We start from the raw sequence: 72,089 nt of genomic DNA on the forward strand, positions 1-72,089 counted from the left end.
TTTCTTCCTCCCGATTACACAAATAACACCAGCTGGCCAGATGCAATCCCCTAGACTTCAGGTGTTCAGAAGTGAGGATATTGTCATGCACCACCTACCAGGCAAAGGATTCTACCGTTGGGGGGGCTAGGTTGCCCTACACTCCATTTATCTGGTCTGATCCCATTCCTTCTCTTAATAGTGCCTTGTAGAATGACTTAACAGTGAATATGCCTTCTCTACATTCTTTCCACCATATACCCTCTTTTGTTGACCTAGTAATGTTGGTCCCTTATAAGTCCCAAACTATAATCCTAACCCAATCTCACTTTTAATTCGATGTATTAACCCTACACCAACCTAAACTGAATTGGGGTATTTTATATGTTCTTTTTGCTAGGAAAGAACAGGGCGGCACATCGGAGTTTGTGTTGCACAAAAAAAACTTATATTCAGAAAGAATAGTTGGTGTATATTTCTTGTTTTTTTTTTTATTTATTTGGAAGAGATCAATGGAACGTAAACCGCTTGAGAGAGCTTTTCTCAGAGGCAGAGATAATGAGCTGTTATCGGAGTGGGAATTAATACAGTGAAATCCGGATATAACACCTATCTCGGAGACAAACCACCCCTTAGCCGAACTGATCCGGCCCATCCGCAGCCAACGGTGTGAAAGAATATATGGAGCTTAAGAGGACCTCCTAAGTAAGATGTGTAATTTCCGGTGGCGTTATTGCTCCAATGCCTTGGCAACAGCCAACAAGGAAAGCTTTAACGAGCAAAAGGCATTAACAAAGACCCCACTTGTGAGTTGTGGCTGGGCAGCCCTCTTTCACCGTGCTCATTCAGTTCAGGCCCCTAACGTATATGATATATAGTTACAGTATATACAGACATAGCCAATGATCCAGTAATTCATTTGGTCACTCGGCATCTCTTCTTTGAGGCTCAAAGGCTCTCCATGTGGTAAATGCCAATGTACTCCACACATGCATGTAATTTGCCACCACTAGCCTGCTATGCTAAGGGACTTCTCAACTGGCTTTTGGTCATGCTTTGATGAGTTAACTTTGAATTTGATGTTCCAAACTTTCAATATCTAATGTACCATATTATAGATTGTAGCTATGATGTTAGAGCTTAAATAGTTTAACCTATATAAGTCTTAGACCTATAAGGCTAGAGTTTACCTGTCAATTACTTAATGGTCTAACCAATTGAGCTATTATAATTTTAGAAATATGGCATTTTGTTTTGGCACACATTTCACCTTGCACCTTGTACGTTACCTTACACCCCAAGCTCTAAGAACCCCTTGTGTTTTATTGCTTCCTTTCTTTTAGAACACTAGAAAGAAGGGAGTGGAGTTATAATCTTTGTTTGAGGGTGTATTCTTCATGTTCATACTTTCATATGCCAAAAATATTGATAATTGTTTATTTTTAGATATAATTTTTTTCCTGAAAGGAAGTGATATAAGAGCTGGCATGTCAGATATGAGATTTTCTAAATATATATTGATGGGTAGTGTGATTATTGTTGTAAAATTTTGAAGCTTTTTTTGAGTCATTAATAGTTTTCCTAACTGGTATTTGAGTCATTAAAGAGAGTATTTACTTTTCCAACATGTAAATTATATAGCCATTCTAGAATGAATTCCCCAATTTATTTATTTATTTATTTTCTATGAATAGACGGAGAAAAATTTGCTTTATGCAATTGTTGGGGCTGCAACTGCTACGGTTGCAGTTACATTTTCATTGTTGCAAGAATATGTGGATTATATTGATAGGGAACCATCCGTGAACCGGGATTTTGAACGAAGGAATTTATTGGATAGATTATATGGACAAAAAGAAATAGATTGTTATAACCAATTGAGAATGGGGAAAGCAGCCTTTGCAAGGCTATGCAATATTATTCATGAGACAGGAAGACTACATGATAAAATTAGGTGCACGGTAGAAGAATAAGTGGCACGCTTCCTACACATATTGGCACACAACGTTAGGAATAGAACAATGGGCTTTCATTTCAGTCGGTCTGGTGAGACTGTGAGCCATCATTTCAACAACGTATTGAATGCTTTGTTGAGCTTGGAGGATAGGTACTTGATTCAACCAAGTGGTACTGAAACACCTCTAGAAATTAGAAACCGACGTGATTTTTGGCCATATTTCAAGGTAACTAATTTGGCAAGTCTTCTTTATGACGTATACACCCAAAAAAATGAATAATAAAAAACTTAAATCTACTGGCAGGATTGTGTTGGGGCAATCGATGGCTCACACCTCCCTGTGAAAGTCCCTTCTACTGATGTTGCTAGGTTTCGAGGTTGTAAATCTTATCCTACACAAAACATCCTTGTTGCATGCACTTTCAATTTGTGGTTCACATATGTATTACCTGATTGGGAGGGTGCCGCATCGGATTCTCACATGCTTAACAATGCTCTGAGGAGAGAGCATAAATTAGAGGTCCCTTAAGGTAGTAATAAACTCTCACAAGAGACATTTTTATTTAATAGATAAGTATGTACGTGTTTTCTAACTTTTTATATTTTAAATAGATAAATATTATCTTATAGACGCAGGATTTTCATTAAAGACGGGGTTCATTACACCATATCGAAACACACGATACCATCTAAAGGAATGGGGTGCACATCAACCTGAGAACCCAAAAGAACTGTTCAACCTTCGACACTCATCACTTAGAAATGTTGTTGAAGGGATCTTTGGGGTATTGAAGAAACGCTTTTCAATCTTGCTATCTCAGCAACATTACCCTTTTAAGTCACAGGTGAAGATTGTGTTTGCATGCTGCATCTTACACAACCATGTCATGGGTGTGGATCCGTATGATTTCATCATGCGTCAGTATGATCGAGAAGCAGTTAATACTGAGGATGATGCATGAATTGATGATTTAAATGATGATAGAGCAGACAATACACAAATCTCCCAACTATCTCAACGAGCTAGTAGAAATGAACAATCAAGGGAAGGAATTCGTCTCAGAGAAGAAATAGCTACCCAAATGTGGGCTGATTATGTCTGGTATCGATCTAGGGCTCGACATTAATTTCTTCCTGTTGTTTAACTCTTTCTTTCTAATATAACTTTTGTTGTATAACTTTTTTTCTGTGTGCACTCACTTCTTTAACTGATTATGATGTTTGATTTTATTAATTGCCTATTGCTATTTATACAAAAATACCTTGTATTAATTAGTATTATGAATATATATTGTTGATTTGCATTGTTCATTTGATTAGCATGAAATAGAAATGGACTCTTCTAGCTCTCAGCCTGAAAACAAGACTGGAAAAACAAATATGAATTGGACACAGGACATGGATAATTTACTCATTGACACACTTGCTGAGCAGGTAACCTTGGAAACAAGGTTGACAAAAGTTTCAAATCATCGGCTTACACTGCAGTGGCACGTGCTATTAGCACTATGTTTTCAGTTGAATGTACTCAAGGACACATACGAAATAGGCTGAAAAAAATCAAGCGGAATTTTGCAATATTAAAAAACCTTTTGAATCAAAGTGGTTTTGCGTGGAATGATTCAACCAAGACAATAGATGCAACACCTGATGTTTGGGCTACATATATTGAGGTAAAATAGATTAACAACAGTTATACTTTAAACACTTGGTTTACAAATTATATGAAAGATGACTTATTAGTACGGAATGTGACTTATTATGGAGCTCCCATGGTAAATGAGCAGGCACATCCAGGGGCAAAACAATTTAGACGAAAAAGCATTCCAAACTATGACCAATTGGCATTGGTATGTGGAAATGATCAAGTGACTGGAAATAGTGCCTTTATAGCCAAAGAGCTAAATAAGTAAGATGCAATTTCTGCAACTACCACTAGTGCAACACCGAATGTTGAGCATGTGTTTGATGACATTGATGAGGCTGAGAATTCTGGAGATCCTAACCTTCAAGCAAAGCCGGTGGAGGGAAGTAGTTTTGTAGAAGGAAGAGTTTTAGGAAAACAAAAGTCATATGCTGCAATTGTTGCTAAACAATTGCAAGACATTGTTACACATCTCGGGAAACTTGCATCTGCAGTTAAGAGAGGGTTTTGTTTATTTAGCAAGGAAAAAGTGTATGCTGATGTTATGAGCCTAGAAGGATGTTCAGTGGCATTTTTTATGAAAGCATATGACTTCTTAGTTGAGTCTGAAAGTCGAGTTATGACATTTTACGGAGTGGAGCCAAATTTGAGGAAGGCATGGCTTCAAATGAAGTTAGGGCCTCCGTATTGAAGGGATGGATAAAAGACTTAAACTATTATAACTCACATTTATTAACAAACTAGGTACTAATGATATATGACAAAAACTTGTTTTGATGGTTGAGCCTTTGCGTCCATTTTGTATATTTTTTGGGGATGCATTGGCAATTTGATTGTTGTCCATTTTTTTTTGCGATGGTCAATCTACTTGTATTAGGTGGAATGAATGGTTATATTTTACCACAAATGGATTTATTGGTATATGGATGATTATGACTATATGGAATGAATAGGTTGAACAATTGGCATTGATGAACTAATTATAGGTTAAAGACAAATTCAAATGATTTATTGATGTATGTATGACTTTTTGAATGAAATATGTTATTGAATGCAATTTCTTTGATGTACCAACAGGTCCAAATAATAGAGCAATTTTAGTTCTTACTAGTTTCTTTTATGAATGCATGCACATGTTTTTTATGGATGAATACATTGAGTAAACCTATGAACAAATTCTATGATGAATGAACAGGTCCAAATAATTAAGCCTTTCTTACTATTTTTAAGTAAAATTTTTGAATGAGTAAGTTTAATAACACTATCATGCCACGTGGCAAGTTCAACCATATGTGTCATACATTTGGGGGGTACAAGTTGTCATAAAAGTAAATTACATGCATTTTTTTAATTTAGCATGATTTTTATCTTATAAATTTTCTTGCAAAATAAACACTAGAAAGTGGATTTTCTCACCAAAAATTTCTTAGCAAATAAACACATTATAACTTATGAGAAAATAAATTTTCCTCTTCTCATCCCATCCTTTCTCAGTCCAATTTTCTCAGCAATCAAACAACCCTAAGAAATCGCCCGTCGCATAGGGTCGAAGTTCTAACACTCTGCGCTTCGGTCTCCAAAGCGGGCAAAGTTCTAACTGAGCTCGCGCCTGAGCTGCCTCTAAGAATTAAGCAAGCTCTTTTTAACTTGCCAAGTTTTCTTATCCCTTGTCTTCCTTCGTTTTCGGTTCATACAGTGTTTTTTCTCTGTTCTATTTGATCTGCAAATGTAATTGAAGAAACGTTTAGTTCTACTACGGTGTTGCTTACCATGCATCCGCTGTCTGTCTGTCTGTCTGTCTGGGTTTGGTTTTAACTTTCTTGTCTATAGCAGAACTAATGGGAGAAGAGGAACAGATGCAGCCTGCTTTAGAGAACGAGGCAACTGCTGAAACTACAGATGGTGGTGATGTATTTTCTTGGCCCGTGCTTCGGTTTGATATTCCGCCAAAGAGAGTTTGCCATTTATACCAACAGTTCAGGAAAGCTTCAAACCCTAACAATTTTCTGAAAGGCGTAAAATGGTAATTTATATTGTTTTTTTTTTTTTTTCTCTATTACCTTTGGTTTGGATTTCTAGAATTGTTCTTTCTGCAATGGCTGCTAAGTTTTGTTGTTGGAATCATGTTTTAGGTCTCCCGATGGTTCGTGTTTCCTGACGAGTTCCGAGGATAATACACTTCGTGTATTTAATTTGTAAGTATGTTGAACCTCTCAAAGAACGTTCAACTAAAAGCTTTAAGATGTTAGGTGAGGTCTTTTTATTCTCTAACACGCCCCCTGACGAAAGCCCATCGAGCTTGAAGCGTGGACAATGCAAAGATAATCTCTTGCTATTTTACTGTTCTTTTTTTTTTTTTTGCTAAAATGAAGATGGTGCTGCTGGTGCAATGTTTTAGCTAACTAGGTGGTGTTACTTGTCACATTAATCTGAAAGCTATATCCTCTCTGACAATGTGAATGGAAGCCTAAAGGTAAGGAAAGGTAGGGAAACCTATTTTTTCCTTCCTTTCCCGTCTTTTCCCTACCAATGTTCTGAAAATCGTAATTGTATCATAAATTGTCAAAAAACTACAAAAATACCTAAATCCCCAAAAAATTATGAAAATGAATGACTTTGTTCTAATTTTTAGCTTATAGACATAAAATGGGAGAATGACCGATACCCCCAGTGTCAGAATTTGTAGGTTCAAAGTACATTTGGGGTAGGTGCCAGCTCAGAATTGGTGCCAATTCACGGGTGGGTGTGGGTGCATAGGGTGTGGTTTTTGGATGTTTTGAATGTTTATAGCTGTGCAGTGGGAATCAGAAATCTGCATTGGGTGTATCCGTACTTCTCTGTAAAATAAATAGGTAGTAATGTTACTATAGTAGTCGACTGGTAGTGAGTCTGACAGTTACACCACTTTCATAAATCGTAATTCAATAGATTCCATGGTATGATCAAGTTCAACTTCAATTTTAAGCAATAAAAATTATATCCTTAATTGTATTGTTATTTGATATGATCATATAATTAATTATATAAATAAGAGCTTTACATGACATCACGTTCATGTCTTTCAAGTTTCAATAATTTAAGCCAAATCATCAATACAAGAATACAATAGTGAAATAATGCAAGAAAATAAATTAAATTTTGAAATCTAATAATTTTTTTTGGTAATTAATACCATTGCATAATTGGACATAACTCATAAGCACATTCCATTGACATAAACAGCTAAACAACCAAAGAGATGCTATGTGGACAAGTATAATAAATTACAAATGTAGCCAAATCATAAGCCTAACCCCATCCACTAAACCAACATAAATAAAGACTTATAGATTGAAGCTAACAAAGAAATCCTCACTGATCAATAAGGAATATACAGTTCTTCAGTGTTCAGCAAAGATGCCCTATTCTATTGTTGCCTCCAACCATTTATAAACAAAAGGACACCTAGCAAGAAGAACAACTAACTTAAAAATTAAAATATGATACATAGTTAAAATGAAAAGTCTTATGAAATAATGAAAACATAACAATGGTCAAAAATAAGATGAGAAAAATGCGGGTGAGCCCTTGTTTTGCATCAGAAAAAGAGAAAAGTATAAGAGGTTGAAGCTCCTGTGTTTGTATACAAAAGAAAAAGGAAAAAAATGAAGTAGAAAAAGAGGAAAATGCAATAGGGTGGAGCCCCTGTTTTCATTGCAAAAAATTCATGCAAAAACAGAATAGAAGAAATGTTTTGCGTCAAAAGAAGAAGGGTTGGACCTTATCCCTTTCATCTACAACTAAAAAAATAAAAGAAAAACCCTTACCTTGCATGCAAAAAAACCAGAAGAATGAAAGAAATGGGGCAGAGCCCCTGTTTTGCGTCAAAAGAAGAAGGTGGAACCCCTGTTTTGCATCAAAAGAAGAAGAAGATAACAGAAATAAAAAAAAAACCCTTACCTTTCATGCAAACAAGGGGATGAGGGTTGGAGCTTCAATGGAGGGTTTCGTCTCTTCTAGTCTCCCGCCCAAGAATTTCTTTCAATAGTAAGAAGCCTCTTTAACAAAATGACAATGCTGCCCCTTGATGTAAATGTGTAGCTTTTAAAAAAGTGGAGGGCTAAATGGTCTTTTTATCTTAAATTATATTTTGGTTCTAATCATTTAAATCGGTTCTGAATCGCGATTTACGATTTGATACAACGATTTGAACATAAATCACACGATTAATTTCAAAAATGATTAGGACATACGATTTGAATCGTTTTGGGGCCAATTCGATATGAATCGTACGATTCAAATCGTGAATCGCACGATTTAAAAAACATTGTTCCCTACCTTTTCTTTAGCCAGGATTGTAGGAGGGTCAGATCAGCTAGGACTGCAGGAGATGTAGATTCAATGTAATTACAATTTTAGCTATTTGTTAACTATGCTTGTTGATGTTATTACTTTAAATGGTTATAGCAGTTACTGCTCCAATAGTAGTCAAAGTCAGGTTAATTAGGAGTAGTTTGACTTTATTCTGTCATAAGCAATTCTCATGAGTATTTTAGATGTGATGTGAATTTGAGATTTTTTCCTCACATTGACCAGTCAGATAAAAAGACATTCTTCTTTATTTATAAAAAAGACTTAATCCTTAAATTTGTTGACAAACCAAATAAGAACATCAATTTGCCCTGTTACCTTCTCTCTCTCTCTCTCTCTAAAGGGAATATCACTTTGGTGTTATTCCTTGTTAGTTGCTACATGTCTAGTCTAGCATAGTAGCACTTAATTTCTTATTCTGAATTTCTTTAGGTAGTTTTTATTTGGTGTAGTGGTGGTCTCTTATGTGCCAGATTTTTAGAGGAATAGTTAGTGTGCAGAAGGATGTAGTAAGTTGTGTTAGTTTTCTAATTAAAGTCTATATGTAAGCGATACAATGGAAGGAGAAGGAAGAGTTAATTTAACAAAGGTCTATTATTGAGAGCTTTTAGGAGGTCCTCCAGCCTCAAAGTGGATTCTTTAATCAACTCTCTCTTTTTATATTTTATTTTGTTTATTAAAAATATGTATTCATGACTAACCACATCCTTGAAAATACTAACCACTAATCCGAAAATTTGACATATAAGAATCCACAAGTCCATAAGTAAAACACTACCTAGATATTCAAAATAAGAAATTAACTACTAGACACATGTTATACAACCCTCTATTAAACTGTAATGTCCTCAAGATTGTCATTCTTTAGGATCCCAAATTTTGATGGCTCCACTCTACTGGTTGGAACAAAGGATTGAGCCTGTAGTTGTGAAGCCCTAGTGGTGGGTAATAGGAAAAAAGGGCCATGTAAAATATTCTGAGATTGTATATGATTCTAATAAGATCGTATATATCAATTATTGCTATGGTGCAAATTGGACTGGTTTGAAGCACTTCCACTGCATTGTGCCTGTGCCCTTGGGCTAGGCACCTTCAAAATTTAAAAAATGCCCAACCCAGGCCTGTCCATGTTGCATCCTTAATTGCAGCTTTCTTAACAACTAAAGGGAATAACACCTTTGACCACCATGATTTCCTCAGTCTGGTCACTAGAAACATAGATTGCAATGTTGTCTGTTCTTCTCTGTTCATCATCATCATCATTGCTGTTGGCAAATACTATGTCTAGAATAACGTTCAAAATTTTCTCCAATCCGTGATACTGTTCTTTATGCCATTTTTCTTGAAGTTCATATCTTTCAGCAGATGCTTGACCATTATTTTAATATCTTCTGATAGCCCAAGGTTATTAATTCAGATACAATTCTGTTTTGCGTGTTTTTTTTGTAAATGAAATAAATTAAAATAAATGGGAGAAAATGCATGAGAGAATCCAGTTCAAGGGTGGAGAACCTCCTAAAAGCTCTAAACAAGAGACCTTTCTCAAATTAACTTCTTCCTTATCCTCCCATTTGATCTTCCTTCTTCTCCCAATGGATCACTTTCAGTTGAATATATAGACTTAAATTAGGAAACTATCACAACTGACAATATCCTATTAACAAAACTATCTGCTCAACTAAAAATACCTATAATCCTACTACTACAATCTTTCAAAAAATCCTACTACACTAAAAACTACCTAGAAAAATTGAAAATAAGAAATTAGCTGCTAGATACATAACATTTCTACCTTTCTATGTTCAGCCCATTCATTCCTGATGAGTCTCATCATAATCTAAGGTTTGTCCTAACTATATGCAGTTGGCTACATGAATCCTGTTTCACCATTCCATTCTGTTCGGTGCCATATCCATCATTAAATTATGGGCACTTAAATAATTTCTTATTACTTCCACCCAAGTCCTTCTTGGCCTGTCCCTAGCCCATCTAGCCCCTTTAACTTGTGATAAATCACTTTCTCTAACAGGTTCTGTAGATGGTATTCTACACTTCGTTCTTAATAAGCCTGATGACTAAAAATTAGCAAGCATGCTTTTTCTTCATTTATGATTTTTGTTGTCAGGAACAAAGGAAGAAAAACCATGTTATGGTAATATTTCTTGATTTATCACAGAACATATTATTTTTTGATAATTGCTTCATCATGTGATTGATCCCATGTAATTGGGTAATTGGGTAATTGGGTCAATGCTTTTCTGAGTTTACCTGAGTTATAACTGCTTCAGCCTATTTGTTAAAGAAATGGTTTTGATTAGCATTGTTATAATATATTTGCAATATTTATTTTTATGAAACTTTTTGGATGAATCATATGATACTATGAGATAACTTACTCTTACTGATAATTCTTTTTTTTTTCTTAGACCAGATAATGTGGATGGCAGTCATGTAGATGCTTGTATTTCAAAGGCAGATGAAGGTATGCTTGTGCTTTTGTATTCAGACAACCATTCAACTACGCATCTGAAGTGAAGATTCTCATGTATGATAGAGAGAGGTGTGCTGACAGTGCCCAAAAAATCTTACGGACAAGATAACATTTCTAAGCAGTTATCCAGGGTCAATTGGCAGTCAAAATTAACTAATAATTTTAAGGTAAGAAACAAAATAGGATGGATCAATAATATAGCTACTGATAAAAGAACCTTTCTTTGTTTATAACTAATCTGGAATTCAGCAAGGTTACATCTACACACCAAAAGGCGACATGTATAACAGTCATAATTACAATCTTTTGTTTCATTGTTGCAAATGGATCCACAAGTCTGTTTCTAGCTGTTTTTCTCTTTCATTAGTTGTGATGGAGATATCCGAAAAATCTTTAGGCTGCATGTTTTTTAAAGGAAATCTATATTTCCATGACTTGAGGATGATTCATAATCGAAGAACGGTGATTGTGTGGACAACTTGGGAGGACAGAAATGCAAGAGCTTTCAAGGAGAAGGAGAAAACCTTGGAGTCAGTCATTGGTTGGTGTACTGGATCAAGTTACTAGATCTTTTCTTACCCTTCTCAGCTGATGATATGATCAGGAAGTACGGGAGTGGTGGGTACAGCATACAAAGGAAAAAAGACTAAAAACACCATAACCATTGGGCACCACCAGAATAAGGACTCATCAAGTTAAGTTTTGTTGGGGGTAGCATGGGGAATCTGGGTCCCTCGATGGTGGAAGGGGCCTTTAGAGATGAGAAGAGCAACACAAAGGCTGTGTTCTTGGGGCTAATAAAGCAAGGAGGCTCATTAAAAGCAAAAATTATGGCTGTGATTCAAGGGGTACAAGAGGCCAGATAATGAAGATTAAGAAGCTTGATAGAGGGTGGCTCTAAAGTTGTGGTGGGATAGCTACTGAGAAAGGATGAAGCCTTGTAGGTCTATTAGGAATTGAAATTAAGAAGTTCAAATGGTTAACGGCAGGAGTGCAGGTGCTGGTATAATGGATTCAAAGATCAGCCAATGCTTTTGCAAAACAAGGGGTGAATAGAGTTCATTTGTTTCGGCCTTAGTTGTAATGACAACGTCTTGGCGAAGAGAAAGTTTGTTTCCTCTTCATTGATGTACATCACATTTGTAATGGTGTCTCTTTTCTTTCTTCCATTTTTTTCATGAAGATGCTGATTTTCTATGTTTCAAATGAAGCTTATACATTTTTTAGAGATTATAGGCAATTAATAGCAAAAGATGGTTGCTACCTGCTATGGAACCTAAGGAATTACCATAGGATTCATGGTTTTTATTTTTACCTAAGCAACTAGGCAACAATTAATAGTGAAATATGGGTTTTATTCAAAAAATAAAAAAAAATCACCTATCCTCACTTTGATGCCTTGAAAACTATGCCTCTAGGGTCCATTGCCTTACTTTGGCAATCAAGAAATACAAAGATAGCTTAACATGTTGAGCAATGAGTTCACATGGTCACAACACTTTTTTTGACCCTCCAATAAAACATGACATGCTATCAATGAAATGAAAAAAACATATCACCCAGTGAGCACCTGCTTGGGTGATTTGCTTTGATGCATTCACATGATCCAAACACTTGTGATTCTTTAATAAAACACCATTATTCTTTTAATCAAACAAAAAACCAAACTATCCAGTGAGTGCATCCTACTGTTGCTACCCCAAATGACACTAAAAATCCATTAACATATGAAAAAATAGAGATTGTCTCTAGGTTTATTACCTTACTATGGCAATTTAGAAATATAAAGGTAGCCTAACATGTTGAATGATTAGTTCAAATGACCATAGGTGAGGCACATTTTTGGATTTATGCCTCGCCTAGGCCCAAGTGCAGCCCCTTTGAACAAACATGTGCCTAGTGTGCTTTGCTCCTTAGCTTAGGTGCACGCCTTTGTTAAATCTTTCGCTTGCTTTGCTCACTCACCAAAGCTCCGAGAAGCCCCTATTTGCTAATGCTTTTCTTTAATTATTCCTAATAAAAGATATTTTGCAAAAGATAATTAAAATTATAAAATCATTTTTTGTAGGTATTAAGAATTTGAGTTACGGCTCTAATATGGATTTGTTTAGGCTTGCCTCAAGGGGCTTAGTACAAAGGTGACTTGTAAAATTAGGAATGAAATATGTTTAACATCATTTTATCTATTTGAAATAATGCAATTAGGAAAGAAATAAAGAAATTGAAAGTTTGTTGACATACTTGAATATGCTTTATATGCTATATTTGATTTTATTGTTTCCATTTTTGCTTTGTATATGTTTTTATATGTTATGGTTATGCATTTTAATTTGAGATAATAAGCTTTTTAAAATATTTAGTTTAAACATTAAATTCTGCATTTTTAATTATATTTGTTGAAATATTTTCTTAATTTATTTTGAGTTTTTTTTTTACATTTTTTGCATTTTTTTGAATTTCTAAAACTTTTACATCTTGCTTCAAAAAGGTGCATTTCACACCTTTTGTCTTGTGCTTTTAAAAACACTGCAACCGTGATGCTTTCATTCAACCCTCCAATAAAACACAAACATGCTATTGATCAAATGAAAAAAAAAATCAAATCACTTAGTGAGTGCATGACTGGTCACAACACTTTCTTGCAACCCTATAGTAAAACATAAAAGATGCTAACAATCAAATATCACCCAATGAATGCATGCCTTTTTTCTATCCTAAATGATACAAAACAACCTACTAACATATGAAAAAATAGAAACTACCTCTAAGGCCTACTACCTTACTAAATTATAAAAAAGGGTCTACAGTCTATTACCTTACTATGACAATCGAAAACTGCCAAGATAGCCTAATATGTGTTGTGATGTGTTTACATGGTCACAATACTTTCTTATGACTCGCCAATAAAACACATGTTATCAATCAAAAGAAAAACCAAATCACCCATTGGGTGTATGCCTGGGTGATTTGACTTCAATGAGTTCATGTGGTCACACCACTTTCATGTGGCCCTCCAAATCTCCAATAAGTCACAAACATTCTAATAATCAAATTTTAAACCAAATCACAAAAACATTCTAATAATCAAATTTTAAACCAAATCACCTTGTGATTGCAAGCCTAGGTGATTTGGTTTCAATTAGTCCACATGCTCACAACACTTTTTTGCAACCCTTCAATAAAACATAAGCATTCTATCAATCAAGCAAGAGAAAAAATTGCCCAATGAGTGCATGCTTGTTGTTGCCACCCCAAGTGATACATGAACTACCTGCTATCATTCATATGATAAAATGGAGACTACTTCTAGGATCTACTACCTTACTAGGAATATTAAGAAATATGAAGGTAGCCTAACATGTAGAGTGATGAGTTCACATAATCATAACGCTTTCTTGTGGCCTCTAAAAAACCCCAGACATACAAGTCAAAGGATAAAGCAAATCACCTAGTGAGCGCTTGGGTGATTTGGTTTTGATGATTTCATATAGTCCCAACAATTTCTTACGACCATTCAATAAAGCACAGGCTTGCTGCTATCAAGGGATTCTCTGTTTTTGGCTAATTTGTAACTGCAATCTTAAAAGAATTGGGTTTGGAATCACCTTTAAGGGGAGGTAACACCTCGTGCCTCCTCTTAGGGTGCTTCATGCTTGTACTATTTCTATCTCTATTTAATAAAATACCATTCATTCATAGAAAAAAAAAAGCTTGCTGCTATCAATCAAATGAAAAACCAAACAACCTAGCGAAGGCATGTCTACTATTGCTACACCAAATGATACAAGAACTACCCACTATCATATAAAATAGAGACTACCTATAGGATATACTATCTAACCATGACAATCAAGCAATACCAAGGTAACTTGACATGTAGATTGACACCTAAGTGATAAGGCTCTCATGGAGGGTCATGTTACTTAATCACCGAGATATTTTTTACAAGGTACTCTTGGATACCAAGGTAACTTTCTAATATTATAATAATAATGCAGACATTATTAAACTAAATTATTCAGTTTGAGTTGAAATACTAATTTATTTTTTATTAATTCTCTTATTTGTTAGTGTTCAATCAAGATGTATACCGTCTTAAACCCTTTTTTTAATAAGAAACAGTAACTTTCATCGATTATATTAAATAAAGAGTATAATTGTTAGTCTGTTACCACCCAAAAAATGGATGGAGAGCCCTAAAAAATAAGCAGTCTTACAAACAAGCCCAAAACAAAGCCTCCTTATTAATTCCTTGCTTAGCTAAAGTGTCAACCATTTCATTTCTGATCTTCTAGTCCATCTAAACTACATCCAAGCTCCCTTGCTAAGCACATAATTTCTCTTAGAGGTTGTTTGAAGGACCACATTTCCAATTTTCAAGTTTGCATCAAACCTATTACCAGCTTGGTGTATCCTTCCACTTCTAACTGTTGCAATCCCCTTTGTCATGCCAGTTTAAGACCTTGGAATAAGGCCTTCCTTTCCACCCTTAAAGAATCCCTCACCCTAATTGGGCCCGAGTAAAGGGCCAACACTCTTCCTTCCTCATCTTTGAAGATACCCCCAATTCCTAAAGGACCTAGTTACCTACAAAGCTTCCATCAAAGTTTAATTTCACCCTAAAATGTAGAGGTGGGGGCCAACTCTCTTGAACTATAGGAGATGAGGAAGAGGAAACAACTACAACACTCCAACCTCTAATTAAGTCATTAGAAGAGTAGCCCTTGAAAGATTCAAAGCTTTCAACCAAATGTATGATCTTGATGGTAATACCCTCGACAAGTGCTTCCTTGAAATTTTCGTGCCCTTGGAAGATTTTAGTATTTCTTTCTTCCCAAATCAACCACAAGACAACTACTCTTGTTGTTCTCCACATCACCCTACCTCTCTTTTATGGTTGTTGGAAGAAACTAGAGTCCAAAGGCTTCACCACGCATAAGGGAGGATTCCACCTACAACCGAACAGAGAGGAGAACCATTCCCAAATATAAGGGACAAAAGGATAGGAGATTAATATATGAGTCACTATCTCACCACCAGTGTTTTAAAAGTGCAAGGTGCGGGGGTCGATTTGCGCTTGAGGCACAAGGCGCAAGAAGAGGCACACGCCTTTTTAAGCAAGGCGCAAAAATTAAAAAAATGCTAAAAAATAAAAAAAATGTCAAAAAATGCCAAATAAATTAAAAAAAGCAAAAAATAAAAAAACTATTAAACATAATATTAATAAAAATGTAAACTTAAATTTTAAAATAAATGTTTTAAAAAACCTATTATCAAAAATTAAAATACATAAGCATAACATGTAAAGCATATCCAAATGAGAATTTAAAAATAAAATCAAACATATAAAACCCATAATATTTTTTTTCTCAATTACAGTACTTCAGGTAATCAACTCTGTAATGGTCTCTTACACTTAATCTCTCGGCCCATAATGATCAAACACTACTCGATAGGTAAGGACCTCTCCCCTAGCTGCAAGTTGGTGTCACACTCTCTACTCAAATGGACCCTAGAAATTAAAACCTTTTTGCAATATTTTCATAAAACATTCATATATATATATATATCATATAAATATATTTTGACCCTTGATGGATCAGAGAGAGTGTAAGCCTTATCATTCACTTTGTCCGGCAAAGGAGCTGATCCTTTCATTACGATCACCCACTCAAATGAATTCTCAGACTACCCCAACATACCCAGGTTTTGACCCTTGATGGATCTCATTGATTGGCATATCAAAGACAACCCAATCCAACACCTAGTGCAGTACCATAAATAAGTCTAGGGGTTATGTGTAACTTTCCAGTTTTGCCCATCAATCTCCAAGGTCCAGGGCATAACCGGAAAATGGTCCAGGTTTAGTGTTTCATCTAAACACACACTACATGTGCTTCGGGTTTAACCCTAGCAGATAAGACAAGTTGCCCCAACTTATTTGGCAACACATCAGTGTCAGCCTTGGCAGGATAAACTCCCCAAGTCTATCCAATGGCTGAGAACATTCTAAACTAACACGAGTCTCATAAGTGTCCAGTTTAAGGGGTAAATACACAGAAACATATCAATATTAACATGAAACAATAAGGGCATACACTGTCTAACACTATTATCCAGGCAAGACTGATCTAAGAAAACTGAATTTAAAAGAGAGATAACAACTCATATGCAAAACGCACTTCTAAGTCCCTTAACCCTTTCCTCAAGCCTAGATCCCAAGAACCAGGAGGAGATGGCCTTGAATTTATTTAAAGAAAGGGAATACATAACTAGGAACCTATCCTTGACGAGAGTGTTCCCAATCCAAATATCCTCCCAAAATAGAATTTTGTTACCCAAGTAGACACCATACTGATGAAAGGTCAAAAGGGAGGTAGGACTCCAACAATGGCTTTCCAAGGGGAGAAGTGAGAAGCCCTAGGGTTGAGACCAGCATCCCATCCATTTGTTGTCATTCCATGAATACTTACTACCATGATGTGCCACAAACTGTCCTACTCCATGGAAAATCTCCATAAACACTTCCCTAACAAGGCTAAGTTTCTTAACCAGATATTACCAATGCCTAAACCCCCATGTTTCCTTTTCCTAGAAACTACTTCCCACATCACTAGATGGTCCTTTTTTGAGCCTCCTTTTTCCCAAAGAAAATCTCATAAGCTTTTCACTCTGATTTGGAACCTTGATAGGTAGTTTGAAGGTGGACAAGAAATATGCCGGTAGGTTGGCCAAAGTAGACTTGATTGATGTGATTCTACCACCTAGTGAGGTGTAATTTCTCTTCCACCCTTGAAGAGAACCCTCCGCCTCAGGCGCAAATTGAACCCTGTGCCTTTTTTGCGCTTTGCGCTTTTAAAACACTGGTTCAGGGGTCACCTTACACTTTAGTAGGTGACAGTTGTACTTCTGGTTTATTAGCTAATGAAAGTTACTGTTTCCTATAAAAAAAGTCATAGTTTGGTGATAAAGCCTCCTATTTCTGTGTGGATGGTGCAAGCATGGTTGTTGCCTGGCTGAAATGAGGTATGATTTTGTAAAAAAGTTTAGAAGAAAAAGAAGGGAGTAGTACGTAAAAATTTACTAACATAAAGAAAATGGAAAATGGAAGAGGAATTCATCATTTTTTCTTTTACTATTGCTTAATAGAATTCCTGAGTACAAGAACTTTTCACTGTGTTGTTTCTATGTTGAAGTAATTGCAACTGGCAACCTTCTTATTTTTTTCTTTTCACCAAGTACTTTATTCTTATCACTTGTCATAATGACATCTGTTTCTTCTGCTGCAGATTCATACTTTGCAAATGTTGTTGTTGGTGAAGGAGAGTCTGTGTATGACTATTGTTGGTATCCCTACATGTCTATTTCAGGTGCATCTGTAACTTTTCTTCAATGACCAGATGATATTGCCCCTTAGTTGCATGTTTCCTTGGATGTCTGATGCCAGTGAAGTGATCTTCTGCAACTAAGGGTTTTATTTTTTTTATTACTGTGATGATTGTTTAACTGATTTGAAACTTTTCTTGATATTTCAGATCCAACTACCTGTGTATTTGCAAGTAGCACCCGTGACCATCCTATTCATCTCTGGGATGCCACTTCTGGCCAGGTGCTGAATGACAACATGAAAGAAAAATGGACAGAAGATGCACAGTTTTTTTTTTTTTTTCTAAATAGAATCGCACATGGAGGGTTTGGCTACTTGCTAGGGCTGTCAAGAGGTCAAACTCAGATTGGAGTTTAGTCACCCGAATTTGATTTGGTCTGACTAATTTGATTCAGATAGGAGGATCATGTTCAAGAAAGTTGTAACTTTCACGAGACAAAATTACAAGTTACAAGCTTTTGATTGAGAATGCAGTATTTAAGTCAACTCTGCTAATGAATATATGCTACTTACGTGTGTATGTGTATGAACCATTCAAAGTTTCATTCTTTGGTACTTTTTCCATCCTATTCATATTCACCTCTGTGAAGGATTTCCCAATTTGCTCAAGTAGGGACCTTTCCCCACATGATCTACTTATTTCTTCCTTCTCTAGGGATCATATTGGCTGATCCATGCCATCCAATGATTAAGATACCTTCTGGACTGGCCATGTGTTCAATCCTTGGTCCACATCAGCCCCGGAACCCATCTTTTGTTGGTACTTTTTCCAACTAATGTTAGCCATCCAATGTTTCATATTTTTTTTTCACATTAATCTTGATCAACAAGAGCTCCACATAATTTTGTCCTTTTAGGACCCAATATATTAGATCAGCTAGAAAATTTTATCCCGACAGATGTAAATCTGGTTTTTGAATTTTAATTTTAAAACATTGAGAAAAAGAAATGCCGCATGAACTCCAATGTGCCACAATGGATGAATAAATGCTCATTTCTTCGTCCTGCTACTTACTCATAACATAAATGCTTGGTTGCTGAAATACTTGCCTTTAAGTGGCCAAACGTATGATTATGTTCAATAGCATAAAAGCCAAACAAAAGCTTCAACCGTAACCAGAGTTGGGTTCTTCAAACTCCCCTAACTTAAAACATTTCCACCTGATTTCTGATCCTTACATCATAAATAACTTAAGCAGAAAATTTACCATCCACACATTCTTTCTGCAACAGATTGAGTCTACCTTGCAACTTGGATTGAATCTGAGTTAAATCTGATCAGTTGGCAGCCGTACTGATCTCCTCCACAGTCCTCTTTCTGTGGCATTGGAAATGGTGGAACCTACCCTTTTACTTGCAAAACTGTGACATTGTTCCTTAAGATATGATTTTCATGTATCTTAATGTTGAAAATACATATTATACTTCATGATGGTTTCTTACTCTATTTCTTCTCTTTTTTCTTCTTTCATTTTTTTTCCTTTTCAGTATACATGATCGCTAAATGGTTCCATTGACAATTACAGCTGCGTTGCACATACCGGGCTTATGATGCCATGGATGAGATCACTGCTGCCCTTTCAATTGCTTTCAACCCCACTGGAACTAAGTAAGTTCGTTTAGCTTAGGTGGTTTATATTTTTCTTCACATTGTTATTATATCTTTATTTGAACTTCATAATTCTCATTCTTTAAAATTAAAATAATTTCTTTTCTCTGAGAATTTTGGGCTGTCTCTCTTACGGTTCATTTTAGGTTTCTTCTTTTGTGGGCCATTATGTTTTCTATCCTTTGGATTTTTGCCCTCTTTTCTGATAAATTTTATTGTAAATGGAAAGTAAATTTGGAAACAAATTATTGAATTGAACCATATATAGTATATATGACCGAGGGAACTGGAGTGGTTCCCATTTTGTTTGCTATTGTTGTTACTTGCAGTATGTTGTGATGAGGGTATTATTTGAAATATCGTTTCTTTACATGACTATATTTCTATTGTTAGTTTCTTTTTCCTAGGTCAACCACACACTTCTATGTACTGCTAAGTTCTAATAGCATCAGTATAATATGATGCTGATACTACATACCAGAAGTTGATATTGCCTAACTACTTGTGATTCTTATTTGACCTTTTCTTGAATTTATCCTGGGATGATTGTCTTGGAAGCATTTTGGTTAATGGGTTGGACTCTATTGACTATCAAGTGGATCTTCAAAGAAAAGGACCAACTGAACCTGGGGATAAATGCAGATCATTTGTTGTTTTACTCCTTTGTGGGTGTCTCTGCTTGTGCATGCACGGATCAGATGATTTTGCATTTGGTTCACTGTTTCGTCGTATCTTCCCTTTTCTTCTTTTATCTTCTCTTTGCTTCTGTATCTCTCTCTCTCTCTCCCCTCCTCCTCTTTCTTCCTTAATTAATAATGGGGAACAAAATTTAATGAATAAGATTCATCAGTTACTGATAAAAAATGAGGAAAAATTTCTAGGAAAAAAGGAGAAATAAAGATACCAAAACTAGATACCCTATAAACAACAGAGACAATCCAAGAAGATAACTTGTTACATGGAAGCAAACTGTTCTCTACAGATTACCTCCCTGCCAGGCTCTTCTTGGCAAGTGATTCTGTCATCAACTGTCCAATCTAGGCTTCTACTTGAATGAGGTAGGTATTTGAAGAAAAACAAAAACTAGTTTTCTTTTATATTCTGTCTATATGGATGGTTCAATAAAAGGCAATTTTAAGACCATGAAAAGAAGTTCTAAACCTCCATCTTGGTGGAGTTAAGTCACCAATGCCAGAAGACGGAAAAAAGTAATAAATTTAGATGTTTCTGAGAATACCTCCAAGGCCGAAATGATCCTGGTTGCATGACAAACAGCCATGATAGGCAACATCCCAGCAAATGGTTATTTAAACTTATAACTGCTAAAGAAAATGAACACATTTTTTAGAATACAATTATCAATGACAAAATGATATTTGTAGCTCATCACTGGTGAATCTTTGTGGACATAATCTACCTAGAGACCCAAATAGTTGAGACCAACATTGGGTGTATATATATGGTTTTACTAATAATATGAATGCAAATGATGACACACTTGGGATTGGAGATGAAGAGATAATGCAATGTGACCTTTTTCCAGTACCTTGTTTCTGTAATTCATAACAAGGGAGAGATTGAAGATGTTGCCCATAGAATTAGAGTGGGATGGGAAAAATGGAGGGGTGCTTCTGGTGTCTTATTTGATAGACAAATACCACTTAGATTGAAAGGAAACTAGTGGTGGACTGGGCTTGGGTGCTCCCACAATTTGCTCAAATCAGTAAATCAGATCTAGGGGAGAATTTTTAGAATGTTCTTGAATTTCATTTGCAATGATTCTCAGTTTTCAGTTTGTAGTTATAAATCTGTTATGTAATGATTTTGCAGTTTCTAGTTGTATTTGATTATCTCTATGGGTGTGGGTAACTTACCCACAGATTTGTAACCTCAAGTTTGATATGTTGTTTTATAATATTTACCTTTACTGATAAAGAAAAATCTGTTATGTAAGTGAGGTGCCATCTTGTCACCTCTTGGTCTGTACATTTTCTTTTGATTAATGAAATTTCTTTTTACTCTTCAAAAAAAAAAAAAACAGGAAAATTTTATGAAACAGTTGTAAGGCCAGCTATGTTGTATGGAGCAGAATGTTGGGAAATCAAGAAACATGTTCAAAAAATGAGTGTGGCAGAAATGCACATACTGAGATGGATGAGTGAAAAAACTAGAAAGGATAGGGTTAGAAAAGTGAAATTATTTGAAAGAACCAAAGAGTAGCTCCAATTTGTGATAAAATGAGAGAAAGTAGACTAGATGGTTTGGTCAAGTTCATAGAAGACCACAACAGTGTTTTAAGTGCAAGTCACGAAAAAAAAGCACAAGGAGAGGCACAAAGTTTTTTTTTCTCAATTGCATTACTTCAAGTAGCTAATGTAATGTAAAACATATTACATTCCTGATTCTACGAGCCACCTTTGTACCACGCCCCTCGAGGCAAGCCCAAACAAGTCCATGTTAGGTCTTAAATTCTTAGTTCTCACACAAAAAATAATGATTTTATAGTTTTAATTGCTTTTTAAGAAGACATTTTATTAGGATGAGTGAATGAACAACATTATCTAATGTGGACTTGTTTGGGCTTGCCTCGAGGGACATGGCACGGGGTCCGGGGGCGGAGCCCCTAATCTAGCCGCTATGTTAAAAAAAAAGCAAAAAAGCGTCAAATTTTCAAAAGGCACACGCTTAGGCACACCAGGCGTGCGCCTTTTGAAAGGGCTGCGCCTAGGACCTAGGCGAGGCGCATACCCTGAAATGCGCCTTGCCTGTGTGCCTAGGTGCGCCTTTTAAATCATTGAGTTGAAGTAATTAGAAATGATTTAAACGCCCATAATTTAACAATGGATATGACATTAAACAAAACGGAGTAGTGAAATAGGATTCATGTTGCCAACCCCATATAGTTGGGGTAAGGCTTGGATGATACATATAGTTACCCCCATTGAACCATAATTTTGTATTACCTCTAATTGCAAATTTCTTTTTTTTTTGATGAATAATAATAAGTTTATTGATTCAGAAGCAACTTTAGAGTGAGTTCATACATCATCCCAACGAGAGGCACGAGCTGCAGCCCCTCCTTGAGTCTTACAAGTAAACTAGGAAAGAAAAACAATAATCACAACTGAGCCCAAAATAATTCTTCCCTATTTACCCCTTGCTTAGCTAACACATCTAACAAAGTATTTGCTGATCTCCCCACCCACTGTACAGTGACCAACATATTCCTTGTCAACTAACTAAATTTCTTCATTTCATTCTTGTATCGCCACATAGCCTCTTCAGAATTTTTTAACCAACCCACCACCACTTTGGAATCCCCCTCGATTATTAGGTGTTGTACCCCCAGCTGGTTTGCAAATTGCACCCCTTGTACAGCAGCTAAGAGTTCTGCCCTGATGGAGTTCCCAATTCCCAAGGGACCTGAGTAGAGCAACAAAATCTCTCCCTTCTCATTTCTCAAAGCACCCCCCACTCCGGATAATCATGGATTACCCATGCTGCTTCCATCAAAGTTCCATGAGATATTTGCTAGATGGACAACAGTTCACTTGTGTTTTCTACTTCTTAGTATTTGTTGAGTTTTGGGCAGACTTGTTCAGAATTAATAGTTGTTTTTGTTTATTTATTGTTTAGATAGGAAGTGGGGACCATAACACTCTTGTTGGGTCCCTTTATAGTGGTTCTTTTAAGTTATATATGCTGTTTTATTTGTTACCCGCCCTATAAAGGCATATTAGTCATTGTGCCCTTTTTTAATTAAAAGTATAAAGGCATAACACTCTTGTTGGGTCCCTTTATAGTGGTTCTTTTAAGTTATATATGCTGTTTTATTTGTTACCCGCCCTATAAAGGCATATTAGTCATTGTGCCCTTTTTTAATTAAAAGTATAACTGCTAGTGAGGAGGGCGGCCAGATATTGCTCTTTTTTCTTTTTCAATTTCTTCTCTCCTCTTCTTCTTCTTCTTCTTCTTCTTCTTCAGGAAATATCTTTTCTTTACATATTCTTTGGTTCAGCATTTTTCTACTTGGTATCAAAGCCAGACTAGGGTTTCTTGGAGTTCTTCCATGTAGTCCTAGATCAGCCGATTGCATGAGGAGATAAAGGGCTGATCCCTGATCGATCTACTTCAGGTTGCCTAGTTCTTGGATTTTTTGGTGGGTTTCAGTCATCAAGAGGGTGATCTGTGTTTTGGCATCAAAATCAGGAAGAACTAGAATGTGGGGAAGAATCCTAATCAAGTTGGACTCTTTAATTTTGATATGATCTTGGGCGCTTGGACCTTGTTGGACTTGTCAAGGTTTTATATAGGGGGCTGTTTGGTTTCTGGAAGTTCCTGAGCCCTCTAGAGTGATTGATTTACTTCTTTTCGGTGGGAGATGGTGGGAGAAGAGGGGTTTCTCTTCGGATAGGCTTATCTCCTTCCGGAAAGGTCTATTACCCTTGTGTGTGAGATCGATTTGATCTTGGGGGCCTTCTACCTAGTTATTTTTAGTCTTTGAATTGTTTGAAGTTGAAATGGAGAGCTGAGAGTACTAAGCATAAGTCCACCGGTAAATTGGATGGTACAAATTATTTAGAATGGGCACAATCAGCCAAGATGGCTATTGGTGCTCGTGGGATATTGGGGTACATCACCGGGGAGGAGAAGAAACCTGATACAAACAGATTCCTCCTGGTGGGTACAAGAGTATTACATGATGATGTCTTGGCTATGTACTATGTTACCTCACATTGGTAAAAATTTTTTGTGGGCTAATACTGAGTAGAAAGCCTTATGTGCTGATTTCGGCCAAGCTTCTTGTGAAAGGAAGAGGAGAAAGTTGGGGGTTTCAGCAATAGACAGAGGAAAGGGAAGAAAAGGAGAAGAAGGTCGACTAGGATAGTGATGCATAACCCTAGCCGCCAGCCCCTCATTCTATTTATAATTAACTTAAATATGGGATATTACAAAGATGCCCCTAGTAGGGCGGCAACTCAACTAAGTACTTACAATTCTTTTAAAAATAAAAGACTAATGGGCCCAAGGCCCAACAACTTCTTAATTTAAAAGAAAACAAACTAAATATAAATCGGCCCAACATAAATCAGCCCACTCAACACTCCCCCTCAAGTAGGGGTGTTCACGGGTCGGGTTGGGTCGGTTTCTTGGGATTTTCCCAACCGACCCGACCTGGTCGGGTTAGCTAAGGTGGGAACCGAAACCGACCCACTGACAGGCCAAACCAACCTGGTCGGTTTGAGTCGGGTTGGGTCGGTTTCGGTTTTGCTCCTGTACAAAGCCAAATAAAATCTGAATTAGTTGATAATTTGATATTCAAGAGTCCAAGATAAATCTAAATTTAATTCAGGTAAAGAATAAAATCAATAAATTCTTCATGTAAAAACAAGTGTCAATAATGGGCCTTCTAGAGTAAAAAACTAGGTAAATCTAGGTAGGTAAATCAATAAAATAAAAATTTAGAAACCTTCTAAATTCTAATCTAGGTAAAAAACTAAAAAAGGACACCTAATTGAATTCTAATTGTAATTGCCTAATGGGCCTTCTAGAGTTCTAGTTCTAGTAGAAGTCTAAAAGTAGAAGACTAGTAGGAATTAGGAAACTACTCAAACTAGGAAGTAGGAACTACCAAACTAGTAGAATACTAGTTCGGTTCGGGTCGGGTTGGTTTCGGTTTTCACGCAAGAAAACCAAAACCGACCCGAGATTTCGGTTTATGTATGTGCCCAACCCGACCGGTACGGATGAAAACCCGGCCGACTCGGGTTGGGTCGGTCCGGGTTGGTCGGTTTGGTTGGGTTGGGCATTCTTATGAACAGCCCTACCCTCAAGTTGGGAATAGATGTCACACATTCCCAACTTGCGTAGATCATGTTCCAGCTTATTCTTCGCAACACCTTTTGTGAGAACATCAACAAGCTGCAGATCAGAAGAAATGTATGGAAGACAAACTTCTCCAAAAGTTACCTTTCTCTGATAAAATGTCTATCTACTTCAATGTGCTTAGTTCGGCCATGCTGGACTGGATTATGGGCAATATTGATTGCTACCTGGTTATCGCAGTATAGCATCATAGGTTCTTCTGCCTATACACCGATTTCTTCTAACGGAGAACGGATCCAGAGAAGTTCTGAAACTCCATGTGCCATGGCCCTATATTCCGCTTCTGCACTTGATCTTGCCACAACTGTTTGTTTTTTACTCTTCCATGAGACTAGGTTACCCCCAACTAGGGTGCACACTCCTGAAGTTGATCTTCTGTCAACAAGGCATCCTGCCCAATCCGCATCTGTATAGGTCTCTAGCTTCAGTTGTCCATGATCAGTAAACAATATGCCTCTGCCTGGATGTCCCTTCAAATATGCAAGGATCCTGTCAACTGCCTTCCAGTGTTGATCTCGTGGAGCATGCATGTATTGACTCACTACACTTACTGCATAGGAGATGTCCGGTCTTGTCATACACAAGTATAGTAGCCGACCCACAAGTCTTTGGTATCTCCCAAGGTCCTTCACTGGTTCACCTTCTGATGCACTAATTCTATGGTTCTGATCAATGGGGGTGCTAGCTGCCTTTGTTCCAAGCTTCCCTGTCTCTTGGAGAAGGTCCAAGACATATTTCCTTTGAGAGATAAAAATTCCATGTTTCGATCTTGCAACTTCAATGCCTAAGAAGTATCTTAGTTCTCCAAGATCCTTAATCTCAAATTCCTTATGTAGGTTCCTCTTCAGACTATCAATCTCACTCAGATCATTCCCAGTGACAACAATGTCATCCACATAAACAATTAGGATTGACACCAAAGGTCCCCTGCGCTTCACAAACAAGGTGTGATCAGATTGAGTTTGAGTATAACCAAAAACAATCAGGGCCTTTCTGAATCTGTCAAACCATGCTCTGGGAGATTGTTTCAAGCCATATAGTGACTTCTTCAACTTGCACACCTTTCCCTTTTCAGCATTATCATAAAAACCAACTGGAAGATCCATATACACCTCTTCTTGCAGATCCCCATTTAGGAAAGCATTCTTTACATCCAGTTGAAACAAGGGCCAAGAGTATGAGGCAGCAAGAGAAAGGAGTATCCGAACAGAGGTCATCTTTGCAACTGGCGCAAATGTCTCTAGATAATCAATGCCATAGGTCTGTGTGTACCCTTTTGCAACAAATCTTGCCTTGTACCTCTCTATACTTCCATCTGCCTTATACTTTACTGTGTAAACCCATCTGCATCCAACTGTCTCCTTGCCTTCTGGTAGGTCCACAATCTCCCATGTCTGATTCTTAATCAAAGCCTTCATCTCTTCCTGCATAGCTATCTTCCACTCAGGTTTGGAGAGAGCCTCACTAACACCCTTGGGTATAGACACTGAATCAAGAGAAGAGAGAAAAGCACGGTAGGAAGGAGAAAGTCCACTGTAGGATAAGTACTGTGAGATACAATGAGCAGTGCACTTTCTCTTCCCTTTTCTAAGAGCAATAGGGAGATCAAGGTTATCTGTAACAGTCAGTAGGATCAATGGAAACTGAAATAGTGGGATCAAGAGGAATACCTGAATCCGTATCAGCCGAATCTGGAGTCTCCAAGGGATCGACAGGAAGTGGTGTGAGTTCTGCTATAGTGGAATCAACCGCCTTATGAAGTCTCTGCCGTGAGTAATGCTGTGAAATGGAACGCAAAGGAAGTGGCAAGGTGGGTGACATCGGGTGGTGGTCAAGCATAGGAGTAGACACAGGAACTGGAACTGGGAGAGGGATAGACTACTGACTTACTTCCCCAAAACACTCCCCCTGAGAAGGATCCTTTGAGAAGAAGTACGTAGATTCAAAAAAGGTAACATCCATAGTAACATACCGGTTCCCAAAGACTGGATCATATCAGCAATACCCTTTCTGATTCTTTGCATATCCAAGGAAAACACATTTCTTTGCCTTGGGATCAAGCTTTGAACGGTAAGGGCCAAGAATATGTGCAAAGCAGACACATCCAAACACCCTTAGAGGAATATGAAACATCTCCCCTTGGGGAAAAAGAAGGCTGAATGGGGTCCTGAATCTGAGTACACGAGAGGGCACTCTATTAATCAGATATACTGCTGTGAGAACTGCATCACCCCAAAAACGAACCGGAACTGTGGCTGTGATCATCATGTTTCTTGCCGTCTCAACGATGTGTCTGTTCTTCCTCTCTGCAACACTATTTTGCTGCGGACTATAGGAGCAACTGCTCTGATGGACAACACCATACTCCAACAGATACGAGGCAAGATGTCTCTCAAAATATTCCCTAGCATTATCAGATCTGAACATCTTTATTCTTGTCTCAAACTGTGTTAGTACCATTTGGTGGAATTGCCTCACCAAGGATGGTACTTCATCGCGTGATTTCATCAGGTAAATCCAGGAATATCGAGAGAAATCATCCACAAACAGGAGAAAATAGCGATAGCCGCCCATAGAGGGAATATGATAAGGGCTCCACACATCTGAATGAATAACATCAAAGGGAGAAGTGAAGGGATGAGGGATCCATCCTATGGACGCCCAAAGATTGCGGAATAAGGGGCGAATTTCAAAAATTTTATCTCTCCCTTCAACTGGGAATCGTATTCCCTATTTAGAAAATCATATTTTCAAGGATCAATCTTGAACCATAAACTGAACCAGATCTGAACCAAAAGGAGTGGGAGAGGATAATACCTGATACGGAGAAATACTATCTCCCAATGGAGGTGTTCACGCCCAAGGAAGGATCCAAAATCAGCTCCCACTGAAGATGGCGCAGTGAAGGATAGAGCAGAATCAGCAATGTTCTTCAAAAGAACTTGACCCTTCGCAAGAATCAACTGGACGGCTTGTGAGTACAGCTCCAATCAATCTTTTCCCAAAAGATTGAAATCAAGATCCAATCTTGATTGCTCCCAAGAACTGGAGATCGAACTGAAGGAATGGCAATGGCAGGAAGGTGGCGGCAGAAGAGAATTCGCAGTATGCAGGAAATCTCTTAATCTCTCTTTCTTAAGGAGAAGAATGCTATTGATCTTATTGTGTTCTTCAAGGCTGCCGCCCCCTTCCCCTTTTATAATCTTAAAGGGATCAGCTCCTAATCAGATTAGGAGTTGCTAATTCCAAATCATATTTGGGTTAGAAGTCCCTTAGTGATAAGGGATAATCCTTATCTTATCTGCAGATCAGATCAGCTGTCTCCTAGTCTAATTAGGAGGTTTCCATATCTAAATCTTATTTAGATCTTGGACTCTCTGAGTGGATAGGGTCTAAGCCCAATCCTTTTAGCTGACCCACTTCAGAATTCGCCCCCTTTAGATGACTGATCAAATAGCCCAGTTCGAAATGGGCTTAAGGCCCATTAAGGTTATGTACTCAAAAAAAGCCTTCCAAACTGCTGCCCAGTTGGGCTTCCTTGTATGGCGTGGGACCCAAGCATTGATCTACACATCAGCCACATGGGTTCAGCCCAGCCTTTGTTACAAGGCCTGGCCGAATGCACTGCTGAAGACAGTGTACCCCCTGAAACCCATCAAATGAGCTCTATGGGCCCAACACTTACACTAAGTGGTCCCTGGGCCAAGCCACCTTGTAACACCCAGGGACTGTGGGCAGATGCAAGATTAGCCCATCAGGCATTATCCTCAATGGTCTTACACTTAACCTCCCAGCCCATAATGATCATACACTGCCTGACAAGAGAGGACCTCAACCTCGGCTGCAAGGAACAATGTTGCACTCTCCACTCATATGGATCCCGGGAATTAAAACCTTCTTGCAAACATTTTAGAAATCATATATATACTTTTATATCTTATATAAAACATATTTTGCAAAACAAATCTCAACGGTTGAAATCGGCTACCGGCAGTCTTGGTTTCCATCAGTGAGAGTGCATCCCCGATCATTACCTTTGTCCGACAAAGGGGCTGATCCTGTCACTATGATCACCCACTCAGATGAATTCTCGGACTGTCCCAACATACCCAGGTTTTGACCCCCGCTAAGGATCTCACTGATTGGTACATCAAAGATAGCCCAATCCGACACCTAGTGCAGTATCATAATCGAGTCTAGGGGTCGGGTGTAACTTTCCAGTTTTGCCCATCAATCTCCAAGGTCCAGGGCAATACTGGAAATCTGGTCCAGTTCAAAGATTCAATTAATCCTACACTGTATGTGCCTAGGGTCTCACCCTGGCAGCTGAGACAGGCCACCCCAACCGACTTGGTGGCACCACAGTGTCAGCCTTGTCAAGATAGGTCTCCCCAGACCGACCCACCGGCTGTGAACATTCTAAACTAACACGAGTCTCATTAAGTGTCCAGTTTAAGGGTATTACACAGAAACATACCAAGGGAACATGAATCAAATATGTATCTTTATTCATTTACAATAAACTCATAAAGTACATCATTCTGATTGAAGCTAAGGGCATACAAAACTGTCTAACAAGAAGAACATCTTTTATTACTAGGTTTAAAAGAGTGTCTACAATGCTTTCCAAGTTCACAACCCTCACACTTCAAACTTGACAGACTCACAGACTCAAACAGTTTTGGAAACAAACAACTCAAAGAAGAAAAGGATAAATGACCCAGACGGTTGTGCCAAAGCATAATCTGACCCACAAATTTTGACTATCTCTACAAACATGATGGCTTTGGTGAAGAGGGAGAGCATCCAGGAGGTAGATTCCATTCACTTCACAACCACTCCCAATCGTCCTCTTTGAATCTAGATTTTGCAAAATACAACGTGCAAGAGAAAAAATTACTGAGAAGTTCAAATTCTTAGTCAAACTACTAACAGATAATAAATTGGTGCTCAATCTAGGAACATGGAGGACAGAGGGTAAACAAATGGAATCATTAATCTTGACAGATCCCTTCCCAGCAATAGGAACATGGGATCCATCCGCTGTGGAGACCCTATCTCTGCCAGAACAGAGCTTGTAAGAGGAGAAAATAGTGGAGCAATGGGTCATGTGCTCTGAGGCTCCAGAATCTATAATCCAAGGAGATCTCTCCTTACCTGAATTAGAAACATAGTTTGCAGTGACATGTGAACTACCTGTGTGGACAAAGGAGGTAGAGTGAGCTTTACCTGTGCTACCTGTACCTTGTTGTCCGCTTGCGGCTGAACTGGAACTAGCTGTATCCCTCTGATTCAGAAGTAACCCAAACCTCTCAAGCTTGGCCCTTACTGCAACAGCTGCAACGGACTCCAAAGCAGCTGTAGTAGGGGGGAGCGGAGTATCACCAGTAACTGCCATGTGCGCATTTCCTTTCTTATTTTTCAATCTGGTCGGCACAAGATCTGGGTGAAGCTTCCAACAAGTATCTCTTGTATGCTTAGGCTTCTTATAGTAGTCACAGACCAAGTCCCTTTTGTCTTCCTTTTTGTTTTCATTGCCATTCTGTTTAGATTTCACAGCACTTACCATAGCAGACTGATCAGAACTGAGATTTTTCATCATTACATCCCTCCTGCACTCCTCTCCTGACACAAAGGCATATGCTTGGGAGAGAGTAACACTGTCCCTAGAAAGAAGATGTTGTCGTGCAATGTCATACTCAGGGTTAAGGCCAGCAAGGAATTTGAACACCCTATACTTCTCTAAATATCTTTGATAGGTAGCTGCATCCTTGGTGGTTTCCCAAGCAAAGGTCTCTAGATGGTCGATCTCCTGCCACAGGGTCTATAGGATTGAAAAATAGGCCGCAATAGATCTATCTCCCTGCCTTGTGGCAATAACTTGATTTCTCAGTTGATAAGCCCTAGCAACATTCTCCCTTTGTGAACAGGTTTCTGCAACCCCATCCCATATCTCCTTAGCAGTGTTTGCCCATAAAAAATTTTTACTTATATGTGGCAACGTAGAATTACACAACCATGTCATTACCTTATAATTTTCCTGCACCCACTGGGAGTTGCCAGTTTCGGGTTTCACCTCTTCACCAGTAATATACCCCAATTTTCCACGAGCCTCAATGGCCATCTTTGCAGATTGGGACCATTCCAAGTAGTTTGTACCATCCAACCTAACTGTAGTAATGGTCCCAGCTCCGAAGGGGTCTCCAGCACCTCCTCCCACTGGTCCCATTTCATTCCCGGGCTTATATTCAACTCTGTGTCCCTCCATGTGTCTCAAAAGAGGTATAGAAAACAACCAAAAAATGTAGCAAGAACAAACAGAATACCTTCAGGAACCAACGACACTCCTTTGGTGTCCTAGACCCTATCTCTGTGTCCCTCTCTAGAAGCCTCTGAACCACATGGAACTTGAATCGCCCCTTACAAAAAACCCAGAGGAATCCTAAAAAATTAGGGCGCCACCACCTAGGTCAAAATTGAAGAGTCCAACAAAATCATGACTCTTCCCCTTTCTCCAATTTTTCCTGATTCTGATGAAAAACCCTAGACCAGCTACAAGGCATACAGATCTATCAAGAAAATCCAAAAACTGGGCTTACCTGAGAGCTTCGATCAGCCTCTTAAATTTCCATGCAGTTGGCCGATCTAGGGCTGCAAGAGTGAATCTCTTCAAGAACCTTCAACCTGCTCTGATACCAAGTAGAAAGCCTTAGGTGCTGATTTCGGCCAAGCTTCTTGTGAAAGGAAGAGGAGAAAGTTGGGGGTTTCAGCAATAGATAGAGGAAAGAGAAGAAAAGGAGAAGAAGGTCGACTAGGATAGTGATGCATAATCCTAGCCGCCAGCCCCTCATTCTATTTATAATTAACTTAAATATGGGATATTACAAAGATGCCCCTAGTAGGGCGGCAACTCAACTAAGTACTTACAATTCTTTTAAAAATAAAAGACTAATGGGCCCAAGGCCCAACAACTTAATTTAAAAGAAAACAAACTAAACATAAATCAGCCCACTCAACGTACTGCAAAGGAAATTTGGGATGTAGTGATTGAAACCTATTCCTAGAAACAAAATGTAGTTAGAGCCTATCAGTTAAGGAATCAGGTGATTTATACAAAACAGGGAGATAGACCACTTTCCATGTATTTCTTCATGCTGAAAACACTGTGGCAGGAGATAGATATTGGGAATTGGGATCTTCTAGATCAGCCTCTCTTAAGCACCTTGATATTTATGCTGAAGAATCATGATGGTCATAGTGGTCATGGAACATGTTTTGGTGGCTTTTGTGCTGACTCTTGTACATGGGAACACAAAACTTTATATCGTTTACATTGTACTTATGCATTCTCCACTCCTTAGTTTATAATTTAGATACTTTTTGATGAATATTTATAGCAAGATTTTGAAGGGATGGGATATCCATCATATGGATGGCCGAACTTTTAGGAAGGTTGGGCGAAATTTCAAAAATTTCTTTTCTTCCATCCGGGAATTGTATTCCCAATTTAGAAAACTGCATTTTCAAGGTTCGTTCTTGTAACCAAACTAGACCAAATCTGAAACCAAGATTAGGGAGAGGTATACCTGATATGGAATCCACACAAAAATGCTCCTCCCAACACAGGTGTTCACGCTCAAAGAGTATCAAATCCTCCCTCCACTGAAGATGACATAGCTTAGGATGATGCAGGATCAGCAGGTAGTTCTTCACCAAGAACCTCTGATTCTTCAGCAAGAATTGAATGGGGTAGTAAGCACAACTTCATAATTGTTTCTTCTAGCAAGAAAAAATATCAAGATCAAATCTTGATCAGTTCCAAGAAATGGAGATCGAACATGGTAGGACGACAAGAGCAGGGAGAGAAAACTAAAGGTAGAAATAGTCAAACTGTGTTCATCTTTTCAGGTCCACCTTGCTCTTTATATAACCCTTAAAGAGATAATCTCCTAACCTGATTAGGAGTTTCTTGATCCAAATCTTTATTTGGATCTGAACTCTTTAAGTGATAAGGATAATCCCTTATCTTATCTGCAAATCAAGATTAGCTACTCCTAATCAAATTAGAAGCTTCCTGATCCAAATCTTATTTGGATATGGACTCTTTAAGTGGATAAGAGTTATCCTCTTATCCTAATCTGCTGATCCATACCCATATTTGCCCCTAATTAATTAATCCAATTAACCCAATTTGAAATGGGCTTTAGGCCCATTAAGCTTTCATGTTCACTTCCTTTTAATGCTGGTTAGCTTGGCTCTCTTTGTATGGCGTGGGACTCTATCATTGATCTACACATCAGCCACATGGGTTCAACCCAACCTTAGTTACAAGGCCTGGCCGAATTCACCGTAGGACACAGTGAACCCCTGAGTCCATCACCATAGGCTCTTAATGGGCTCAACATTTACACTAAATGGTCCTTGGGTCCAACCATCTTATGAAGGCCCAAGGACTGTGGGCAGATGCAAGATCAGCCCATCATGTATAACCCTTAATGGTCTTACACTTAACCTCTCAGCCCTTAATGATCAAACACTGCCCGACAAGAGAGGACTTCTCCCTTGGCTGCAAGGTACAGTGCTGCACTCTCTACTTATGTGGATCTCGGGAATTAAAACCTTTTTGCAAATAATTTGAAACCATAATATATAAGTATATCTTTATATAAATATATTTTGCAAAACCAAATTTCAAACACATTTGAAATCCACTGCCGGCAGTTTAGGTTTCCATCAGAGAGAGTGCATTCCCCGATCATTCACTTTGTCTGACAATGGGGTTGATCTGTCACTGTGATCACCCACTCACGTGAATTCTCGGGCTGTCCTAACATACCCAGGTTTTGACCCCCTCTAAGGATCTCACGATTGGCATATCAAAGACAGCCCAATCCGACACCTAGTGCAGTACCATAATCGAGTCTAGGGGTTAGGTGTAACATTTCAGTTTTGCCCATCTATCTCCAAGGTCCAGGGCAATACTGGAATTTAGTCCGGTTCAGGGTTTCAAGAAAACCCACACTACATGTACCTCAGGTCTCACCCTAGCAGTTGAGACAAGCCACCCCAACCAACATGGCAACACATCAGTGTCAGCCTTGGTAGGATAAATCTCCCCAGATCTATCCAACGGCTGTGAAGATTCTAAATTAACACGAGTCTCATAAGTGTCCAGTTTAAGGGTATAACACAGAAACACACCATAATAACACGAATCAATTATGCACTTTATATATTTACAATAAATGACATAATGTACATCAATATGATTGGAGCTAAGGGCATACACTTTCTAATAGATTTCACATTAGTACTTATGCAAATTTTTGTGTCTCTTGATGCTTGTGATCTGATGACACATCTTTCTTTTCTTTGTCTTTTCCTCTTTTCCTTTTGAGAGTTCTTATACATATTTCTTTGTAGACTGTTTGCTGGATACGACAGATCTATTAGAGTATTTGACATACATCGCCCTGGTCGAGATTTTGAACAGTATTCCACACTTAAAGGAAATAAAGATGGGCAGAGAGGTAGTCACAAGTTACTTCAGTTTGGTACCTAAAAATAAAGAAAAAAACTGCAGTTTTAGTTACCTTTGTAAAGATAATTGCATTGCATTAGTTTCATACAAATGTTATAAGAGGATAATTGCATTGCATTATTTTCATACAAATGTTATAACATATTTGTAGTAATTAGAACTTTGTATGTACCTTCTGATGCAGATCTTTTTTTTTTGTTTGTTTGAATAAGTGTATTGCTATTACTTCACCAGAAATTACATCAAGCTCCCCAGTGAGAAACTGATGGGAAAAGAATGACAAAGATTTACAAGAGGTTATATCTATACAAGGAATAAAAAAAAACTTTGATTATGTACTCTACTAAAAATTGTGTGAATCCCTATCCAGGAAATCACAGCACCTAATTTCATTCTTGTAGCACCAGATGGAATACAATGGGTGGGGAGATCAGCAAATGCTATGGCTGATGTGTTAGCCAAACAAGGGGTAAATAGGGAAATGTTTTGGGCTCAACTGTGATTTCTGTAATTTATTTTAGTGTACTTGTAAGCTTCTAGGAGGGGCTGCAGCTCGTGCCTCTCCGTGGGTTGTTGTACAAAATTACACTTCTAAATCAGGTTATGATTTAATAAAATTTACTATTACTCATAAAAAAAAAATTGCAGCACCTTTCACTCTCCTTACAACCACTTAAACTGAAGCCTTCTTGTTTTCAAAAATTCTCCCATTTCTTTCCTTCCACAATACCTAGATTACCACCCTCCAGACCAGCTTGCCTCTCTTACTCAAACTCGGTACTGACTATCCCTTTATCCTGTCCAGTAGATTCCAGGAAGCGCCAACTCATTCCAAAAATTTCCAAGAACAGCTACACCTGTCTACTATAATTACAATGGATGAAAAGATGATTACCTATCTCCTCTGCTATCAGCTTGTCTAGTCAGGCATCAGATTGTCCTGGCCAAGAAAGATGCCCTACATGGAGCTACGATTTTTCAAACACCTATCCTAGGTAAGGCTGAGACATGAGAAAGAATCAGTTTCTGGCCAAGAAATCTTGCAGTGAAGTGGTTAGATTGGTCCCTAAACCTAAATCCTGTGATCTGTCTGCTTTCCATGCACTTGCACATGTTCTAACCTCTCCAACGTCTCTGCCATCTTATTCGTCTCCCAATCATTCAACCTCCATCCCAAGCCCAGTGCCCAACTTCATCCCTGCTGAGAAGCCATGGCCAGCTCACTAATTAAAGCTTCCTTATTTCTTACAAGATTAAAGATGTTGAATAATGGAGAAATGGATTGTCTATCATTTCAATTTTACAAGAGCCTCAACTCAACTCAATAAATCCTTGTTCCAACTTCCAACTATATGGGGTTAGCTGCATTAATTCTGTTCTATGTATTATGCAAAACCATGTCTATTGTTAAATTATGGGCCCTCAGATAATTCCTCACTACTTTGATCCATGTTTTTATCGGTCTGTCCTTAGCTCTTCTAGACCCTTCTACTTGCAATAGATCACTTCTTCTTACTGGTGTTATAGATGGTCTTTTATGCACCTGAACAGATCATCTTAGTCTACTTTTCCTCGTCTTACCACTTATCAGGGTTACTTCTAGATTTCCATGAATATGATTATTTCTAATGGTCTAATCTTATTTTTTTCTATTTTTCTCACTCATCATTCTCAGAATTCACATCTCTGCCAACTCATTTTTTGGATATGTTGCTTCCTGATTCCTTTGGATATGCTCTATTCAATATTGCTTGCTTATAGCCATAAATCTGTGGAGCAAAACATTTAGAATCCAAACCATCCTAGCTAGAGCTTTACCCGCCTACATTCCATGCTGATTTGACTGAGAATCTCCCATTGTGATTTTGTTCTTAATACAGATACTGTCTTCTGGGTTGGTAGCAAGTCCAAGACTTAAACCAGATAGAGTATGATGAGGAAGGACATATTAGTCCCATATGCTATCAAGTTACTTGCAGAGTGGATCATTGGTTTTTACAAGTTATTCTTGACCAAGTTACTTGCCTTAACTTTTTATTTTTAATTCCCAAATTTATCTCTAGATTTTTGTTAAAGTTCCTCTTATCATGTTTGGGCAGTCATTGTGGTTTAATGGCACCCACTCAAGTTCCCAAGTCTCAACTGCATTTAATTTCTGACAACCTAGCTAGGGGAGGTGTGATCAAGATCCAGTTGTCTTGCAGCCATACTTATGTATGTTGACTTTATTTTATAAATATCTTGTATATAAGGGATTTCCATATAATGGGCTTCTGCTGCACCTGCTTATTTTTTCTAGTGCAATCGGCTTGTTTCTTGTACTCATTTTTATTAATAAAAATGCTTTACTTTACTAATAAATAAAAAAAAATCAATGTGATCACTGAAACCATTGCATATCCCTTAAGATTTGAAGCAATTTGTTGCATTCATCTCATGATTCAATAACACAGAACTTTTAACTATGAGAATAACATCCTTTCTGTTAGATGATCACAAACACTGATTTAAGAGATATGGCATGAACATTTTTTTAAAGGACAGGAGGACTATCATTGGGACCTCTCTTTTTATACTGAACTTTTGTGCTTCTGTTTCTGTTGCATGAAAGTGTTTTGCTGACAGACTGCTATATAACATAACAAATTTTCAATTATATCTATTGACTGCTTTATCACATGCTTGATTAGATAGAGTGTGCATCGAATTCTCATTTTTAATCAGGAGAATTACTAAGATGTGGATTTTGTTTTGCATGCAGGTATTATTTCAGCAATTGCCTTTTGCCCTGCTCATACTGGGATGTTTGCAACAGGTTCTTACAGCCAGACTACTGCAATCTATAGTGAAGATAATATGGAACTTTTATATATCTTGCATGGCCAAGAAGGTGGGGTTACACATGTAAGTGTGATTATATTGCCAATTATTTGATTTTGAGAAAAATAATTGGGGAGAGTTTTTTTTCTGGAATAAACACACTATTTATCATGTCTTTTCTTCAGGTTCAATTCTCAAAAGATGGAAACTATTTATATACTGGAGGTCGAAAGGTAAAGCTTAAAGCATCATTATGGATAAATAGAGCAGCAACTAGCAAGGGCTAGCCGAGCATCTACTAACTGTAATATGTGTACATAATATTCTTTTATCTCAATGAATAAGTTCCTTGTTACCAATAAAGAAAAGTTCAAAGCACCATGTTTGTCTTAATTCCGTTCACTTGTCTCTATCCTTTTTCAGGATACGATAGGTTTTTTTTTTTCCATTTATCATCTTTTAATACAAGATTTTCATGGTTACTGATGAAAAAGTGTTTTCTTAATTTCATTTTTCTATAATAATAGTAATGGTGATGATGATAATTAATTATTAATAGTTAACCAAGATCATGATAGTGATGACAACAAGGATGTTGATGGTGGTGAGGATAATTAGTAATAGTGCATGTAGCAGAATGCTTTTTTAGGAGGAAAGATTGTATGACGTTATAGTTTAGCAACACTACATTACATGTATGGTCACACATTTTGCACCATCAAATTGGTTAATGGGAGTTCAGTGATGTCAGATGTTTTATTTTGTTGTACTACTCCTGGGAAAACTTGTCTTTACTATATAATGTCGATACATTCCTTGGCTTCACATCCAGACCATAAAATTTAGGGTAAAATACAAAAACCTCCTCTATAGTTTCACTTTATCAAAAAACTCCCTTCTATTTTTAAAAAAATTGACAAATACCTCCCTTCCGTCAATGACCAAGACGGAAGGCATGTATACTTACATATTTACCCTTTTGTCAATTACACTGTTAATCCTACTTGCTAGCATCATTAAATTCACCATTTAGATCCTGCCATAGTTGCAGTTGCTGCTGCCGACATGGCAGCAGCTGCAACTCCCAACTTTACTCCGCCTGCTGCCTACGACTACCATGAAACAAAAGAGACAAGTGAACCAAGTCAAACCAGGAGTTCAGTTGCTACAGTAACCCAAAATGAAAATCCCCCTCCCGGCCCCAGCACCCAACCAGTAATCAGTATTCGGTTAAGAGGCTAAGTGACCAAGTAGATAGGCATGGCTGACGTTGAGAACCGATGGTGTGGTTGCTGCTGCTCTATATTGAGCTCTCTCAGGCTGAGATAAGGTATCTCCACCTTCCCCTTACATGTCGGAGTCGATGTGCCGGTGAGCAGTCCCGACGTCGGACAACAGCTCGTCCAGCATGGTGTGGTTGACCCGCTTATGCTCTCTGTTATGTAGTGGCCCAGATACTGCTCCCCTGCAAACCTGGTTCCTGCGGTAGACACCGTCTGGCCATCATTGAGCCTTGCATCATCGGTTCACTTTCATTTCCAGAAAAGGAGAGCATTTCTCCACCACCTCTTCTTCTTCTTCTTGCTCTTTTTCGAGTCTTCTTTTGAGATGGGCTTCTGTAGTTTGAAATGCAGAGCATCCACGGATCTGAAACTGTCCCACTTGTGCTTCCGGGCTTCTTCTAAGATCTTCTTTTTCAGAAAACACAGAAAATAAATGCATTTAAGTATCGTAGGAAGATCTGAAAAGGAAGATTAAGAAAAAGGGGGAACAATGATAGAAACAAACAGAAAGAGAGTATGACCTGAAAATAATTGATTTGGGGGTTGAAGCCGTAGTCGCTGAAATGCTGAGGCTCCGGCTTCGGAAATATTGGAGACTTGTTCTACATTTTCCCTCTCCCTCTCTCAGCTACATGTATTGCTTCTCCTTCCCAGTTCCCATCGGGATCTCTTTGCGTTCTTTTTATCAACCCTTTCGCTGTTGCAGCAGCTGAATAGAAAGAGAAGAGGAAACTGAGAAAAAGAAGTAAGAGGGAGGGAGGGAACTGGGGACGAGGAGAGTCAGAAAGCAACTGTAAAAGGTAGTATTCGGGATGTTGATGACAGTGAACAGTATTTCTGATTAGTTAAATGAGGTATTTTAGTGAAAATAGATGCACATTAATTCGTAAAAGGGTAAAATAGGTATTTTGAAAAAATGATCATCATTTTAACGTTTTCCGTCTTGGTCATTGATGGAGGGGAGGTATTTGCCGATTTTTTCAAAAAAAAGGGGAGGTTTTTGCTAAAGCAAAACCATAGGGGAGGTTTTTATGGTTGTCAGAAACTTCAGGGGAGGTTTTTGTATTTTACCCTAAAATTTGAATCAGAATATTATAGTATTATCATATAATATCAATGTGTGGAAACAATGGTTGCCCAGATATTTTAATCTTCAAATCTATTCATTGACTTAAGACATTCAAAGAAGTATGATAAAAAAATCAAAATTTAAATGTCTTTTCATCTTTTACCCTTTTATCTTTACTTGAAGAGTTGTGTCATTCAACATATTGGACATCCATGCTATACAAAGATTTATACATCAAACCTCTTTTCTTTCTTAAGGGGTTTCCTTTGTGCTGAAGATGTAATTTTTTTTTGTCATTTCTTTATTCTAAAAGGCATATTTTTTTTACCACTATACAAAGTATATTCATTCTGCTCCAGCCTTGCCTGAACTACAAAAACAAAGTGGTAGGGCCAAAAAAGCTTTGGTGGGAGAGATTGCTGAACTGATCCATAGCAGGTAGCAGCCAGCCGAGAATGAGTGGAACCCAATATCTTTTTGATTAACTCATCCACTGAACAGCTTTGATTTTGAAATATTCTCTGGTTCTTCTCCTTCCAAATATACCACGACACTGCAGCAGGAATAGTACTCCATGGTTTTTCTTCCTTTTTTGTTTAGTCCTTTCACTTTCCAGTAGTACAAATGGTCTGGGAACCTTTCTGGCAAGCACCAAGAAAGATTAAACAAGCTACTGAAATAGGAACAAATCTGATTCACCATTGTACATTGCAGGAATAAATAAATGCATGGGGGTTTCTCTGTCTCTCCCACAAAGTACACAAGCTTCTGGTTGGATGTTACCCCTCTTGTTATTAAATTGTCCCTAGTGAGGCATTTATTAGCAGCACAGACCACAGTAGGCCACTTTGGAAGGAATATGGGATAACCAAACTTCCTTGTGGGGGAGGCTGAAAATTGATCATTAGCCAACTGCTTGTACATAGATTTAACCTAGAATATCTTAGATTTCTCCCATTTCCAGCTTCTCAAATCATCTTGATCTGGATTTGGAAATGTTATGCTAAGCAGATTTAGTAAAGACACAATCTTCTCTATTCCCTAATCACTCACTCCTTAGAGTTGAGAACCGGGAAACAAGACAACCTCCTTCTTCAGTTCATATGAATCAATTATTTTTGCTTCCCTGTTTTCTGCAAGGATGTATAGAGAAGGGAGCCTCTCCATCAGAGCTTGGGACGCCGCCTCATTCAGCTAGTCTTGCTTAAGACCTTTTTTTTTATGTTGAAAATGAAAATTTGTTGAAAAGAAGATGAGATAGCAAGATGTTCAAAGGGCAAAAACAGGAGGTAATAAATTAGATAGGTAAGACACAATCTCCTCTATTCCCTAATCACTCAGACTCCTTAGAGTTGAGAACCGGGAAACAAGACAACCTCCTTCTTCAGTTCACATGAATCAATTATTTTTGCTTCCCTGTTTTCTGCAAGGATGTATAGGAAAGGGAGCCTCTTCATCAGAGCTTGGGCTTCACACCTCCTCATTCAGTTAGTCTTGCTTAAGAACTTTTCTTTATGTTGAAAATGAAAATTTGTTGTAAAGAAGATGAGATAGCAAGATGTTCAAAGGGAAAAAACAGGAGGTAAATAAATTAGACAGGTAAGACGGAGGCGTTATTTAAAAAAAAAAAGATACCCTATTTTGAACAGGAGAATCCATGGGCCAATCTTGAGACTAAAGAAAATGAATTATACAAGCAAGCTGCTAAGAGTGGGACCTACTACTTGAGATGCATAAAGTTCTCCAAGCCCTTTTACATTGGCAGATATCTAAGTATCTGTACCTCTTTGAATGGTCATCAATATGATTATAAAGAACTGACAGGATCAAAATGTATGGATTTGCTAAGTGGGCAAGGAAGGTTGAAATTTGATGGCAGTGATTACTGACATATTTTGAGTATCTGATATTCACTGATTTAATCAAAGATTACAATGTACTGTATCATCTGACTATCAATTGATTAACACTTTTTTCTTCATCCTAGATTTTACTGCCCCAGTACCTTATCCTTATGATGTCTACACAGAACTACTTATTATCATTTTCATTTTCTTCTGAGTAATCCTGTTTGCGTGGATGGATGGTTGATGTGTTCCGCTGTGCATATTTTATCTCATAAATTTCTGTTGACTTGTTTTTGAATTCCTTGCAGGATCCTTATATATACTGCTGGGATATACGCAATACACTTGATGTTGTGTACAAGTATGATTGTTTTCTCCGGAATTAGTCATTATTAGTCTAGTAAAAGGTTTTGGAAAAAGGGTTTAACAATAATTTATGTCTGATTCCTTTCTAAAACATTAATGTGTAATGTATATTCTCATGGATAATTCCAAACCCAAATCAAATGCCTAGTTTCTGGGAGATTTTTGTTGTTGATATGGTGTATTCTTATTGATGTGCATGAATTTTGTGATTTTCCACAGTTCTTAGTTCTTTTTTTCGGCATACGAAAGTGCTTATATATAAGAATAGTTGGATAAATCAAGAATCTTTGACAATAAAGCTAAAGAGGAAGACACCATAATAGAGAATTGCATGATGAAGACAGCTTACTGGATGTTCACAAGAAAAGAATTTAAAGCTCTATAGATGGATGATATTCTAAAGGGATGGGCTTCCATGCCAAGTTTTGCCTAAAGAAAATTGTGTCACTACCATTTGGAAAGCTCTGGAGATTGGGAGATTAAAATTAAACTGTAATGGGTGCTCTCTTGGCAATCCAGTGCCCTCAGGAATATGGAATGAAGTAAGAGATCATAATGGCAACATCTTTGAGAGCTTCACAGGACTGATAAGTGTTGGTAATTACTTGAGAGCTGAGATTCATAACTCCTTGAAGGCCTGACAATAGCCTGCTTCCTGAGGTGATCAACCCTGATTGTATAAGGGGACTGCAGAGTGGTGATATGCTGGATGGAGAAGAAAAATGGAGGCTCTTGGGCACTCCATCTGGCGATCAAGAAGCTTTATTGTTGGCATCATGATCTCTTGAAGGCCTGACAATTTGAACTGCTTGTTTAAGTGGATACCTTGATCAGCCAAAACTTTAGCTGATGCTCTCGCAAGAGATGGAGTAACCAGGAACTGTGTTTTTTTTTTTGGAACACCAAAGCTGGGGGATTGATGCATTTCTAGCATGGTGGTCTCTGTAAACTATGGAGCTTCAAATCATTTCTCATTATTTATCAAGAAAAAAAAAGCATTTTTCATTACTTGAAGCCTTCAACCCATGTCCTTTTTGGTCTGTCTCTAGCTCTTGTAGACCACTCAACTTGCATTGGACCATTTCTTCGCCTTAGATAGTCTTCCCACTTGTACAAGCTTTTCCATGAATATGTCCATTCCTAATCCTATGTTTTCTTGTTTCCCACTTGTATAAGCATTCAATAGGAATATTTTGTATACAATATGTAAAAAAGAACTATTAAGTTCAAGTAAATTTTGATAATCCACATAAAATTCCTTTCTAATCCATCCTGTATCATTCAACAATCTATTTTTGTAAAATATGATTACGAAAACTATTTAAAAAATGGCTATATTTTTGATTAACTGGATCCAACATCACTCTACTTGTTGAATAGACATGAGCCATGAAAAATGTGATAGATGTGCTTCTTATAAGAGCTTGAGGGGAAGATTGTGGTAGGTAAGAAGCTTCTTCAGATGTTTAGGGACCGAAGGAGCCTCAACAATGAGGGTGATTCATGCTTTTGTTCTTGTCCTTACATTGAATTGGGTTGAACGGGCATTACCAAGATGATGGTGTTTGTTATCTAGATGACATTGGTGGCAATGGTTGTGAAATGATATTACAAATTCCAATGAAAATAATTTCATTTAAAAAAAAGATAGGGTAGAGGATGGAGAAGTAAATCAGTGTTATTTAGTAGTATGTCGATGGCGGCTGGTTGATTTGTTTGTGCCTTGACATTGGTACTCTTTGAAGCTCAGGGTATATCAATGCCTTGGTGGATTTGTTTGTGCTATTTAGTAGTATGTCGAGGGTGCTATTTAGTAGTATGTCTTGGGTACTGTTTGAGAATGGGATTTCTATCCAAAAGCAGACTAATGAACATGCCCTTCGTCCATTACATATGATCCATATTCATGTGCTGATGGTCCTTGCTCCTAGTCATAATTATTTATGGTTTGGAGGCAAACTGGGTGAGATGTGTGATCTGCAAGGACGGTTACCTTGGTTTGCTCGTTGTTGAATGGACATGGACACTGGAGTTGGGAATTCAACATGTATCCAAGAGTCTGTCTTGAAAAAATAAGAAACATGGACTTGCGGACATGTTTATGGAAAAGTATATATTATTAAAGTAGTTCATATTTTTGAATTCTAACTGTAGAAAAGGGATTTAAAATGTTGCCTTTGTTACCAAGTAATTTTTAATATGAGACATGGCATTTATATTGTATAATTGTACATTAGCTGTTTATTTATGCCACATAAACTAGGAAATAAAGAGGAAATGTTACATAGAAGTGTCCTGAGGAATCTTTGAAGTGGTGGACTCTGATTCGTGTCTGACATGGACACATCATCCATTTAGGAGAATCCATGCAATACTGGGTTTACCCTTTGAAGTCAACGGTTCAATCCTTTTGTATGGATTAGGATCTTTATGGAACATGGATCTGCGTGGCGACACCCCCTCCTTTGCATTAGACTCCTGGGCTCTACACCAATTCTTAAAAATGCCACTACATTCCTCTGTTTATGAATATTCCTGCATGCCCCTATGGGGGCTTTGATTTCTTAGAGATTATGAAACCCTAGATGTAATTTCTTTTTCTTGTTTATTCATTACAATAAATTGATTGCAAGACAGAAAATATAGTAAATATATTATATATAGTATCAATACAATGAGTACAATCTGGTCAAATGGAGCAAGCCCTTTGCTGCTCCCCTGCATGTTATACAGGCGTTCAAGCTCAGGTCAGAGGGTGCCCCAAACCAGGGACTGTCTATTGGCATCTTTTCTAGCCAAAGAATCTGCACCTGAGTTAGCGGATGTGGGTAGCCAAATATGTGAACCTGAAACTAGAGATCTTGCTTTTCTTTTTTTTTTTTTTCATTTTATGATCAGAAAAAATAGAGATCTTGCTTCTCTAATCATGTTTCTAAGCCTCCAAGGTCCCTCTCCAGTGCCTGACAGCCAAGCAAAAATTATACTTGATCACCTTATATAATTAGCTCCCAGAAATCTGATGTTCTTGCCAGTCTAAGGCCTTGAAGAGATGCCAGTAGTTCAGCTCTAATTGAGTTGCTAAAAAAGTTGTAAAGCACACCTGCAATAATCTGAACTAGAAGAAAAAAATAGGAGAAAAGGAGATTGAAGAGAGAGAAGTGATGGAGGAAGAAGATGGAAGAAAAGGAAGAAGAAGAGAGAGTTGTTCTAAGACCCCTCTTCAGCCCCCAATGATCTCTTTTATTCTTTTGTTGTAAAAAATAAGGACAATTACATGAGTGCCTCAGTGCCCTTAGTAGGGCATCCATCACTAAAGACAGCAATAAAAAACAAGAAAACAGGTCCATAACTAAGGCCCACTACCTACTAACACAAGTCATAAACATAAAGAAAAAACAAAGAAACTAAGGCCCATTCAGCCCATTATCTCTACAAAAACCAAGTGCTCCAGAAAAGCCATCCTGATTCCTGAATACACCTCCAATCCCTGATTTTCTAGGATTTTCTAGACTGCAACTATCAAAATTCTATTTCTTTCTTAAACTCCCTTCTAGACGTCTCCATTAATCAAATCTATCTGGTTTTGAGCAGAGTTTGGGCAGTCAGCAGTCTTTTAATCTTTTTTGTTTTCCTTTTCATTTAAAATTCTTGTTGATAACACCTTGAACTCCATGCTTTCCTTGGATTTAGATGACTGGGTCTAGTTCCACCTAGAGAGCTACTGCCAAAAGGCAAGGCAATACAATACACCATGAAGTTATAAAGATCAATACTTGTAAATGTTCCACAAAAGGCACAAGTCATGAAAATTGGCCCATGATTTATGCATTCTTTGCAAGATAAATAGGGAAACTGTTAGCCCTTTCTTCATCTGTTGTGAAAAACCTTTTAATGCCTCTGTACCTGCATGATATTAGATGCATTTCTAAGTTTAATTTTCCTTTCCTGCCATGGGGAGGGAGAAGACTATAGAGATCCACCAAAGCAACTATGGCATGGAGCATATGGGGGAAAAGAAGAAAACTAGGGTCTTGATGAGAAACACAAGGCTGAGCTTGTGATAGGACCTCATTACCATCAAGGCTTCCCATTGGGTTTTCACTATAGGGACAACTTCAAATATTGAATTATTGTTCTGCATATTCTATGGTTAAGAGGATTGTAGGCAGTTGCAAGTTCTTCCTTGTACAAGCAAGCTACTTGCATCTGTGGACCACTCTTTTACAGGGAGCTCCAAAGCTCTACTTTGGTGATTTTTCTCTGGGCAATCCAGGCCTCTCAAGCATTGGGGAAGTTTTCAGAGACCATGTAGGGTTCCATTGATAATAAATTCCTTTAGAGCTCAGATATTACCCTTGCTTCAAGAACTGTGGATATTTTCTCTTGATTAATTTGTTTAGGCTGACTCCCAGATCGTGATAGGCTATGTGATGTAGGACCAACTCAGTTCTAGTCTTTAGAGAATGTTGAATGGTCTTCTGGATCAGAGTTTTATGGCTGTTGATGGCTGTAATGGCTTCTTGAAGGAATAAGAGAGAAAATAGGGAGAGAAAATACCTGCAATCACTCACAGGGTGCCTAGAATCACTCTAGGGCATGGGAATCACTCACCATAGCTAGCATAAGTTGAGGGAAACTCAATAAACTTCATTGCCTTTGTGTAAAACGTCCATACATGTTTATAGACTCTAAACTCATAATAACCATAGGAGTGAAACTGTTAGACTCATAATAGTCTTAGGAGTCAAACTGTTAGACTCAATAATCCTAGTAGGACTCAAACTAAGCTGTCATATCCTATTTCAATTCAAAGAAGACTCAATAACTCTAATCCTACTTATGCAATGACTCTGAAATTTTAAACATAAACAAACTATAAATGGAAAAATTAAACCGTATCATTGGACCCTACAGAAAATTGCAAAATGACAAAAATACCCTTACTGTCCAAAAATACAGAAATACATAAAATTTTATAAAATTCCAATTTTGCCTCTTCAGCTCCTGCATCATTCCCCCCCAATTCAAAAAAACTCATCCTCGAGTTTTGAAGAACTTGAGGGTGAAAAGTTGATATGCCCCAATTACAAAAGGAGTAGGACTTCCCACAGCACATGCTCGGACTGTAGAGTAGAGCCCACACACAGAACTAGAGAAGGATCTTGAAAGAAATGTATTTCAGAAACACTACCCTCCATAACCATCTTTGTTAGATCACCAATAACATTAGTTTCTTGAACACTTGATTCATCAACTAGCGATTGTGATGAATCTTCCCCTTGCTTATCCAAACTTTCAACTGGAACTTTTCCTTCAACCTCTAGCTTAGGAATCACCATCTCTATGTGTTTTCCTATCCTTGGTTCTTCAACAATCTCTAGGACTCCTTCCATTGTTGATGTTGGTGGAACTTGTGCTATGTCAGGTTGTAATTCTTGAATTGGTTCTAGTTGAACTTGAAAGGTAAAGTCACTTACTTCCTTACCAGGATCTACTACAATTAGCACATTTGTATCTTGCACCTGAATTTCTTTAACTTTCTCCACTTCCATTTTCTTCTTGATCATTAACCTCAAGCTGATCATGGGTGTTGGAAATTCTAGCAATTTCTATTTTTCTTGGCCTGCACCCTCTTGATTTTTAATATCTACAACTTCTATAGCTTGAAATTCCTCTTCTTTAGCTTCATTCTCAACTTCAGCTCTAGGATAGACGTCAACATGCAAGGAATCATCTACTTTCTTTTCAACTTTGTACCTTCTTCCCCTTGACTTCAAGTTCTTTGTTGTAACCTATTGCTTCTTCTTTTGCTCGAAATTAGTTAGCTCCATATCATAGTTGTCAAGGCGACGCCTAGGCGACAAGGTGCCCTTGGAGGCTCGCCTCGCCCAGTCGCCAAGCAGTTTTCTGCACTGGGTTATAAAATACTTTTACATTTTTATTTTTTTAACATTATAGTTATAAAATAGACATTATTAAACTAGAATATTCATTTTATGTGTTTATATACTAATTCATTTTTATTATTTTCTTATTTTGTTAGAGTTTCATCAATTCAAACATTGCTAACTGCTGTATTGAACCCATGGTTCAAAGTATCAATACACCTTCCCCTATTTATATATATATATATATATATATTATTTAAAAAAATGGGTTCCCGGAAACACCTGTAAACAGGTCTATTGGGACCCCAAAGATACAATACAATACACCCAATACGGGGTGTATTGTATCGAAATTTTGATCCTTGATTGAACCCTCAATTTTCAAAACTTGAACCAATAAGCAAGGGAAGAACTTAAAATTTTGTCTAATCAACACATTTTCTTCTTCCACATCTTCTTTTACCTTTTCTTTTCTTCTTTCCTATAACAAAAGTAGGGGTTCAGCCCCTATATTTTTTGAATTTTCTTTCCTTTGTTCTTTTTCTTCTCATAAAATGTTGATTTTGTAGACTTAAACATGAAATTTATACTTCTCTTATGAAAATTCTGAATAATTATTAAGGAAAGATGGTTATGGAACCTAGGGAACTACCCTAGGATATATGGTTTTACTTAAAAAAATCCATCACCTAGGCGCCCACCTAGGCGACAAGGCGCCCCCCTATCACCTAGCCTCACCTTGGCACCTTGAAAACTATGCTCCATATATAGACCATCATGGAAGTCTAGTGGGATGTACTTTTCTTGCAAACACCTCTTCATCTCTGCCCATGTACTAATTGGATCATCACCTCTATTTTCTAGTTGTTGCTCAAGAGTTCTCCACCATAATTTAGCATGACCTGTTAGCTTCATGCACGCAAATCTAATCCTTTGTTTGTCAAACATATCATGTCAATCAAAATATTCTTCTAGTTCAACAACCCAATCAAAGAATGCTTGCGGATCATCATCTCCTTTGAAATCTAGTATTTCCCTTTCTCTCCTAACATGTTTGAAAACCTTACTCCCGTAGCCAACATTATTAGATCTGTTTCCTTCCACCATCTTCTCAAATAAGTCAACCAAAGACCCTTCATATGGTTCAGAAACCCAATCATCACTGATTCTAGACCTGTAAGATTGTTTAGAAGATACCCTAGGCCTATAGAATTGGTCACTTTGTGAGAACAGAGTGAATAATTCATTAGCTCTGATACCAAATTGACGTAGGACCAGCTCAGTTCTAGTCCTTAGAGAATGTTGAATGGTCTTCTTGATCAGAGTTTTATGGCTGTTGATGGCTGTAATGGCTTCTTGAAGGAACAAGAGAGAAAATAGGGAGAGAAAGAAGAGAGAAAATACCTGGAATCACTCACAGGGTGCCTAGAATCACTCTAGGGCATGGGAATTTCTCACCATAGCTAGCATAAGTTGAAGAAAACTCAATAAACTCCATTGCCTTTGTCTAAAACGTCCATACATATTTATAGACTCTAAACTCATAATAACCCTAGGAGTGAAAACTATTAGACTCATAATAGTCTAAGGAGTCAAACTGTTAGACTCATAATATTCTAAGGAGTCAAACCGTTGGACTCAATAATCCTAGTAGGACTCAAACTAAGCTGTCATATCCTATTTCAATTCAAAGAAGACTCAACGACTCTAATCCTACTTATGCAATGCCTCTGAAATTTTAAACATAAACAAACTATAAATAGACAAATTAAACCCTATCATTGGACCCCACAGAAAATTGCAAAATGACAAAAATATCCTTACTGTCCAAAAATACAGAAATGCATAAAATTTCATAAAATTCCAATTTTTCCTCTTCAGCTCCTGCATCACTATGCTTGATGGTTCCCAACTTCCCATGGTGATTGAATTCTCAGAGACTAGATTAGGGAAGCTAGATCTTTATCCTCCAGATTGAACATCTCAATTAGAGTAAACCTTTGTTATGTGTGGGTGTTGAAAATAGGAATTTATCATTCTATAGATTGTAGTGTAATTTTGCAACAGGAACTGCTGATTTTGTACAATGCAGTCATCATCTTAAATATGCATTCATTTATTAAGGCAAGGGTATGACCTATATAATGTTCTGTTTTGATTAATGCATGTTTAATGCAAGCATATAATGAAATAGTGGTAATCAGTTTCCTCCATACAGGTCTGAAATTCTTACATTCTTTTGTCAATTCATTGGCCCATTCAATCAGGTTATACAGATCATCAGAGCAAACAAACCAGCGGATATTATTTGATATCGAGCCCTGTGGTCATCATCTTGGTACAGGTGGGCAGGTAGTATCTTGTCTATCTTGTTGAGCAGAATAAAGTGAAACCAAATAACTCTAAGCAACAGATGTAAAATCAATTTATTTCGTCACTATGATTCCAGGATGGTCAGGTTCACATTTATGATCTTCAAACTGGACAATGGGTAGCAAGCTTTCAAGCTGCATATGGTATGCCTATTTAATTGCTTCAATATCAGAAATGGGCATTTGTTGTCTATATTTGTGTGCATTTTTCCTATGTTGCATCCTATTTTTAACCCATTCATTACATGTATGCACAGATACTGTAAATGGTTTCTCTTTCCATCCATTTTTGCCTATTGCTGCTTCATCATCAGGACACCGGAGATTTGGCATGCCTGATAGTTGTGATAATGATTTGAACTTAATTGGTATTTCCCTGCCAACCCAATCCTTTTCTTCTCTTTTGGTAGTGGAGGTAGGCGTGTGCATCCGAATGAAATATCATCATCTTCTTGGAATTCAAGCAATCCAAAGGGAACTGCATAAAACTTACCTGCTTTTAATTGTGACAATAGATTTTCTGGAGATAAATCCAATTTTTGTTGCATAATTCACAATAAATGGATTTGTTTGATTTCGAGTTATAAGAGTATAGGGCTATGATTCAACTTTCAAACTAAGTATGTTTTTATTGTAAAGAGAATATGGTTAAAGCGAACCAAGATATCTAATCTCAGGTCAACAACCTATTCTTTATTTGGCATAAGGAAGTTAACAAGCTATGAAATACAATAAATAAGATACATGGTGATGCTTCGTTACAGGAAATATTACTCGGTCAATTAAAAAATATATTTTTTTTTTATCAATAACCACAGAATTCATTAATATTGGAAAAAAGTTACAGGGAAGAGGAGCTAAAGAATCTTAACTCCCCAGAACAGAAATACATCTGAATTAAACACTCAAAACCTTACAATTGAGCCCAAAACCCAGAATTTCTAAAAACTCCTTGCCTAGCCAATCCATCAGCAAAGGAATTAGCATTTCTTTTAACCCTAGTACATAGGACTTTCATATCCTTAATCAGCCACTTGAATTTTCTTTTCTCATTGCTGTAGCTCCACATCTTGAAAGTGTCTTCTTTCAGCCAATCCACAACAACCGCAGAATTTCCTTCTATAATCAGTTTCTTAACTTTAATTTCTTTGGCTCTTTGCACCCCTTCCAACATTGCTAACACCTCAGCCCTCAAGGAGTCTCCCACTCCAATTGGACTAGAGAACAAAGCTATTACATTACCTCTCTCATCCCTTAGGACCCCCCAATACCCGAAGGCCCTGGATTCCCCATGCTACTGCCATCAAAATTTAGTTTGATAAACCCAGGAGGTGGAGGGTTCCACATGAGATTCAAATTCTTCTTCCTTGTAACTGAGCTAGCATCTTTTTTCCACTTAGCAAATCATTTGCTGAAAAATCTGTGAATTCCTTCATTGTCTTCAGCCAGTGTATTACTCTTATATGAATCAATTCAACCATATTTTCCAAGCCTCTCTCCTTTTCCGAGAAGATCCTTGCATTTCTTTCCTCCCATAATGTCCAACAAACAGCAGCTCTTGCGCATCTCCACATAATTCTTGATCTTTTCGTTGAGCATTCAATAGGTGAAGAGGAAAACAAGCTTTGCAGGCTAGTTGGAGGTCAATTAAAAAAATATATGACTAACAGAGTATCTAGATTGTGAAAAATGTCTAGCCAAATCAGTATTTTTTGGTAAAAATAAGTCAAAAACTTCTTATGATTTAATATCCTACAGTATTTAATTGGTGTCCAGCCAAATTACAAACTTAGATTCTCACCAACATCAAGAACCAAGAAGGAATGGAAAGAAACTTATCCAAAAAAGGGGGCTGGATAATGCAGTTACAATGGACATGGAAGAACAATTAAGGCAGGAGCTTCCTGCGTCTATGTTGGGACTTTGTGATTGAAAACCGTACCCAAATTTACCAGGATTCAGCTTCTGAATAGATTTCCTCCAGCACCATGTTCGGGCAAATAATTGTATTGTTTGAGACAACAATGATATTTATTGAGAGGAATTTACAGAAGGCAATACAGCTTTTATCAACAGGGAAAGAGAAGTTATGTATTACTGGTTCTTTCTAGGACTGTCAAAGTATTAGGAACATGAGTATCTATTTTATTCATGTAGTTTACAGTCCCAGCTGACCGCTAATGAAAATACAACCTTTTTGACTCTCAGAAATACTAATGCTTGATTTGGAGTAGTTCAAATATGTTGGTTTTAGACCTCTACATTGTAGCACAACATCAATAGCAGTTTGCAGATTCTTTTTGTATCTTTACATGCACAACACCCCTGTTACTTTACAGGTTTTTTGGTTTTTTTTTTTTTCCTTAAGATACTTGGTATCTAATTACAACCTCTTTGTAATTCACTTCATCCTGCTTTCTGATAGGTGATGAGAACTGTGTTTCTATTTGGAGTTTTGCCACAATGACAGAGAATGCTGCTAATGGAAACTGGGGAGATACCAACACTCAGTCCGAGCATGAAGACCTACGTCAACATTCTTGAGTCATTCTATACCAGTCTTTTGTAAATATTTATCCCAAATTGATGTATTAGGTTATTAGCGTCTATGATAGACTATCTTATGAGCGTTCCTTTTTTTATTGTGTTGTGCCTTATTATTCACATGTATTCCTTTGACAAAGACGTCTAGCCAAATTTAATCCATTTTGGAAGGTCACTCATAGGACTAGTACCGTCTGTTTCATGCATAGGAATATATTCATGAACTACGATCCAAATATAGTTGAAATATTTTGGAATGAAAAATTTTCCTTTCCTATATGGATACAAATAGAGTATTAGTGCTTTGTTTTTCTGTGCTTTCTTCACGATTTATTTGGTGGGAGGCTTGGAGCGTTTTCAAAAGTTGTATATATGTAAGTTATTATTACCAAACGCAGCCTATGTTTTTGCTTAGTGTAATTACTAATTAGTATAATTACTGCCTACCCCCACCAAACCCATTTTAAGTCACCAAATTTGCTTTTGAAGAACGTGTTTCGATCCAAAATTAAGAAGGGTTGGTGTCTGCATCTAGAATCGCGGAAAATCCCGGCGAGTTCACTTTAAATCCCATTTGAAACTTGCCACGTCAAAAGTAGCGAGTTTTGATCCATGCTTCAGAAGTCTGTTCACTGTTGTATACTTGTATTGCATTAGCAGCAAGTTGGTGGTAATTTTATTAATAATCCCTCTTACATTTTTTTTTGGTATTCTTAATATTCCCTCTTAATAGAACATTAATAATTGGTTTATTTATGTGGTTGATTCTCTGTTTGCTGTTCATTCTGTCCCTTATGTATTTTGCTTTATCTCCTTGTTTAATTTGGTTAGCTCGAAAAAAAAATGATTTAATCATTTTTTTAATGATGCTAGCCCCAACTTGAGTGCTTTGCGGCAGGAATGTTCAGCCCCTCAAATGCTGAACCTTCCACCCCCAGAAACTGAAGGTGAAAATAGATGGAGATGTCCGGCGTTAGGATGGATTAAAGTCTTAAATGTGTCTATTATTTCTCGCTCTTGTAATGGGGTTGCTTACTTTCTAGCTGCGCGTGGTTTTGATTGTAATGGCTGTTGGCGGTCTCGGCCACCAGATCTGTTGGAAAATGTCCTTGTCGATTGTAAAGTTGCAGTTCAGTTTGAGTTTATAGCTTAGTAAGTAGTAGGAGACGAAGAAGTGAGGTGTGAGGAGCAGTGTTTTTGAACGCGGTTGACCCGGATGGTTAGATCATTCGGGTTGGAAACCATTCAGGCAACTGGTTCTGTTTTACTCCAAATCTAGTTTTTGACCAAAAACATTTGAATTGGTCAGTGATTCATTGACCTGTGTAGTTAAACCATTGACTTGTTTGATCTGTTCAATGGTTTTGGCTGTTTTTATTTTAGTTATTTTTTAATTGAAATGGGCAATCCATTTGAACTGAATGGTTGAACTGTCAACCCGGAAATCGGTGGCAAAACGGTTCTGATTCCAGGTTGGTTTTGAAAACCTTGATTTGGAGAGTTGAGTCGGTATTGTTTTTTTTACTTGCAAGTTCGTATTTTTTGTTCTTGTCTGAGTGTGTCTTTTGGTGCTTTGATTTGTTGTTTGTATTTCCCTTTAAGCAAATTTCCTTTTTATCAAAAACGAGTGTGACCACACTTCGCAAACCAACGTTACCCATCCAGTAAGACGGTAACAATACATCAACTCCCCAAACTTCCACAAAAGCCCATCTATGAACAGCATTTGCTTAGAGACTTAGACTACTCGAGTTTTTGTCCAAATTAAATGATCTATTTCTCGTATCAAGTGATCAATGGACACTCACACAGTCATTGTCATAATCTGCATTGGTGACATAACGCAGGGATTTAAGGATGGAAGAATCGAAGAAAAGGAGAAAGGGTCATTGGAGTTGAATGTGTGGGAGACGGTGATGAACAAAGGATGGATAGAAGGATACACTTTGAAAATGTATGGATACGGATGAAAATATGAAAATACTTAGATACACTTTGAAAATATATATGAAGAAATATATTACAATAATATAGTGAGATGCATATATATTATGCAATTTTATTGTAATGCATCAATTAAGAGTCGAAGACACATGTTATATATAGACTTTTATAAATTCATACATGCACAAAGCCATTATAATTTTATTTTCTATTAAGTTCTAAGGTAGAAAACATATGCAACTATTATATTTGACTTATTATATCATTTTTTTCTATTTTTCTATTTATAATTTTTAACATTAACAAAAAAGTTAACTAAAAAATTATTTCTCGAATGTATGATAAACAATATTTTTATTTTTGTAAATAATAAATATGTTATTATAAAATGTAAATCAAAATATCAACTAATAATCTATTAAAGTCTTGAAGATACATATCATATGAAAACTCATAAATTTTAATTACTAAAATAAATATTCCATTATTAATATTTTTTTTTATAAAATTTTAAAATAAAAAATAGTCTTTTGATATATATGTAGGTTAGTGGATTTGATAGATTCAATTTATATTATATTCTCAAATATTTTGTAAATAATAAACACATTGTTATTTAATGCAAATTTAAATATTAATTAATACTTTATAAAAATTTTAAGATGCATATCATGTGCAAATTTATGAGTTTTAAGTAATAAAATAATTAACCTATTATTACTATTTTTATTTGTATAAATTTCTTGAAATTAAAATTCATTTTCTGATAAAAATATGGATTTGATAGATCATTTATTCTATTAGTTTATAAAATACTAATTTTGAATATGATTTTTTTTTTAATTTGTAATTGGAGTTTTTGAAGATAAGTATATGTTGTTTGTTTGAATTGTATGTCGATATTAATGTTAATAAAAGTTAATTTATTTCATTTATTATCATAAAATAAAGGGTAGCTCAATGGTTAAGGATGGATATACTCTTAGGCGGTAGGTGACTTGGATTCCTAAGTCCAAATCATGCTAGGTGCCTTTTTTATAGTGAGTAACTCAATCCACACTTGTTGTCAAAATGGGGTTTGATATGCTTTGTATTGGTGCATATCGGACCATATTGGCCGATACCGTATGATACACGAGTCCGTCTCCTACCACGACAGCTCTACCCACATGAGATCACAACCATACATGAAGAACATTTCACGCCCTTACATGGTGTTATGCATGGGCAGAGTTGTCGTGGGTAGGAGATCCGACCGGAGTCATGATACACACTAATATGGTGACATATTGGGCATAATTTTAATCCTTGCAACTAACTACCACTACCACCACCTAAGATGTTCATGGGCTGGGTTTTACATAGTAGTAAGAACATTTTTTATCTGCCCAAGCCTGGCCTGGCCTACACCTTTGAGTCTGAATCTCCTCCCAACAAAAAAAAATCCAATGCATTCCAACATGATCTATGCCCACACATCTCATATTTAGTGGGTCCTAGTCTTACTGTGAGATGTGCAAATAGAGATCATGTTGGAACAGTTTTTATTGGAGGAGGCTCCCTTGGACAAACAAGGAACATCTCTCCTGTCCTTCACGATGAGATGTTCTTGTTGTATAATTGCAATGGTTGTTAGGATTAGATTCAAACTCTAATATATGTCTGACTTGGGTTGATTAGACATTTGGGCTTGCCTGCAAGTAAGCTAATAAAACTAAGTTTAAAAAATAAATATAAATTTAAATTCACAATCATAAAAAATTACAGAAAAATCTATGTTGTCTGAAAGACATGATAATAGAAGGACTTTGACCAATGAAAACATGTTGGAGGGAGATTCAAAATTTCAAGAATCTCCTCTCCTCCTTTTTGTTTTGGTTTTGTCTTTTCTTTCTTTCCGTCCTCTTGCATGTAGGAGACTCTTGTCCCACATTGTTTGGGGAAAGAGTTGGCTTGGAGTATATTAGTAGGGTTGCTCTTCCTATGGGTAGGGACCCATAGAAGGAGAGCAATATATATCTCTACATGCATGTGAGGGGGGTTAGGGGTTCTTTTCACACATGCGCGCACCGAGCCAAGATGGGGCGCGGTTGCGTGTGTAGGTATACACACGCTACATTGAAATGTTTTTGCCTTTGACCACTTTAAATTGTTTGACTTTTGAATTTCAAAGTTCTGTTTAAAACACGCACCGAGCAAAGTTCTTCTACTTATTTGTTTTGTGTCTCTGTGAGACAGTTCTCTCTGAAATGACACATCTGTGTCCATTCGGGTGACTGAGAACACTATAAATAGAGTGGTGGTCGACCCGTGTGTTACACACCAACAAATTCGCATTTCTCAGTCTATCTTCTTTCCTGAGCATTCTCTTTTGTGGTTCATGGAGGTTTAGTAAGTGAGTGTATGTTTACTAGTGGCATGTGGGTTGTTTTATCTTGGCAACTGATTTGCAATCACCCAGCTACACCGTAGGGGCAAGTGCGATTTTAAGGAGAGTGACCAACTAGCACGAATAATCCCTCCCTTTCTTTGCAATTCTCAATCTCCTCTTCACAGTTCTGCAACACTACTAAAGTTTGGTTTGGAAAACATTCACCGATAAGTTCCATTCTATCCTATTTATTATTATTTTCCAACAATCTTAAAACCACATTTATGGAACCTATCTCCGCTAACCCCATCATGAGAAACCAGATACTCTCAACAGTTCCCGATTTATCAAAGATTGGACCTTTTAATGGAACCAACTACAAGTGTTGGAGACAACACCTTCTGTTTGCCTTAGAACAGTTAGGGGTAGCCTCTGCTTTGACTGAACCAAACCCACTAAACATGGAGGAACCAACATGTTTTGTTGTTGTAGAATATTGGGTCATGGCTAACCGCCTCTTCTAGGACCACATCTTGAATTGCCTATCCAATGAACTATACAATGTTTACTCATTGTACAATTTTGCCTATGAAATTTAGAATGCTTTGGACAACAAATATGCCATGGAAAATACTAGAAATGAAAAAAAAAAATATATGTGATTGCCAATTTCTTGTATTTTACCAAGAAAGAAGACATGGATATGTTTTCCCAAATAAATGAGTTCTAGGTGCTTGTAGGGAACAAGCAAAGGAAGGCACAGTACTTCTAGACGAATTTATTGTTGGTTCTCTCATAGAGAAATTACTGCATGCATGGAATAATTTCAAAATAAATATGAAGCACAAGAGAAAGGACACTACTTTGGATCAAGTAGTGGTCCGAATCAAAATAGAGAAAAACAATAGAAAGAAAGATGAAAATGAGAAAAAATTGATTTTCAAAACCAATCTGGTGAAGGAAATGACTACAAAATTCAAAAAAAATCTAAATGTGAAAAATGACTAAAAATTCAAGAAGCAACAAAAGAAAGGAAAATGCTATATATGTGGCAAACCTATACATTACAAGAGGGATTGTCGTAATCGAAAGAAAAAAGACTTTGAGAAACCAAATGTCAGCTTAACTAAAGATGTGATTGTAGCAATGGTTACCGAGACAAACTTGGTTGATAAACCGAAGGAGTGGGTATTGGATATTGGTGCTACCAACCACATATGTGGAGATCATAGCTCCTTATGAGTACACAACTTAGACTGAAGGAGAGCAAGTCTTCATGAGAAACTCACAAACTCCGAAGGTCATTAACAAAGGAAAGGTGCTCCTAAAATTGACTTCAGGAAAGATCCTGATGCTGAATGATGTGCTGCATGTGCCAAAAATTAGGAGAAACTTAATATCGGGAGCACTCCTCAACAAAATAGGACTGAAACTCACATTTGAAGCAAACAAAGCCCTATTAACTAAAAACAATGTATTTATTAGGAAATGATATAATGTTGGTGGATTATTTGTACTGAATATTTCTGATATTATTATGAATAAAAATGCTTCTTATTCTACTTATATTGTTGAATCATTTGATATTTGGCATGCTAGATGAGGATATCGTAGTGATCCTTATTTAAAACGATTATGCAAGTTATGAGTGTTAAATGTTCCTATAAATTTTACAAGTGAAAAATGTCAAGTATGTGTAGAAGCAAATTTTACTAAAAATCCTAAAAAAAAAGTGTAGAAATAAAATATGAATTACTACAACTTGTGCACAATGATTTAGAGGATCTTAGGTTTCATGAAGCTAGAAGAGGAAAAAGATATTTTATAACCTTCATAGATAATTTCTCTAGATATGCAAAGGTTGTTTTACTTAGATCAAAAGATAAGGCTGAACAAGCTTTTATAATATACAAGACTAAAGTAGAAAATCAGTTAAGAAAGAAAATAAAAAAGACTTAGAATAAATAGAGGGACCGAGTATGATAAAGAAATCATCAGGAAATTCTTTGAAGAAAATGGAACTATACATGAAACCGCATCCCCTTACTAACCTGAATCTAATGGAATTGCAGAAAGACTCAATAGAACATTAAAGGAAATTACGAATGCTACGATAATTAGTTCAGGTGCACCTCTAAACTTGTAGGGGGAAGCAATCTTAACGGCTTGTCACTTGTATAATAGAATACCTCCTAAGAGAAAAGGACACATACCATTTGAACTTTGGCATAACAAGAAACCCAGTTTAAACTATTTAAAAGTTTGGGGTTACTTAGCAAAGGTTGGAATACTTGAACCTAAAAGAAAGAAGTTAGACCAAAAACCTATGACTGTGTATTCATTAGATATGCACAAAATAATGCAACTTATCAGTTCCTTGTAATTAAAACCATTGATAATGTTGTAGAGTACAACACAATAATTGAGTCATGAGATGCAGAATTCTTTGAATATATCTTTTCATGGAAAAAAGAGACAGTAAATAGGGAGCCTTCCCAAGTCTATAACAGAAATAAAAAAACATGAGTTAAATGCTCAAGGAGTCAGTACTTCACTTAGTTAAGGATTGGGGTGTTCATGGGTCGGGTTGGGTCGATTTGAGTCATTTTTTTAAACCGACCTGACCTAGTTGGTTTACTTATTAACTAAACCAAAATCGACCAACCCTGAAGCAAAACCAACCCAAACATGAAGGGTCTGTTTGTATAAATTTAATTCAGTTTTGTATATATATATATATATATATATATATATATATATATATATATATATTTAATTCAGTTTTGTATAAATTTAAATATATATTGAAAAGAAATTAGTTTTGCATAAAAAACTAAAAAGAAATAAACTTAAATATAAATAGATATTTAGAAATATATCAACATTTAACATATAGGGTAGGGATTAATTAATAATTACTGAAATTTATAGGACCGGTTCAGTTTGGTTTGGTTTTGGTTTTCATACATGAAAACCAAAACCGAACCGAGTTGTCGGTTTATTTTCTCATACAAATCGAAAACAACTGGTGGTTTTGAAAAACGACCAACTCGGGTCAGGTTAGGCCGGCTTGGTCGGTTTGACATATAATGTGAACACCCCTAGTTAAGGAAACATCGATTCTATGAATCAAGAACCAGACTTAAGGAAAAGTACAAGACAAAGAAAAGAAACAAACTTAGGTGATCAAATGTTCACATTTCTGGCAGACAAAGACCTAGTAACCTATCAAGAAATCGTAACATCCCCTGATGAAGTATTTTGGAAAGAAGCCACAAAAAGTGAAATAGACTCTTTAGCCACTAATCACACTTGGAAACTTGTAGATCTCCTACCTGAAATTAAGGCACTAGACTGTAAGTGGATATTTAAGAAGAAGCTAAAACCATATGGTACCATAGATAAATCCAAAACTAGATTAGTTACTAAAGGCTTCAGATGAAAGAAAGATCTAGATTTCTTTAACACATATTCCCCGATTGTAAGGTTAACTACCATTAGAGTCTTATTTGTTATAGCATCAATTTACAAATTAGTAGTCCATCAAATTGATGTAAAAACAACTTTCTTAAATGGGGAATTAGAGGAAGAAATATATATTAAACAACCTAAATGTTTCATAATACCGGGCCAAAAGAACAAAGTATGTAAACTGATTAAGTCTTTATATGGCTTAAAACAAGCTCCCAAACAATGGCATGAAAAGTTTGATAATGTGTTAATAACAAATGGATAAAGCAAAAATGATTCTGACATATGTGTCTACAGCAAGTTTGTAGGTGATAAAGGAGTCATGATTTGCCTATATGTTGATAATATGCTAATAATGGGTACAAGTCTAGAAGTTGTAAAAGAAACAAAACAATTTTTAATGTCCAAATTTGATACTAAAGACATGGGTGAGGCTGATGTAATCCCGGTGATTAAACTCCATAAACAACAAGGAAACTTTATTCTCTCCCAATCACACTATGTGGAAACTATACTTAGGAAGTTTGGACACTGTAATTGTAAACCAGTTAAGACACCACTTGACTGTAATAGCCACTTAAGAAAACATGTAGGAGAACTTGTTTCATAAAAGGAGTATGTAAGTATAATTGGATCTATGTCATACTTAATAAATTGCACAAGACCAAATATAACAATAGCAATTGGAAAACTAAGTCAACATACCCATAATCCTAGGAATGAACACTAGGAAGCTCTAATAAGATTATTAAAATATTTAAAATGAACCATAAACTTTGGTTTACATTATTCAGGTTTTCCTCTTGTTGTAGATGCCTTTATTGATGCAAATTAGATTTTATATTCAAATGATAGTACTTCTATTAGTAGTTATGTTTTTCCCCTAGGAGTTAGAGTCCTTTCTTGGAAATCAGTAAAGCAGTCCTATAATACAAGTTCAACAATAGAGGCCAAATTCATCGCATTAGAATTGGTAAGGACCGAGGTAGAGTGGTTAAAGAATTTATTGGTAGATATACCACTTTGTCCAAGGCCAATTCCATCTATATCTCTCCATTGTGATAGTCAAGTAGCAATAGCTAGAGCCAAGAATAAAACATATAACGATAAAAGAAGGCACTACCATCTAAGGTACAACTTGGTAAGAAAATATCTCAGTGAAGGTACAATCGCATTGGGTTTTGTAAGATCTAAAAAGAACCTTGTAGATTCATTAACCAAACCACAATCTTCTAAAGTGGTTTATAAGGCATCGATAGGAATGGGGTTAAAGCCCGTTACATAAGTCATCAGTGATGGACACCCAACCTATGTGAAAGGAGATTCATGGAATTAAGGTTGAACGAATAAAAACGAGTTGCTAGATGACTTGGAAAAGCACTATCAACTTGTGCCCCACTACAGATGCCGAACTAAGATAGTGCTCACTACAATTTGAGGGTGAGTTTAAGATTCTTAATCGGTTAAGAATAGTGTGCAATGCACACTAGATAACTGGCCTAAGTGAGTGTGAAGTGTGGTCACTTTTATCAGATCTCCAAGGGCTGACTCTCTAAAATACTCATTATTTCAAGAGGAGAACAAAGCTGAAATGTTCCAAAAAAGAAAAAAACCACTAAAGAAATGTGAGTTGAGTTGGTTTGCAGATTATCTAGTTACAAAGGAGAAAGGTTGAAGGAGTCTGACTATCCGTACTATGCAACATAGTTTGTCATACATAAGTGTTGATTGAAATCCAAAAGACATCACCATGAATACTTCTCTCACCACAATGCTCAGGTGTCCAATCTTCTTGGAGGGAGATTCAAAATTTCAAGAATCTCCTCTCTCCCTCCTTTTTGTTTTGGTTTTGTTTTTTCTCTCTTTCCCTCCTCTTGTATGTAGGAGACTCTTGTCCCACATTGCTTGGGAAAAGAGTTGGCTTGGAGTATATTACTAGGACTGCTCTCCCTATGGGTAGGGACCCATAGGAGGAGAGCAATATATATATATCTCTACATGCATATGAGGGGGGTTGGGGGTGCTTTTCACACACGTGCGTGTCGAGATGAGCCAGGCTAGACCCGGTCGGCGTGGGCATGGGCGCGGGTGCGGGTATGTGTACGTGCACGTGTGTTACTAGGATTGCTTGTGCCTCTTCAAACAGGTGCCTTGTTGCACTGTTCTGGAGAGGCACTTCTATGTGAAAGGACACATCTATGTCCATTCAGGTGACTAAGAACACTCTACATGCATGTGAGGGGGGTTGGGGGTGCTTTTCACACATGTGCGACACTTCTATTTGAAATGACACATCTATGTCCATTCGGGTGATTAAGAACACTCTATAAATAGAGTGGTGGTCGACCCAGTGTTACAGACCAACAAATGCACACTTCTTAGTCTATCTTTTTTCCTAAGCATTCTCTTTTGCAGTTTGTAGGGGTCTAGCAAACGAGTGCACATCTACCGGGGCAAATGCAGTTTTAAGGAGAGTGACCAACCACTTTTATAATATTGGTTGATTGTTACAAGTTTTTCGAGTATCATAATAGACCTCAAAAATTTATAGGGTCATTTATTAAAACGTACCCTATAGTTTAGGACTTATTAAAACACACCTTATAGTTGCAACCGATTTACTTAATCACATTATATGAGAGTTTAAATGGCCACTTTGACCTTAACATCTGCTCGAACAAATTTAATAAAATATAAAAATGGATGTCGTTCTTGTCCTTAATAAAACACAGGTAGCCACTCCATTTGCTCAACCTTGTTCTCTATTTGAAAAAGGAAGAAACGTTATTGTAGGCAAAGAACCTAGACACCATTGTTCTCGTCTTCTTCATTTTGCTGAAATGATACATTGTTTCATTGTTTGGTAGATTTAGAAAGCAAACATTGTTTCTTTTTGAAAGCTAGATATAAAGAGCTAGGGGTACTTGTGGAATAAACAGCCATGGGTCCATGCCCTTTTAGGTGGCCCCATGATGGTTTCTAAAAGGCAATACAAAGGATTCTTAACGAAAGGTCAATCAAGTAAATCAATTTCAAACCATAGGGGTGTTTTAGTAAGATGCAAACAATAGGATATGTTATAGTAAATCTTTGAAACTGTAAGGGTATTTCAATAAATAGCCCAAAATTTACATACAATTTTATTATATAAAATGTTTACTATAAAACATATATTAGAATATATTAATGTAATAAATAATTATAATTGTTAAATTCCTAAGCCCAATCAGTAGTGATGGAAATTTGAGTGATCCCCGTGGGGCTCCACCCCGCCTCGCCTTAGTCGAGGAGTGTTTTTGGACAATTGATCGAGTTCAGGTGGGTTTTTGGGAAATCCGAAACTTTGGGGACTAGGGATAGGGCAGAGACAAGGATAGTATTTGTCCACCTCACCCCGGCTCGAAACCCACCCTGACTAAAAGTGTGTGTGTGTGTGTGTGTGTGTGTGTATGTATATTTGTGTGTGTATAGAAAATGTATTTTTTTCTTGACTAAAATATCCCTTTTTTAAATATGACCCCTCTTTATTATGAAAATAGAAAATGCAATTTGATTACTATTGTTCAGTTCATTCAATTCCTTCTCAAGTTGCACATTCAAAATTAACTCCCATTTTGCCTCATTGATTCCTTTATTTAAGGCATTTTTACTTTTTATCACTAAATTCCACTAATAAAATCCACAAATAGTAATGTTAATGGTATAAAAACTTATATTTTTAAAACGAACCCATAAACAAAATTGTTTCTAGTTTAGGTGGTGGGAAGAAGTTCAACAATTTTGGGTAATGAGCCAACCCATGATGTTATAATTAAACATCCAAGCCAAATGGACCAACCTTTTAGAAATATATAACATATAAAATTATAAAATTGTCTAAAAAAAGTTTGGGCACATTTCTCTCATGTTATATATTCCTCATAGTAAATAAAATGTGTAATAATAATAATAATAATAATAATAATTTGAATTTATCACATACAATGCACTTGCATATTTACTAGTAGGTTTCAAAAAAAATAAAAAAATAAACTTGTAAGTAGAAATTATTAGGATGGGGCAGAGCAAATTCAGGGAGTCCCTGTTCCAGCAAGGGTGGAGATGGATTAGGACTTCTGGCCCCATTGGGGTATAGGGTGGGGTTGGGACTCGGGAATGAGATATGCAAAACCCAGGCCCACGCCACCCGTTGCCATTTACTAATTAGGCTTGAATGAATAAGTGTCTGGGCTCAAATTTTCACATTTGAAGAATCAACATGTTGCAAGATGTTTTTCAACCATGTTTATTTAGAGTCCGGATCTCCTGCCCACAAGAACTTTGCCCACATTTATCGCAATCACACATGGAAAGCATCTCATCCTCTGCATAGTATTATGCAGGGAGAGATATTCTCAATCTACAGGGGTAGTGTATTGTGGGTAGGCATAGGCAGAGTTCTCGTAAACAGGAGATCTGGAATCGTTAAAAACAAACAATAAAATAAATAGTTTTTTAGAATATGATTCCCTCTAACTAATCTAGATTGATAGATTCAATAAACCAAAGTGGTACGTATACCTATAACCATTACAGTAGATTTATAGGTGACTTGATCGACTTCACTTTTACCTTGCTTCTACTCTTGGAAATGGGAATCACCCAAATAGAGAAGGGGTATGGCTCATCTATACCATATACGCTGATAATATGTATTGATGCCAGATCAATGGTATTGGTATCAATTTATACTGTATATGTATCACACATTTACATATTCGCACACCACGGTACATATAATAACATGTGATTTATTGTTTCTCATCCCAAAACATACCACACTACAATATGCATGACGCACATATGATTTGATGCGTCCTACAACCATGGTGTGATGTGTCCTGAGATGTTCTCACCTTTTCCACCCGCACAACACACAACATACAAATAGGGCTATCAGCGGATCGGGTCTGGGTTGGGTCCGTAGACCTGGAATTAACCTGACAAGAAATTCTAAGCACCCGGAATCGAAGTAAACTCACTAAAGCCTGTAATTTTAGACTCAGAATAATCGGATCTGACCCGAAAGACTCGGTTATAATAAACTTACTGAAAATATTATACATATAATATTGATTTATTTAATATATATGTATATATACATTTAATATATATAGTCTGGATCTGTTTGAGACTAGCTGGAACCGATTCTAAATTAATAAGAATCGGGATAATCTGTCAGGAATCAATTTCAATTCCTGAAACCAGAACTGATCCAATCGGTTCGAATCCGTTAGGTGCAACCCGACCCATTGACAGCCCTAGATACAAAATACACCATGACACCACAGCCTTGCATGCTTTTGCTAATAAAGTAATAAGTAGTAGTGGAGTAAATGTTTTGTACAAGTGTGGGTGAATCCACCAACAGATGGTGGTTCAATTGGTAGGAATATCTGATTCCTCAGAGTAAAAGACTTGTGATTAGGGCCTAAGGGTGCTCATGGTTCGGTTAGTCGAATCGTGGGGCATTTTTTTGAACCAAACGTGTAGTATTGGTTTTTGGAAAACGGGTAATTAACCAGAATCGAATTGAAACCAATTGGCTAACCAGTTGACCGGTTTGGTTAATTATCAGTTCGGTTTGTCGGTTTTTTGGTTTTTTAGTTTTTACAATATATATTATAAAAAAATATATATAAATATATTTTAAATAATAAATATATATTTATATATAATGCATATTTATTAATTTATAATATAAATATATATATATAATATACATAAATATATATAAAATATATAAATATATGTATACTAATTGGTTTGATTAACCAAAACCGAACCGACCGATTCAATTAACCGATTTTTTGGTTCAGTTTTCCATTTTTTTTTTGCTCCCTCATCATCATAATATTTTATGATAAAAAATGTGAGCTATATTTTCAACTCTTTTACAATGAAAAAAATGTTTTTTTTTTTTGTCATTTACACCAGAACAAGTTAAAAGAGGCAGAAAACAATTTTTTTCTACAAAAGAGGTGGAAAACCTACTATCATAGATACCTCCCCTGAAGTTTCTGACAATCATAAAAACCTCCCCTATGGTTTTATTTTAACAAATACCTCCCTAAACTTTTGAGAAACTCAACAAAAAGCTCCTGTCTGTCACTATCTCAGACGGAAAATGTTAGATTGATGCACCAGTTTTTTCCAAATTCCCATTATACCCTTTTATAAATTATTTTACATACAAAATTACTGAAATAACCTCATTTTAACTCGACAAAAACCTCTTTAACAATCATCTCAGTAATTTTACATACAAAATTACTGAAATATGTATTTTTGTTGAGTTAAAATGACATTATTTCAGTAATTTTGTATGTAAAATAATTTATAAAAGGGTAGAGTGGATATTTGGAAAAAACTGGTGCATCGGTCTAATGTTTTCCATTTGGGACGGTGGCAAAAGAGAAGCTTTTGTCAAGTTTCTGAAAAATTTAGGGGAGGCATTTGTTAAAATAAAACTATAGGAGAGATTTTTATAATTGTCAGAAACTTCAACGGAGTTTTTATATTTTACCCTTCTGTTTATTTTACTGAGACAGGTGTAGCCTTTTGGTTCAACTAGGTTGCTTGTACTGTAGGGGGCTGGAATCAATTTGTATTGGATGTGTTTTTCTTTAAGCGTAGTACATTCTTATGAAGTTATGCCATTGACAGGTTGTCTTCATGATTGGCTAATAGACACCCTTCAATTTCATATAGACTTTTATTTTTTGTAATTTTTTTTTCTTGTAGAAAGCTACTTGTTCGAGAAGAGGCCCATCAATTTTCACTTCTCTAACTTGAAAGAACTACAAATTCATTTGGAAACCATGAATGTTTGGTATCTGATTGCAATAACATGCTTCCTCAGTATCTCTCCTTCCTTGGAGAAACTTTTCATAGAGGTAATAACGGTTGATATTTACTATTTTCATCATGCATTCTAATATTGATTGTCATTCTAATGTCTGAGAGCTGCTTGCAGATAGATCCTTCAAAGTTGATGAATTTGGGACGTGATCCAACTAATGTGAATTGGAAATGTCCACATAAAATGTTTGATAGCTCATTGTATCACCTAAAATTAATCGAAATCAAAGGATTTGCAGGTAAGAACATTGAAATGTGGTTGGTGAAATACGGGTGCTGCTTCGTTGGAATCATTCATTTTAGTGGCAGATAACTATCATACAGCTGAAAAGATTATTGAGAATGTGACAACAAATTTGAGAATGGAAAATGAACTGATCGGAATGGGGATCTCACTGAATGGAATATTCAAAAGCTATCATAAAAGTATTACCAGAAGATCGTAGCAACCACTCTCCAACACATAGTAAAAGTATACGACGTTGAAAATTTAGTAAATTTTAGAGGAATCGGAATGTAATTTTCTAACTTTTTCACTGGATGAATTCCATGGTTTTTTTTTTTTTTTTATGATTTGAGCGTTGCACTCATTGGATTATTGGGTTTCGTTTATACTGCTAATGCTACATTTCAGTTTTAAGTGTTTGAATTAGCTATTTTGTTTACAGAATTCCAGTTCTGTGTAGAATATTTAAAGATCAACTGAAATATAGTTATTTGCTAATTTATCTCCACATATAAAATGTGTAAAAGAGCTTGATAATCGAAACAAAGGAGTAGCTTATAACCATGGAGTGTGATGAAGGGTTTTTTGGCAGCACCTTGTTGTTCGGACTATTTCCAGGTGTCCGATGATTTAGAGGTCAAAGTGGAGGATTCTTGTTAGATGAAGACTTGGATGTTGAGCTGACTAGATCGAGTTGGGGGTAGATTGGATGCCGAGTTGGGTAGCTCTTCAGAGAAACTTGCAAGGAATCAATGTTAGAGGACCCAGGGTGGTTAGCCCGACGGGGTCGCTCCGATGATTAAGTTAGCACTCTCGTAATAGATCATTAATTAAAAAATCAAAAAGTATGAGAGCTAGAATGTGCTTACTCGCCTCCCTTTGTGTCATTGGGGTTGGTGCCTTTATATAGGCATTGTTTGGTGTGGGTCTTACGTACCGCATCTGAGATTTCCAGGAGGCCGTGCCTAACCGGTCTGAGATCCTTGAAGGTAACTGCCATGTACGTTGACCATCCTCCGGAACATTCGATACGTGGGCCAACTTTTGAAAAATTTGGGAGCGTCAGGATATGCATGCCGAATTTGTCAACGAGCACGTCTCGCAGGTCGCCACCTGGACCTCAGTCAGACTGGCATGCCCTCAAGAGAGGTCACTCCTCGCGTCAATGTCACTTTGGCCAGTGACGAGGTGCTTCTAGCCACCTTAGTTGTGGTCAAAGTCGCTAGGTTGGCGATAAAGGCAGGTTACCAGGTAGGGGCGAAGAGAAACCGCAATCTAGGACTCCAAGTCATTGCTTAGGTGGTGTCTATGTATCATCCAGCTATTCCAAGATGACATGTGCCACGATGTCATTGGAAAGCCAAATCCGCCCTCATAGAGTGTGTTCGCCAACTCCCACACCCATGGATATGTGAATGCATTATGATCTTTTGAGCAAAATCTTCTTTTTTTTTTTCAAGCCAAATGCTTAATATGTGGAAATCATTGTCAGCACCCCATGCTTAATATGTGGAAATCATTGCTCATTACAGAGCGCACCTCACAGGCACATCCCCACCATCTATCAGGAATATCTCCTTTAGTTATGTGTTATTATTGATGGGAGATGTTCTCATTGCAGGGTGGGATGTGAATGTGAAGTCAATGTGAAATGCGTTCTGTGTTGAATAAATCTCAATTAGTTTTTTTTCCTAAAACTACATCTTATTTAATTTTATTTTAGAGGAATTCTTTTTTTTTTTTTGTCTTCGTATGGCTACACAGTCAGAGCCATAGCCCGCCTTCAATCCCATAACCAGCCCAACCCAACTCTCAATGCTGCAATGTTGTGAAGAGCAAATTGAATTCACTGGCAACGGGCTTTGATCTCAAGTTTCCATTACTACAAGTAAGGGTGGCAATTTTTCAACCCAACCATTAATTGGTGGATTGGGGTGTATCCATTTAGTCCCGGGTCTGGTGGGTTAACCCAACAAGGGAGAGGCTTAATGGTTTGGGTGGGTTTGCTCATGGTTATCCAACGGATAACTTATTAGCCTCTTCATATTTTCATAGGCATTCTCTCTATCGATCTATCCTCATTCATCATTTCTAGTAGACAAATATCAACGCTTTAAAAAACGACTTGGAAATGGAACTATTCTGGCCATCGGTTTCCAGGTTGACAATCCGATCATCCAGTTCGAACGGATGGCACGTTCTAACAAACAAATTAAAAAAATACTTAAAAATAAAAAACAGAAAACCGTTGAATGGGTTGGCGGGTCGACGGTTCGACCGCCTGGGTAAACGGGTTGTTGACTTTTTCAACGATTTTTGGCCAAAAACAGGGTTTGGGGTAAAACGGAACTGCTTGCCTGGAAGGTTTCTGGGCCGAATGGTCCGGCCATCCGGGTCAACAGCAGTTTGAAAACCTTGGAAGAAAAGAAATCATCAATGTTTTCGAACCACTGTTGACCTGGACGGTCGGATCATTCGGCTTGGGAACCATCCAGGAAAGCGGTTCCATTTTACCCCAAACTCAGTTTTTGGCCAAAAACTATTGAAAAAGTCAACAACCCATTGACCCGGGTGGTTGAACCGTTGACCTGTTCAATGGTTTTTGACCATTTTTTATTTTTAATTATTTTTGTATTTTTTAATTTATTTATTAAAATGGGTCGTTCGTTCGAACCGAACGATCGGACTGTCGACATAAAAACCGATGGCCAAAATTGTCCCATTTCCGAATCATTTTTTAAAACATTATTTTCTCCTATGATTTGTAATTGTAAATGGTGATCAAATCGGTTAAGGAAACAACATCAATGGCTCTCTCAAAGCGGTAGCAAAGCCCTATCTTTTTTCTAATTCATCTGTTTCATCATTCACTTCTTAGTAGATGCTCAACCAACGGAAAAAATCAGAGGGCGTAGAAATGAACTCAAGGGTTTGGGCTGGGTGCTGTAATTGTTTGCATTGGGAATGATGAGGTACATGAGCTCCCACTCCAACGTCAATGCCAATTGTGATGAAATACTCAATGTGAGCCCCTTCATCTATATAAATCTCGTTTCTGCATATTCATGTTTTTTGTTTTTTGTGTGGTTTTTTGTTATTTTTCTATAATTTCTCCTTTCTTTATTTTTTTATGTCTTCTATAAATTTTATTATATTATTTTACAATTTTGTTATTTTTATGTAATTTCTGCTTTCTTTTTTTTTTGTAATTTCTAATAGTTTTTTACAGTTTGTGTTGTAATTTTCACAGTAATATTGTTTTTTCACATGTACAGAAAGTACAAAACGAAAGTTGCATTTTCTGTTTTCTCAACTTTTTATGTAATTTCTATTAATTTTATACATTTTTATGTTTTTGTTTAATTTCTATTTTATTTCCTGTAATTTCTATTATTTTTGTATGATTTTCATTATTTTATCTAAATGGGTTGGGTTGGGTTCAGGTGGATTTGGATTGAACCGAACCCATTTAATTCTATCTAATCGGGTCATTAATGGGTTGGCGGGTTAGATGGATTGGGTTGAAACTCAACCTAAACCGAACCCAACCCAACCCGCCCAATTGACACCTCTAACCACAAGCCAAAAAACTTACCAACTGAATCATTATCAATTGGTATTTTGGAGGAATTCAAGCCAAAAACTGTCATTCAACTAGGACCCAAAAAGGCCACCAGTACACAATTTTCATAGTCCAACCGTCCGGTAGGTACCAAGTCTTAATACACTAAGGGTCCATTTGGTTTACAATCAGAACCGGAATTAGAATCGAAATAAAAATTCTTTAGAATCAGAATCAGAATGGTCTATTCCTATAGTTCTGTTAGGTTCAGTCAGGAAGGGGTTGAAAATTGGAATCAATGGGAATAGGATTTCATTCACAAGGGAATTCCCTCAAATAGAGAAATATCATTCCACCAGAAATGAAAATGAGACTCCGGTTCCACCCAATCAAACAATTGGAATGGGAATAGCCCATTCCACACAACCAAAATTTAAATTCTTTTGGTTTGCACTAGTGCAAATAAAATTGCATTGTAATCAAATGCAGCCTTATCAACATTAATTGTATTGTTATTTCACTAATTTATGAGCAACCCGACCCACTGACCCAAGTTCGTCATGTTCTTGATCCGCACACTG

General features: G+C 36.9%; 1 protein-coding gene across 9 annotated transcripts; it reads left to right on the forward strand.

The window, feature by feature from the left end:
• Positions 1–5,054: 5,054 nt before the first annotated feature.
• On the forward strand, positions 5,055–53,323 carry LOC104612275 (Transducin/WD40 repeat-like superfamily protein). Of its 9 annotated transcripts, XM_088894434.1 has the most exons (16): positions 5,059–5,309; positions 5,415–5,604; positions 5,714–5,776; positions 10,358–10,413; positions 10,486–10,589; positions 17,712–17,792; positions 17,958–18,031; positions 19,336–19,418; positions 34,728–34,834; positions 37,607–37,749; positions 37,851–37,898; positions 42,173–42,225; positions 50,386–50,462; positions 50,568–50,634; positions 50,748–50,858; positions 52,916–53,323. In XM_088894434.1, the coding sequence occupies exons 2-16, from the start codon at positions 5,420–5,422 to the stop codon at positions 53,032–53,034; spliced, it is 1,371 nt and encodes a 456-aa protein (XP_088750560.1). In that variant the 5' UTR covers positions 5,059–5,309; positions 5,415–5,419; the 3' UTR covers positions 53,035–53,323. The 9 variants fall into 9 exon arrangements, 8 of the variants coding, with proteins under 8 accessions (XP_010277941.1, XP_088750563.1, XP_088750562.1 ...); XR_016080236.1 differs by having other exon boundaries at positions 5,055–5,604; positions 37,607–37,735; XM_088894436.1 differs by having other exon boundaries at positions 5,058–5,604; positions 17,958–17,977.
• The last annotated feature ends 18,766 nt before the right edge of the window (positions 53,324–72,089 follow it).

Source organism: Nelumbo nucifera, chromosome 1 (genome assembly GCF_055504915.1).
Source record: "Nelumbo nucifera cultivar China Antique chromosome 1, China Antique-T2T, whole genome shotgun sequence".
In the NCBI taxonomy this organism is placed as follows: Eukaryota; Viridiplantae; Streptophyta; class Magnoliopsida; order Proteales; family Nelumbonaceae; genus Nelumbo; species Nelumbo nucifera.

Bases quoted from the DNA above. Each gene is read 5' to 3' on its own strand.
- LOC104612275 (XM_010279637.3), top strand. From the start codon at position 5,420: ATGGGAGAAGAGGAACAGATGCAGCCTGCTTTAGAGAACGAGGCAACT. The intron at 10,590-17,711 runs GTAAGAAACAAA...CTTCTGCTGCAG, and splicing joins AATTAACTAATAATTTTAAG to ATTCATACTTTGCAAATGTT. The intron at 34,835-37,606 runs GTAGTCACAAGT...TTTTGCATGCAG, and splicing joins AAATAAAGATGGGCAGAGAG to GTATTATTTCAGCAATTGCC.